Below are 72,089 nucleotides of genomic sequence, written 5' to 3' on the forward strand. Positions count from 1 at the left end.
AATGTCTCTCTCTTCTCATGGCTACACAGAAATTTACTAAATAAATATTTTCAGAGATCCCTGGGTGGCTTAGTGATTTAGCACCTGCCTTTGGCCTGGGATGTGATCTTGGAGTCCCAGGATTGAGTCCCATGTCGGGCTCCCTGCATGGAGCCTGCTTCTCCCTCTGTCTGTGTCTCTGCCTCTCTCTCTCTCTCTCTGTGTCTCTCATGAATAAATAAATAAAACCTTTAAAATAAATAAACAAACAAACAAACAAATAAATAAATAAATAAATTCCATCCAGCAGTTTTATGCTTTTATATATTAGATACAAATCCACCATATTATTAATTTATATTTTCTTTATTTCTATTTATTATTATCTGTTGACTAAATCAGATGAACAGCAAAGAAAATGGTCAATTCTATCATTGCTATTGTATTTTGATTAATTTTTCATTCCATTTCTTATGAAATACATATTTTTATGTATTTGTATAGTATCCTATTTGACCTGCAATGGTTCATGAATAATATGAATTAATCGTGTTTATAGCATCAGTGATATTAATCATCTAACACTTCTTTGGATGCTTACTTCCTTGGAGTCAACCTAGTTTAGCGTATTTCCAAAACTTTCAGCGGAAAAACAATTTAGAATAAGATTTGTTCAGGGTCACTTATGTTTTTGAAGGGTTCAACAGCAGTACAAGTTTCCTTACAGGTCCATGATCTTTATCTAGATTCTGGGGCCATTCTGTTGTTCAGTCCTGTTTATGTTGTTCTGACACTTTCAGGAGGGGGATTGAATTCATTTACCCTCAGGTTTTCAAATAAGGGTCAATTTACAAAATATTTAAAGATATGAAATCCCCATGCTACTGACTCCCACCCTTTGGCCTTCCAAGCAATTGAAATTTATTAGAGGCCAAACAGGAATTGCACGTGAGGCTTTTATTAGGTCTTATATTTCAGCACAAGGGAGATAGCATAGAGGGAAAATGTCCTTCAGGCTGACTTTCAGAACAAAGTTTGGGAAAAGTTTTAAAGGAGCTGAGGTGGGAAAGGGGCAAGGTCTAAACATGGTGAGGCTGGGAAATCTAGGAGGTTGGGTGTGCAGGCACAGTGGACAGAACATGCTTCTGTGTACATTGCACATCTTGTTAGCAGGTTCAATCTCCACCACCTCCACCCTGGGCACGATTTTTAGGAAGATGACAGCTAGTGAAAGTTCAGTGCTGCAATCCATCTTGGTGCAGGCTATTTGGTCCAGTCTTCACCAGTCTTCCTTGTCCCTCTTTTTAGTGGGAGTCCTCCTTTAAGTTCCTGCAAGATATGCTATTCAAGAGCATAGAGTGTTAGTTTTCCTAGAAGATCTACTACTCGTAGCTATTCAGGAGCTCTGGATTTGGCTGCTGGAGTTGAGGGAGCCTCAGTCCATCCAGATTAATTAATTACTTGCTACTTGTAGACTAATTGGCTAATACATAGAGTCACTAGTGTATTATAATTTAAAAAAAAAATCTAAATACAAATACATACATGATGTGATAATCCTCTGACTTCAAACACAGATTCCATAATGTTCATCAACTTTACCAGGAATTACACACACAAATCCCTTCTCAATGATTGAAAGAGAATTATGAAGTCTTTTGAACATAAAACTTGCCTTTCTACAGAAAATAGTTTTAAAAACTCCATCATCTTTTGGTCAACCATAAGCAGATTATATATGACAGAGTGCTGCTCAAAGGTAGTTATAATGCGCCATCTGCATCACCTTATATTCCAGTTTGTTCCTGGATCATTTTTTTTGGATATCTCTCCATTGCTCATTAGGAAATTAGAACTCATTTTCATAACGGAATAAATACAGCATAATTACAAGGCAAAGTAGCTTCAGTAAAATCATATGATCTAATCAGGCAATGAATAGGTATTTATGGAACAACTTCCATGGACTTAGTGTGGAGTCTGGATTGTATAAAGGTGACAAAGTGCCTGCTTTGCTTTGAAGAAAATAGGACTATAACACATTAATCATTCAGAGAATTTTAATAGCTTAGAATGTTACACCGAAAAGTGTTATTAGTATGTGTAATAGAAATCAAATTATAGTAGGAATATTGTGTTCTGAAGGTAAGTTCAAGCCTTCCACAAATGGCAGCATTTGAGCCAGACTTGAGGGATCCTTTCAAAGGTGACAACCTGAAGATAAAAAGCTACCATGAGGAACAAACAAATGTTTATTGTGATAGAAGAATCACAATCTGGGGAGCACAGATTCACTAGTGGCTAGTAGCAGTCCTACCTGTGTGATGAAAGCAAGGGGGTTTTGTGAGAAAAGGGAAGAGGGGTCAATTACATGAGGTGGATAAAAGACAAGAAAATAGCCGATTAGTACTATCAAGTTGAGCTACTTTGGGTTATATATTGATCAACTATTTTATTGGTGTTAACAAATGGATCCATTCCTGGTATGTATTAGCGAACTATTCTGTCTTCAGAAAGTTCATCTCCAGAGTTGTATGGTCAAGATGCAAGTTGTCCTATTGACTTTACAGATAACTACTTGCAAAATACTCGTTGCTTCTCACTCAGTCCAAGGGTCTTTTTGCCCAGTTCCAGAGTTCATGAGTCACTTGTTTTAGAAAGAAAATGGAGCTTTTCCCAAAATGGAGTCTCTCGTGTCCAGAAGTTTTACACAATTCCACAAAGGAAAATGCAGGTAGTACTGATATTATCTATGATTTTAGAGCATGTACAGAAGAAATATTAGGGAGATTTCTTCCAAGCACAGAGAATCATGATTTCAAATGATGAGACCTGAGTGTTCCTAGGAATTGCTGCCCTACCTTATTTAGTGATTTGATAAAACAACAGCAGCACACACAAAGATAAATAGCATTTTGATATATATATATATATATATATATGTATTATTTATATTAGCAGAAATTCTTGACTAGAAATGCCAGCTACCGATGTAAATTGTAAATTTAAATTATATCTTCATTCACATTTTGACAAGGTGTTGTTCTATGTGATCAAAAAAATCAGTCTGCATTTCTTGAGAGATAACAGTGCCTTTTATGAATAACTTACTTAAAATTTCAATACATACAATGTGCATGGGAAATAGAGTTGATAGAGTTCAATTTCTAACTATCTGAAAGAAGCAACTGGACTGATTCCCGAATGCTAGGTCACGTCACAACAATTAAGATGATTGCTCCAATTTGTGTTTTCTTCAACATTACCAAGCAATTAACTTAATTCTCACACTACCTGCTTGAAAACAGTATAGGACCCCCTCAGGGTAAGAACTCAGTCCTATGAGATTGCCCCTCCTTCCACTTCAGATGCCAACTGGAAGCCCAGGTTATCACCTGTGTTTCTGGATGACTGACAATAGTTTGGAGGTTCCCATAGCATCCTCCTTGGGTTTTATTAATTTACTGAAGTGGTTCACAGAATTCAAGAAAACAACTTAGCAACTAGGTAATGGGCTTACTATATGGGATAGAACTCAAGAACAACCAAATGGAAGAGATGCATAGGACAAGGTATACAGGAAGGGAAGAGTGGAACTTCCCTGTTCTTCTGGGGCACCCACTCTTCCTCCATTTCATTTCATCTCCAATCCCTATCCTTCGGGGCTTTTATGGAGGCTTCATTACATAAACATGATTGATTAAATCACTGGTATCCATCAGTGGTGGTTGAATCCAATCACCAGCCTCTCTTCCCTCCCAGAGGTGGGGATGGGAGTAAAAATTCTGACCCCCTAATCACCTGATTGTTCCCCTGGCAACCAGCCCTATTCCAGGAGGCTTTCCCAAAATCACCTCATTAACATAAACTCACATGTGATTGAAAGGAGCTTGTACTAGGAATAACAAGACACCCATTTCACATTTACAGTTCTGAAGCGATTTCAGGAACTGAGCACAAAAGACCAAACATTATAACAAAAGATCTTTAGATTGTCTTATAGCTAAGGAAATTCCAAGGGTTTTAGCAGCCCATACACTTTTTTAAAGCATGCCTTATAGATTCAGCGACTACTATAAAAGCAAAAATGTGAGAACACATAAAGAGGCTGGTTGCAGAGATCAACCCTGGGTGAAGATGTTATATTACCTTTCCTTACTCTTCTTGTCTCATTCTTTTCTATGACATTACAGACAAACTAGTGGAGGTTGATCTCAGGATGCGTAGGAGGTATCCAGTCATTCATTATCAGCATCTGCTCAGTCACATGGAGGAGGCAAAGTTGCTCATGAGAGCAACCCTCCAAATTCAGAATGGAAAGTACTAGGAGAACAAGATCAAGAGATCTGACCCTCAGTGGGCAGTAAACCTGCAGAAGCACAGAGGAGGCAAGGAGCAGAGCTACAGAGAATTTGGATGGAGTCAAGTGACAAAGAGGAGGAAGAAGTAATAATGCAAAGAATCCTCTCAATTATAAGAGAGGGCTTAGATGTATAATGCTTGTTTGGTTGTTTTTAATTTTGCATATTTGTAGGTGTTGTACACTGAATTGTATATCCCAGAATTCATATGTTAAAGTTCTAACCTTGAGTACCTCCCAAAATGACTGAGTTTAGAGACTGGGTCTTTGCAAAGGTGATTTAGTTAAAATGAGGTCATGTGGAGGAGCTCTAGTCCAGTATGATCAGAGTCCTCCTAAGAAGAGGTTAGGACACAGAGACACACAGTAGGAAGATGATTTGAAGTTGTAAGTAAGCAGAAAGAGTCAGGAAACCCCAGAAAGAGTAGTCTTTTGGGGCTGCCAGCTATTTTCTGTGATTTTTCCTCCTATTTGCCTGAGCACACTTCTTGCAGGACTTCCTAGGAGGTGTCAGAATTACAAAGAAATGCAAAAACCTCCAGTTAAGGATACATTTAAGGGGACATGGGAAATGCAGAAACAGTCTTAACCAGTCCAGGAAGTAGCCTACCCATATCATAGACAATAAAACAGCAGTAAAATTCCAAGTGCTGTTTCAAAAGTAAGGAAGGCCCTTCATTCCTCACCTGAGTTAAAGAGCCCAAGACCCCACCCAGTTTGTACCATACTAGAGCATGACCCTAATCCCTCCTCCTTGCTTCATTATAATGTCCAAGTCTCACCCTGGGAGGAGCACAAGCTTCATTACCATAACATACCCTGCCTGTCCTGGGCACCTTTTCTAAGGACCTGTGCAAACTTATGTCCACCTTTACCTGTGATGATAAACTCCTATTTCTAAATATTCATCCTAACCCAAAATAAAAGAAATCCATTCACCCCTAATCAGGGACTCCTGGCTTTGGGAGCTAATCTCTGACCTCCTTATTTGAACAACTGGTGTAGTCTCCCCCTATAACTCATCAAGGAGGTCATTAACAAAGACAGGGAGAAGACAGTCATCCACAAATGGAAAGTCAAGGCTCAGAAGGAACCAACCCTGTTGACATCTTGGTCTTGGACTTCCAGTTTTCACAATGGTGAGAAATAAATGTCTGTTATCTAATCCATCCACTCTCTGATACTCTGTTAGTATAGTTCTAGCAAATTAATACAGAACCCCTTATGAAAATGTAAATTCTTGGGACACCTGGGTGGCCCAACAGTCGAGCATCTGCCTTTGGCTCAGGGCGTGATCCCAGTTCAGGGATCGAGTCCCACATTAGGCTACCCTTGATCAGCCTGCTTCTCCCTCTGCCTGTGTCTCTGCCTCTGTGTGTGTGTGTGTCTCTTATGAATAAATAAATAAATTCTTTAAAAAAATTAAATTCTGGGTCAGAATCCAAGCATGATATCTATCAGCTATAACCATGTCTAGAATTTATGGATGGTAAGCCTTGAACTAAAAAATTAAGCTGCAGAATATCGTGACTGTTTCCTGTAATCCACTGGATAAGAAAATGGGTCAGTTGGATATATTCTCCTGAAAATACAGGCTGTATTTTCAACACTCGCTCAGAAAGAGACAACTTATCTACGCATGCATATTGTTTATGGCAAACTTATCTTAGTAAAGTATTTTACATCCGTTTTTTGTTTTTTTTTTTTTTTTTGAGTATTTGAGGTCTTGTTTTCTGTTTTCTGTTTTTGTTTTTTGTTTTGTTTTGTTTTTACCCAGGGAATTGAAATAGAAAAATAGAGAAAAATTCAGATAACATTTCTGTGAGAAGAGTTTCAATTTTAGCTGAAGGAAAATGTGTACAGATTCACATCATTTATAATGGGTTGAAAAGGTTGAACACAGAAGGTTGATCTTAGCTCCCTGGCGTGCATTACCTGAATACTACATATTTCAGTTTCAATTTCTAAATTTAAAATAAACAAGCAAACAGACACACTCTCAATTTCCAAAGAGTAAATAGTTATTAGGATAAAAGAAAATATAGCAAATAAAGGCATGTTGATGATGTCCCAATGGCTAGAGAACTTTGTAATTGATCTAAATGAACTTGGGGAGCTAAGACCAAAATCCATCTACTTCTCTACCAAGTCCCACCCAGTAAATCCTGGTAGGCATTTTTTTTTTAATCTACATTCCCCACGCCCTCATCCCTGACACATCAGTCAAACGTGTGCAAAGACTCAGAGGCATGTATGCCATGGAAGGAGCATTATCTAAATGTTTTACTAAGTTCTTTATTTCTCAAATAATTAGTGTGGGGTATTTTGGCTTTCCTTTGAGATTCAGAGTATCAGGTCTTTTGACTGATGTAAGCAGATACTTGCATCTGTGGACTTTAATTTCACTGGACAGACAAATCAGTAATATTTAATGCTGATGTTCTTTCCTCAAGTCCTTGTTTCAGTGGGTATCACTTCTGGGAGTATTGTCTCCTGAAGAGTAGATGGGCAATATACAGAAACCATCCTATCTGATGGGTAAGTGGAGAAAGCATGAAAACAACCCTGTTCACAAATGTTCAAATCAGTGAGTCCTACCTACACCTTCTTTCAGGTACTTTCTCTAATTGACAGAGATCCAGAAATCTAGGGAAGAAATCGTGGGTTTTCTGAACAATTACTTTGGCTTTCCACGTGGTCAGTGGTGAGGATTAGGAAGCCAATGGAGTGGACATTGTCAGATACACAGTAGTTACTATATCCTTATGGTAGCTGACTGGAGAGTAATCCTGTAGGTGGTATCCATAGAGGAGCTAAAAGCATCGCCACCTTTTCAAAAACAGCACAGGTTCGCGTATCATTATACATAAGGTAACATAATAATCAAAAGGTTAGAAAAAGACACAGATATACGGAAAACTGTGAACAGGTGTGCTGTGACATCTTTTAAAATACAAATAATGGTGAACAGTTAGGGCTTTGCTCAGCTTTGCCAACTGCTTTCTATATCTTAACTCACTTGTTCTTACATACTTCCATAATAGGACTCCTACAATTGTCATTTTGCAGGAAAGGAAACTGAGGCTTTAGGATTTCAAGTTTCTTACCCAAATGTATTTATTCAAGTCATGGAGTCAGAATAAATTTCCGGTCTGTCAGACTGCAAAGAGATTTTCTTCCTTTGAAAAGGTAAAGAAAAGAGATTTTTTGCTTTGGAGTTTAAACACCATGAGATGAGGGAACTTCGGGGGACTCAAAATGAGGACTATGCTTATTCTTATTTCTCTAAAAGACTCAAATTCAGTTGGCCAGGTGTTAATTGAGTTCTAAATATTTTTAAATGTATGAGATGTGTGTGCATTCAACCATTATTAATGTGAACCGTCAAAACACTTGCTGCAAGTTGAGATCCTCTAAGTACATATGACAAGCTCTACCCACTGTCTGTGCTGTCACAGAAATTACCATGTGGAGTACCTGTAGGTGTTTCACAGCTTATTAAACCATAATTGTGGAACTGTAATTACAGCAGATGCACTACAATGTCTGAGTTTTAGAAAACAACTTCCTCTTAAATCATAAAAGAGGAGCAAACTTTATGTACTTTCCCAGCAATGACATGATTCTATTAGAATAAAATACTGCTAGAGATGCAAAATTCACATTCCCAACAAATGTGAAAAATGATTACACTATCCATCACTTAAAATAAATGCATTCATATTATAATCATAGCTGAGAAACAAGGTACAGCCAGAAGCACAGCATGTTAAAAAAAACATCCTATTTTGGTAGATAGTCTTATTTATGTATTAGTTTACAGGCTATGACAATTACTTCTGACTAATAAGGCAACAATAAAATTATTCACTGCTCCGGTAACTTCTTCTTTCTGGATTGCAAAAGCCTGTACCCTGTCCTTGAGGTGTGCATTGCAGAAGTAAATGGATCGTGTGTATAGGTCGGTTGAATCAACTCCATCAAACCTGCTGATCTGAAAGACCTGTCAGACGGCTTTCATCTCTTCTAAACAGGTGAGATTATAAAGACGGAAAATCCAGTTCCTTGAGAATCAGATTTGCAGATGTCCTTTATTGGGCAGCGAGTTTGTCTCATGGTCAAGAATACTCATCTCGTCATCAGCATCATAACCAACTTGATTCTGTGTGTCAGGGAGGGAGAGGAGGTGATGGCTGCTACTGTCACTGTTGCTTTAGGTTTGTGTTAATGGGGACTCTCTCCTCATTGAGGTTGACTTATTAGAAAAATCACCTTATGTTGAGCTGACACCTCGCTCATTCTACCCTTCTAGGAGGTTGCATCTAAGCAACAGATGATACAATTATCTCCTCTGATATATAGGAGTATTTAAGTGTAGGGGTTCAGAATATATCACTGCAAAATATGCCATTTTGGCATAGTGATTTTTGGATTAAAGGTGTCTGAGAAATAGCCAGTGAAAAAGGACACTCTGTCCCTCCTGTGTCTTCCTGAAACAGGAGATAAGCATCTCTTGTGAAAGGTACCTCTCTGTAGTAAGAGGGAATATGGCATCCCTAACATGAGAGACAAGGAATTTAGGGTCAGGAAGGATGTATAAGCAAAACTTTATACTTCTTCACACTTTTACTATGCCTAACTCAAACCCCTTTGTTTTGTCAATTTTTCATAAATGGGTTGTTTCTTTGTGGGGCTTCTGAACAAATATGAGTAATTAATTATGTCTTCTGTTTTATTGCAGAGGTGTCTAAGGTGATGAATTAGGAAGATAGGGGGGAGAATATTTTTCTTCTCCTATAAAAGTAAATCTAAATATCTCACTTTCCTCATCTCTGTTACAGGGCATCCTTAGTTAGTTCACTTGTTCCTTATAAGAATCAATTAAATAATGGAAGGCAAATGTTTCATGTTGATGGATCAAAAGCATCATCATGATGTACACATTCTCTCACATAAAGTTGATGGGGTAAAGTAGAAGATGTGGGATGGCTGGAATTTGGAGAAAGTTGGAAGAGACACTCTACCAAGTTTAGGTATCATTGGAGGCACAGTGGTTTGGTGCAAGGAAAACTAGATTTGAAATTAGAAAATGTGTATTTTCTGATATACAGTATCAAGCAGTGGTTTTTTTTTTTTTTTTTTTTTTAAGTCATTATCCTTTTGGAGTTCCAGTTTTTAAATCTTAAATTAGGAATAGCAATAGTAAGCAAATGAGTGTTTTTTCCCCTAAATATAATTTGGATTAAGGAGGTGCATATGAAAATTAAAAAAAAAAAAAAAAAAAAAAAAACAGATGAAACTGGCTGACAAGATTTATAGGAAGTTGAAAGAAATGCATCAAAGATAACTAAAGTTTGTAAGCTTAGGACTAAAAGTAGTCATGATCTTGACATATAAGTAAATTAGACTCTATTCTGGAAAGAAGATGATACCTTTAGTTTGTATTATTGGATCTGAATTAAATTTATAGTGATAAAAAACCCTTTCTAAGGAACATTCTCTCTGGAATCTGTAGAGACTGAACTCATCTTTATATTTGTCAATTTCCTTTCAACTGAATGGATTCTTTTTATTTTTTTTAAGATAATTTATTTTTTTTATTTGACAGAGAGAGAGTGTGTGCACATGCCAGGGAGCACGAGCAAGGGGAACAGCAGAGGGAGGGGGAGAAACAGGCTCCCCACTGAGCAGGGAACCCAACGCAGGGCTGGATCCTAGGTCCCTGAGAGGATGACTGGAGCCAAAGTCAGCCTCTTAACCCACTGAGCCACCCATGCACCCCTACTGAATGGATTCTTTCTTTCTTTCTTTTTTTTTTTTCAATGTTTGACATTTTTACCATCACTTTCCTCTCAAGGTAAGGACTCAGCTAAACAATATTACATATTGATTTGTGTCCCTACCACTTGTCCTTTGCCCTTGCCCTGTTGCCTTCAACCAATCTTTCTCAAGCACCATTGTAATTAGGATACCAACCAGCAAAACCTGTTACCACGATTCTCTTTGCTAATGAGAGTCAGTATTCCTGGAAGTGCTTGGTCTTCAGCATAGAAAGAACAAGTTGGCTATTGACCTTGAGCAAAGGACTCTACTAATTTTATGGGTCTTTATGAGGATTAAAAAATTTCATTTTTAACATGTGAACTATATGAATTACTGACATCATTAGGATCCTTTTAATTTTTTTTCCCTATGATCCACTGATTTAGGTTTGTACTCTATATTCTGAACCTAAATTTTGTTTTCAGCCTTTTTCACTATTATTATTTTTTTTAAGATTTTATTTATTTATTCATGAGAGACACATAGAGAGAAAGGGAGAGGCAGAGACATAGGCAGAGGGAGAAGCAGGCTCCATGCAGGGAGCCCGATGTGGGACTTGATCCCAGGTCTCCAGGATCATGCCCTGGGCCCAAGGCAGATGCTCAACCGCTGAGCCACTAGTGTGTCCTTCTCTTACTATTGTCTTATACTTAGCTATAACCAAAAGATCTTACTCAAAATTTCTTATCATATGCCAAAAGTGCTGTGATGGATGACGCTTTTTATGTATCTTTTCAGCATGAACCTTCCCTTAGCTCTCTGCTGATTTCTGTCATCTATTCTGCATATCAACACATTTAACTTGCTTTTCATTCCTTTCCAGTGGTGCATATTCTATCATCACTGATAACATTATCTGTGCTTGTTTCATGTCTATGGTACACAATGAAGGTGGCAGAGTTAGTCAACTTAATATCCTATTGTCAAAGTCACAGTTAATGTTTTCCTTGAAGTGTCTAATAATTCATAAAAATATATATATTTTAATTTTACTTACTATATTGTTTCATATCTTGTTTATGTGTCTGTTTTTATAACTAAACTTTTATCAATTCAACAGGTGTTTTTTTGAGCAATCACTAAATATGCCTGGTCATGTAGGAAACAAAGATAAAAGAAAAAAAAAATTTCCTTACTGCTTACAGCCCACTGACAAGTCCTTGAAACAGGTAGAGTGACCTTCCTTAAGAAACTCAGCTGCATCAATGTTGACAAAGGCAATTTTAGCTCATCCCAACCCCTTCAAGACCCTATGTCTATTTGAATATAAGAATTCCTGGGATCCCTGGGTGGCGCAGCGGTTTAGCGCCTGCCTTTGGCCCAGGGCGTGATCCTGGAGACCCGGGATCGAATCCCTTGTCGGGCTCCCGGTGCATGGAGCCTGCTTCTCCCTCTGCCTGTGTCTCTGCCTCTCTCTCTCTCTCTCTCTCTGTGACTATCATAAATAAATAAAAAATTAAAAAAAAAAAAAGAATTCCTTTGAAAATTTCCTTTATTTCAACCCACCCCCAAAATATATGTTAGCATGCATCCCTCCAGCATATGACCCACCAATTTACATCTGAAGGGTCTCATGACTGAGGTTTTATTAGATAGTAACAAATGACCTTTTCCTAACAATAGTTAGTCCCCTCGAGTCCTGGAAAGCTTGTTTCCAAAGATCCGGATTTATGCTAATCCCTAATCCCCTCCCAATTTAAATTTACATAATGGACCACCCCTCCCACCCCCAGTGCAGTTCTTTCTGCTCACAGATCCTGTCCCTGTGCTTTAATAAAACCGCCTGAAGATGTCTCAATAATTGTTCTTGGCAGTCGGCTCCAAACCTCAACATTTCCTACATTGTATTTACTAAAATTTCTCTAAGCTTCCCTCATATTAGACAGAGTATAAGTCAAAAATTTACTATGGTCTACAAGCTTTGAGAAAATATGGAAAATGATCTGACTGCAATTAATGAGGACCTCAATGTCTTTTGTTTATTCTTCTCTAGCCACAAGAAAAAGGACAGACTTGCTTATTGGATAGAAAGGTCTTCCTCCAGGTATTTGTAGGGCACATTTATTTCGAAGCTTTGCCCTGATATCACCTTCTCAGTGAAATCTATCCTGACTACTGAAGGGTAGCCACATATGCCTTTTGGGCATAAAGATTATTTCAAATTTTTTTTTTATTTTTTTTATTTTTTAGAAACAGCTGACACAGGAGAACCTGTGGAAACAAAAGTAGTTTACCCTTCTGTAAGATACATTTACATGTATAAAGGAAATTTCCATTTGTAATTGTCTCTGTGTACTTGGAAGAGAAAGAAGACTTTAAATCACAAGGAATTCTCATCAGTGGTGAAGGCAGGACTTATATCTGTGTAACAAACTTTACCCTGTTTAAGGTGCTTCCCTGGTCACCTCCCATCACTAGCTCCACCCCCCTTCCTACCTCTTTCTTTTCTCTTTAGCTGAAGATGGTAACTAAGGTGATGACTTGGGCCATATCAGGGAGTTACTCAGTTTTCCTAAGTAACTCTCATGTATACGTATGGTATACATGTTAATAAACTTGTTTGTTTTCCTTTTGTTAATCTGTTCTATATTACAGGGAGTCTCAAGGAAGAACTCAGTAGGGTAGAGAAAAATTATTTCTCCTCCTCCCCTACTTAAAATTTCTCCCCACTCCAATCTCAACACACCATACTTTATAACATTTATCACCTTATACTATGAAGCATTTAATTTATTTGTTTCTTTTTTGGTGTATCTTGATTAGGACAGGGATTTTTATTGGTTTTGATAACTGCTATATCCTTATTCCCCATACCAGTTCCTGGTGATGTGAACATGTTGGGGTTGCAGCAAATGGTTAAGGAGTAATTCTTGAAAAAAAAAAAAAAAAAGTAATTCTTGAGACATCTTCAGTGCAGAAAGGTGGTATTATTAAATAAAGCACAGGGACAGGATCTGTGAGGCAGAAAAAAACTGCACTGGGGGTGGGAGGGGTGACCCATTAGGCAAATTTAAATTGGGAGGGGATTAGGGATTAGCATAAATCTGGAATTTTGGAAACAAGCTTTCCAGGACTTGAGGGGACTATTGTTAGGAAAAGGTCATTTGTTACTATCTAATAAAACCTCAGTCATGAGACCCTTCAGATGTATATTGGTGGGTCATATGTTGGAGGGATGAATGCTAACATATATCTTGGGGGTGGATTGAAATTGGAAGTTTTCAAAGGAATTTATATGTTAAAATTGACTCTCAGGTTAGAGGTGGTGATGAGAGAGGGGTCTGTTAAGCTAAATTGCCTTTTTGCCCCAGCAAAGTATCAGGCAGCTAAGCTCCAACAGGAAGGTCACATTCCCTGTTTCAAGGATTTGTCAATGGACTGTAAGTAGTAAGGGGACTTATCTTTTTTTCTTTTGTCTTCATTTCCTACATCAAATACATGTCATGTTCTGACTTTATATTTAAAGATGATTTTTCAATAGCAGTGTTGACAATGTCCTGAAGGGAAGAATGGTAGAAGCAAGGTGCCATGTTCAGAGGCCATTGCAGTAAACCAGGCAAAGGATAATGGAGTCTTGGAAGGAGTGGTAGAGTGCCCACATATCAGATATCATTTGAAGACAGAGACCATAGGGTACAGTAAATGATTATTGAGAATGTGAGAAAAAAATGAGAAACCAAGAATGTCTATAGGTTTTATTTAAGAAATGGGAGACTGAATCTTCCACTGAGTAGAGGAGATTTTTGGAGTGGAAGATGAGGGAGTCATGTTTTTGAACATTTCATTTGAATATCTATTAGTTGAAGAAGAGTCCAGAGTTTATTAGGACCCTCAGGCTTGATATACAGACTTCGAGTGTGAATGGTGTTTAAAGTCTTAAATCTGGACAAGATTACCGAGGGAATGACCACAGATTGAGAAGATGGATGATTCAAAGACTGAGCCCAAGGACATTGAGTTAAGGAGATGAAAAGAAGCTAGAAGGAAATTAAGAAGGCTGGAGGATTAACAGGAGAATGCAAACTCCTCAACGGAGCTATGGAGGAAAAGAAATTGCCTTTGTTAAATGCTACCAAGAAGTCCAGTGAATAGGTTGACTTTGGGATGTAGTAATGCTGATGGCGGCAAACTTAACATGAGCTTTGTGCAGTGGTAGGTATGAAAGACTGTTGAAATTGTGTTCAAGATAGAATAAGAAGAGGAGACGTAAAGAACAGAAACAGTGACACTTCCAAGGATTTACGATGTTAAGGATGACACAGATACTGGGATATGCTTGTCGAGGTAGGATCAAGAGATGACTTGTTTTTCTTTTTAGATGAGAGATGTGTAGGTTGCATAGTGGTCCCCCAAAGATGTCCATGTCCTAATTCCCAGGAGCTGTCGATATGTTATTTTTGTTGCACACATATTTTGAGGTGTGATTAGTGGAAAACTTTCAGGTGGAGAAATAATCTTGTCTGGTTGCATCCGGTGTAATCACAAGGATCCTTATAAGAGGAAAGCAGGAGGATCACTCAATAGCAGAAAATGTGATGACAGAAGCAAAAGTCAGAGTGATAAAAGGAAGATTCCATGAGTCAAAGAATATAAGCATCTTCTAAAAGCTGAACAGACAAGTAAATGGATTGTTCTCTCAGCCTCCAGAACTAACCAGCCATACTAACGCCTTAGCTCTTTAGATGCCTGCCTCCAAAACTGTATGATTTGGGCAGCCTGGGTGGCTCAGCGGTTAAGCATCAGCCTTCAGCCCAGGGAGTGATCCTGGGGACTGGGGATCGAGTCCCACATCGGGCTCCCTGCATGGAGCCTGCTTCTCCCTCTGCCTGTGTCTCTGCCTCTCTCCCTGTCTCTGTGTCTCTCATGAATAAATAAATAAAATCCTAAAAAAAAAAAAAAAAAAAACTATATGATTACAAATGTATGTTGTGTTGTTGTGAATAATCCAGTAGAGAAGGACAAGTTAGAAATGTAGGAAAAAGAATGGGGAGTTGCCACAATGGTACTCTGGGCAAGGAACAGGGGCAGAGCTTGGTGGAAAAGGAGAGGGGTTGGCTTCTCCTCCAAATGCTCCTCTAAATGAGTGTTTCCATAAAAGCAGGAGAAAAAGCAGAGTGTAAGGCATTGTATCTTGGTAAGTTGGTAGACATGATAGAAAAAAAAATTGTGGATTTATATTTTCAGATTGCTTGCTTTTTTAAAGATAAAATAGGAAGCCATCGTGAGATGTGTGTCTGAAAGTGCAGAAGGATGTTTTCACATAACCAGTGTTGAAGTTTACCTTAGTCAATATGACGTGGTTTGAAAAGGAGCAAGTGGTTTGAGCTTGTATATGGAAGCAATGAAGAGAGGATATTAGTGTGCTGGGAAAAGACAAAAATGTGGTAAAATCTTTGGGTTGCAATTCTTGGTAGGATGGTTATTTGGGTTCCATAGAGACCCTCCCGTGAAGGGTGAAGATGCCTGTCCATTTTTCCCTTTAGAAAGAGAAGAATCATGAAATGTTTTCAAGTTGATGGACATTTGGATATTCTCATAACACTTTTTTTTTAAGCTTTTATTTATTCATGAGAGACACACAGAGAGAGAGGCAGAGACACAGGCCGAGGGAGAAGCAGGCTCCCTACTGGGAGCCCTATGTGAGACTTGATCCCAGGACCCCGGGGTCACTCCCTGGGCTGAAGGCAGATGCTCAACTGCTGAGCCACCCAGGCAAAAGCTATTCTGTTTTGCATTTAATTATCATTAATTGATTAACAAGTGCACAAGATTGTGAATACATGGAAGCAGGAGTAGTAGCTGATCTGTGCCCCCCCCCCAGTGTATTCATCTATTTATAGATGTGGCCATTGATTCTTGTGTCCCTAATTTTGTACATCACACGCTGAATAAGTCTCTAGTTCAAGGTCAGAGCCCAGAGCACCAACCATTACAAGATGGCTCTAATTCAGGTTCCATGACAGACATGGCCCCTGGTTGCCTGGACTAGGAGAGGCACACAAGGGAAGACAATGGTTCAACTGGAAACAACCAACTGTGGGATCATTAGTGTTAAGTAACAAGCGATCCTACTCTGCTGTGAAGGTCCAGGGATGAGCATCTGGATCAGACCAGGTGACTCAGGAATTAAAGACAGAATCTGGGATCCCTGGGTGGCGCAGCGGTTTAGCGCCTGCCTTTGGCCCAGGGTGCGATCCTGGAGACCCGGGATCAAGTCCCACGTCAGGCTCCTGGTGCATGGAGCCTGCTTCTCCCTCTGCCTGTGTCTCTGCCTCTCTCTTTCTCTCTCTCTGTGTGACTATCATAAATAAATAAAAATTAAAAAATAAATAAATAAATAAAATAAAGACAGAATCTGAGGCGCTTGCAGCTAAGCTTGGAGGATGAGAGAAGAGACTACCTTTTCCAAAATCATTGTCACCAAAATAGTAGGACTCTGACAAGGCAGTTTTATGGTAGTCACTATATTTTAATTATTTTTAAAATATTTACATTTCAATAAAAAGCAGGACTATATGTCCTGAAAATCCCAGATATTTATTTATTTATTTATTTTTTAAGTTCATTTACCTTAAAGAGAGAGAGTATGTACACATGCTTGTGAGTTGGGGGCAGGGGAAGGCGGAGGGATAGGATCTTCAAGCAGACTCCCTGCTGATTATTGGAGCCCAATGTGGGACTCAGTCCCACAACCCATGGGATCATGATCCAAGTGGAGACCAAGAGTCAGATGCTCACCCAATTGAGCCACCCAGGTGCCCCCGAAATCCCAGATTTCCTGCTATATTTTCAAGGCAGTAAGATTTCTTTCTTTCTTTTCTTTCTTTCTTTTTTTTTTTTTTCCTTGTCAAATACGGTTTAAAAAGAGCTTGTAAATAATTTTCCTGGAAGTATCTGAAAGCCGGGGAATTTGTTAATGAGCTTTTAAAATGTTCACATTTAGGTCATAAAAGATTTAAAATTAATCATATATCAATGCTTAGAAAATGTATATAGACTTTGTGTATGTAAAATACACTCATTTATCTCCAGCAACATTTGCAAAAATAGTGCACCAAAACATGTGACCTAAAATATTTACCCTCTGGCATTTAAATTAAGTTGATTAATATTATTAATCATCCTGTCTCCACTAAGTAAACGGCTGCGAAGACATAAGCAATTCAGGATGTCTTCGATTTTAATACAAGAGCCGGGTCTTTTTTAAGGTAATGAGCTGGTAACCAAGGCGGACTGCAAAGCATAGGAGTTAACCTCGACTTGTAAACTGTTACCCAGGCCTGTGTGTTGTTTTGTGATTTAGTCCTACATCTTAAGAATATGGAGAAAACGGGAATTCTATCTTAATTGAAGCAGGATTCCAAGGAGCAGTGACTCTAGTGTCATTTGGGGTTCAGAGGACCATTTACTCCCCTCTCAGAGAGGAAGAGTCCTCATGTTTAATCACAGCCCACTCGGATGTAAGGGTCACACTGTCATCCCTTGGGAATACACGAGAGCAATAGGTCGCCTTAGAACATCCTGTTACCGGGGCCTTCCAGCTTTATAGCATCTATTTTTTTTCTCCCTTATCCAAATGACTTCAGCAAAAATATTACTTTTGTAACATTCTACCTATAATTCTTTACTGCGCTCTTTCACTCTAGGCATGCACATCTGATTCCCCATGATGGTCTTAAATCCAATCACACATCCATCACAGGGAAAACAAATTAAGTGGAGTACCTTTGCAGATAAAGCAGGGACGCTCCTGACTCAGGCTGGAAGGAATAATGTTAATCCCATTACAAATGTTGTGGTGGATGTCACGTAAGGAAAACAGATGGCTCTTTCAACTCTACTTTTAATTTGTCATCCTCCACTGTGAGGCCTCAGCCATGGTGGGTTTAATATCTCCCTGTAATATTCTCTCTGAAAAGCAGTGGGAATTCATAGGACTAGAGACAGATGCGTGGTGGCTTGTGGGATCTAAATACAACAAGGGAAAAATCCTCGAGGAAAATTGTTGGAGATTTTTAGGGGCATTGCATGTTCTCTCCATGGCCACTGTTTTCCCTCTTGGGGAGCATGTAGTCAGCAGAGGTAAAGGTCAATAACCAGCACCTAACCCATGCAGAGCTAGCAACAGTGGTGCAAAAAGGACATTCAGGGTGCCCCCCACTGAGATGATTTGGCCTTACCGTGCAAAAATGGAGGGGTTTCTGTACGATATTCTTTCTGGCAGGAGTGTGATTACGCCAATCTAGGAAGTCGCTCTACTCCACATCCTGTTCCCGGATTGCCAATGTTTTAACCGGATTTCTTTGGTCAGCATTGTACACGTAGGTTGTGAAACAATTGTAATCAATGGTAATCACAGTTACATGGTATCCAGAAGGAATAAATTCAATAATGCAACTCAAATAGTAGATTCATTGAACTTACAAAAATTTAAAACTTAAACTTCTGTGCCTAGAACAGTGCTGTAGTAGTGAAAAAGAATGAGTTTTAAGAAATAATATATATATATATATATATATATATATATATATATATATTTAAGATTTTATTTACTTATTTGGGAGAAAGAGAGAGAGCAGGGGAGGAACAGAGGTAGAGGGACAAGCAGACTCCACACTGAACATGAAACGCAATCTTAATCCCAGGACTCTGAGATCATGAGCTGACTGGAAACCAAGAGTCAGACGCTTAACGGACGGAGCCACTCAGATGCCCCTCAAAAAGTATTCTTTTAAATTGTACTGAAATAATTTGATTTTGAAAAATTGTCTTATATGAGGCAATCTGTTCCTTTGTTAAAAAAATAGTATTCAGTTATATTCCTAACCCATTCTTTTACATCTTTTTAAAATGTTTTCATTTAAATTCTAGTTAGTTAACATACTGTGTAATATTAATTTCAGGTGCACAATAGAGTGATTCAACACTATATCTGATGCTCATCACAAGTACCCTCCTTAATCCCCATCACCTATTAACCCATCTTCCCACCATCCTCTCCTCCGGTAAACATCAATTTGTTCTCTACAGTTTAAGAGTTTGCTTTGTGGGGATCCCTGGGTGGCGCAGCGGTTTGGCGCCTGCCTTTGGCCTAGGGCGCGATCCTGGAGACCCAGGATCGATTCCCACGTGGGGCTCCCGGTGCATGGAGCCTGCTTCTCTCTGCCTGTGTCTCTGCCTCTCTTTCCCTCTCTGTTACTATCATAAATAAATAAAAATTTATTTAAAAAAAAAAAGAGTTTGCTTTGTGGTTTACCCCTCCTTTTGTTTCCCCAAGTTCATTTATTTTCTTTCTTAAATTCTACATATGTAGAAAATCATAAAATCAAGCAGTGTATGTCCTTCTCTGACTGGCTTATCTCACTTAGCATAATACTCACTAGCCCCATCCATGCCGTTGCAAATGGCAAGATTTCATTATTTTTTAAGGTTGAGTAATATTCCATTGTGTGCCATGTGTATGTAATATATATATATAACACATGTATATAACATATGTAACATATATGTATGTAATCATCAATTGATGAACATTTGGGCTCTTTATGTAATTCTGTTATGATAGATAATACTACTATAAACATATGTATAAACATATATATGTGCCCCTTTGAATTAGTATTTTTGTATTCTTTGAGTAAATACCTAGTCATAGACTTGCTGGATCTGGGGTGGTTCTATTTTTAACTTTTTTTTTTTTTTTTTTTTTTTTTTTTTTAACTTTTTAAGGACCCTCCATACTATTTTCCAGAGTGGCGGCACCAGTTTGCATTCCCATCAACAGTCCAAGAAGTTTCCTTTCTTTTTTCACATCCTCACCAACATATGTTGTTTCTTGTGATTTCGTTTTGTTTTGTTTTTTGCATTATGACAGGTGTGAAGGTGATATCTCATTATAGCTTTTATTTGCATTTCCCTCATGATGAGTAATGTTGAACATCTTTTATGTATGTGTTGGCCATCTGTATGTGTTCTTTGGAAAAATGTCTAATCATGTGTCCTCTACTCATTTTTAATTAGATTATTCATTTTTGGGTGTTGAGTTTTATAAGTCCTTTATCTGTTTGAATACTAACCCCTTATCAGACATGTCATTTGCAAATGTCTTCTCCCATTCCATGATGGCATTCTGGTTTTGTTGATCGTTTTCTTCATTGTGCAGAAGCATTTTATTTTGATGTAGTCCTTATAGTTTATTTTTGCTTTGGTTTCCCTTGCCTCAAAAGACATATCTACTAAGCAGTTGTTACAACAAATGTCAAATAGGTTACAGCCTGGGTTCTCCTCTAGGACTTTAATGGTTCATGTCTCATGGATTAGGTCTTTAATCCATTGTGAATTTGTTTTTGTCTTTGATGTAAGAAAGTGGTCCAGTTTCATTCTTTTGCATGTCCAGTTTTTCCAACACTACTTGTAGAGATTGTCTTTTTCCCATTGCATATTCTTTACTAGTTTGTTGAAGATGAATTGACTATAGAGTTGTGGATTCATTTCTAGGTTTTCTGGTTTTCTCTTCTGTTCTATTGACCTATGTATCTATTTGTGTGCTCATACCATATATTTTTGTGCACATAGCTTTGTGCAAAAATATAACTTGAAGTCTGGAATTGTGATGCCATCAACTTTGCTTTTCTTTTCCAATATTGCTTTGGCTATCCAGGGCCTTTTGTTGTTCCATAAAAAATTTAAAGTTGTTTACCTCTCTGAAAAATGCTGTTGTATTTTGATAGAGATTACATTAAGTGTGCAGATTGCTTTGGGTAGCATAGACATTTTAATAATATTTTTTCTTCATATGAGCATCAAATATTTTTCCATTTCTTTGTGTCACCTTCAACTTCTTTTTCAGTGTTCTATAAGTTTCAGAATACAGGTTTTTCACCTGTTTGGTTAGGTTTAGCCTAAGTATTTTATGGTTTTTTGGTGCCATTATAAATGAGATTGATTCCGTAATTTATCTCTCTGCTGCTTCATTATTAATGTAGAGAATGCAGTGAATTTCTATACATGGATTTTATTTCTATACATGGATTTTATATTTTAAAGTCTGTGACTTTATTGAATTTGTGTATCAGTTCTAGCAAATTTTTGGTGGAGTCTTTCAGGTTTCTATGTAGTTTATCATGTCACCTGTGAATATTGAAAGTTTGGCTTCTTCCTTGTTGATTTGGATGCCTTTTATTTCTCTTTATTGTCTCACTGTTGTGGTTAGGACTTCCAGTACTAGTTAAATGACAGTTAGTAGGTGGATATCCCTGTCTTGTTCCTAATCATAGAAGAAAAACTCTCAGTTGTTCTTCACTGAGGATGATATTAGCTGTGTGGTTTTTGTTGTTGTTTGTTTGTTTGTTTGTTTGTTTTGCTTTGCTTTGTTTTATTTTAGATTTTATTTTTAAGTAATAAGGGCTCAAACCTGTACCCTTGAAATCAAGAGTCTCATGTTCCACCAACTGAGCCAGCCAGGCACCCCTAGCAGAGGGTTTTTCATATGTGGCCTTTATTATGTTGAGGGATGCCCAAAATATTTTTGCCTAATTACATGAAAATATGATATGGTATTAATAAATAGTAATAATCCACATAATAGTATAATCTACAAATAGTCTAAATATCCAGAAACCTTAAATGAATACTCTAGGTATGACTGCATATCCTCTTCCCATGTATATCAACATTGGTTAGATCTCACTATCTGCATTATAAATTCTTTGAATGTAATAATATGAGAGTAGAACTCTCCTCAGAATACACTAAATGCTCAATGGCTTTTAGTTAGCCTGACCAAGAGTGTGTATGTGTGTGTGCATGTGCATGCATGTGTACACATATATATAGAGAGGAACACACAGACCCAGAGAAGGCCCAATTAACTTTATTTGTCAGGCTTCAAGAATTGTTTACCCTGGGATTTAAGAGCAAGGACGCAGGCATAAAGGGACTGAATTGGATCACTGGAAGCCAGAGACATGATTTGTGAATGCTGAAGCTGATAAAATTTGGATGGAGGGGTAGATTATAAGAAAGATAATCTCACACTCACATATTTTATCAAAACACATGGCTATGGAAACACATTGCTAAGGCCTGTCCCAGAACGCTGTCAGGTGGTGTGAAAGAGAGAGCCCATGCAGCTTAAATTTTTTTAGCTTCAGAGCAAACCCTCCTTTGCCAGACTTTTAGAGAGAACCATTCAGTCTGCCATTCATGACTGACATGTTTACTGCAGCCCCTCTTTTCCTTATTATGTGAAAGTGAGCTATATCTATGAACCTCTGAGCCTCAGTTTAGCTCACCAAACAGGTTTATTCATTTAAGCAATGCTATGAATATTAGAGAAAATACATATGTTTAGTACAATATGTGAGAAATAGATGCTTTATAAATAATGCTTTCTCATAAAGCATTTGTGTGCTCCACAAAAAGAAATGAAGATCTCAGGAAGCATACATTCAGAGAACTTTATGTTCACTGCTCTAACTCTCCCCATTTGCATGAATAGCACAGGGCCAACTGGCCAGAGGTGCCTGTAGGGAACAGCACACAACACAGGCACAGGTGCCAACAGGGGACTGATGGCTTTGCTTCTTCTCTGGACTTAGGTCTAACTGCCCTCCTGGCTTGGAAGGGAAACACTAACTTTGATTTGTTTAAAAGCGTAAGACCATGCATGATAGTGATTTAGGAGTTATTATCTCCAACAAGATAAATAGAGGACAGTCATTCATGTTGAAATCCTGGTGGAAATCAAGTTTAAGCATCACAAAGTTAGATGTAGCAGATTCACTGGCAATCTTATAGAGGTTCTCATAATATTCTTTGTTTGCTTATACCCCTATAGTACAGATAAGAAACCTGAAGAATAAAGATTTAAGGGATTTATCCAGGATCATTTTATTTAAACTTTATACAACTGATTTTTCAAACTGATGCCCCCTGCCCTGGCAATGTAAATACCAGGCAGTGGGGGTGGGAAGAGCAGGTTGGATACGACAGTGACTGTGAAATCAAATCATTTTAACTGAGTACTGAATGCCTGTTGTATGCAGGCACTATTATAGATGCTGTCAGCTGTGAACAGGAGAAGGCTCCTGGCACCTGCAGAATTGGAAGAGCTATGAGACAGGCTTTAGTTTAATGGGGAAAAAAAAAAAAGAAAAGAAAAAGGAGTTAAGAATGACTACCATCTAAAATCTGTAAAAAGAAGTTAAAGGAAATAAAACAGACGGTTGAATTTATGGTTAATATTATAAGGAAAGATTTCATTGACTGGGAGCAGATAAATATTAGAGTTTTTATATATTCTAATATATAGATATTATATACCTCTATATATTCTAGTATGTATTATATATAATATATAATATCTATATATTAGAATATATAAAATATATTCTAACAATATAAATTATATACAAATTATATAAATTGTATATTTATATATAGTATATTCATATATAAATATACTATATTTATATATATAGTATATTGTGTGTATAAACAAATATAATAGACATATATATGTAAACACACCTGTATTTATTCTGAAGCATAATGCATATATCATATATATGCTAGATATATATGTGTATATATGAATGTCTATTCTGACGTATATACTGTATATGATATAATGTATACACCAGAAATATATATATATATATGTGTGTGTGTCTATTTTAATCTATTACTAAATGAATAGCCACCTTGAGAAACTTATTTTTTTTTTAAAGATTTTATTCATTTATTCATGAAAGACACAGGGAGAGAGGCAGAGACACAGGCAGAGGGAGAAGCAGGCTCCCTACAGGGAGTCCGATGCAGGACTCGATCCCAGGACCCCGGGGTCACGACCCGAGCCGAAGGCAGACACTTAACTACTGAGCCACCCAGACGTCTGGAGAAATTTACTTAACTTCAGTTTCCTTAATAATACAGTGGGGCTGCTAAGCTCACTCACCTACCTTCTAGGGTTTGAGTTGGAAAGATTAAGGGAATTAGCACGAGAAGCACCAAGACCCCCTGGTCTGGTGCACAGGAAACCCATGATATTTGGCCCTTGCTATTATTGTCGGTTGTACACCATGCCAGGTAATGCACACCACACTCCTTTTTTAATAGACTATGAAGTCCCAAATTTCTAGGCATCCATCGCCTTATGCTAGGAATAGGAATTATTATGTTCTGATAATAGATTGTCTTATTATTTTATTTTTTAGAGAGGGAGGGGGAAAGACAGAGGAAGAGGGAAAGAGAGAGGCCCAGGCAGGCTCCATGCCCAGCACCATAGCCTGATGTGGGGCTTAACCCCAGGACCTTGAGGTCATGACCAGAGTCGAAATCAACATCCAGATGCTTAATCGACTGAGGCATTTAGGCTCGCCCGTATAATCAATTATTAATTAACAGTTCCATAAATGACATTATAAACTGTGTAAGTAAACAACAGCAAAAAAAAAATCATCTCCTTAGGAAGGCCGCTGTTTCTTCCTGTGCCAAATGGAGGCTCAAACTGCTCCTTCTCTCCTCAGTGGGCTGCGAATCCCAGGCTGTGTGGATATGATGTTTGCACAGCACATTCAACCATATAGAGTCAACATCTCCAAGCAGGAATCGTGTTTGAGGTCTGATCAAAACTGATGACGGCGGGGCAAAATTGATATAGATGATGGTGTAATTTGACTAAAGAATGTTCTTGAAACAGGATTTTGAAGTCGCTCCGTTTTCTCTCCCGCCGTAAGGTATCACAGGAGTTAGCCAACACTACATCATTAAACTGGAATAACAAGACAGCTAAAAGTGAATTTATCTGTGTGGGCAGTCATTTTGGACTACTTCGTTGATAGCACCATATGTTAGCTACAGTTGGCATTCCACGGGGAACTGCAAATGTTTACAGATGCTTTGAGGGAGACGTTCTTTGTATTGCAGGGCTTGGCACGTGGAGAAGCTTGCCCAGGAAACATGACATAAAGGTATGTTTTTTTTTTATGAAATATTTTATCTGTAGTCCATTTTTACTTCTGCTTCATATTTAAAAGACTTCATATACCTGGGAGATTTGGAAATTGAAGAGAGTGTGGCTCCTGGATCACTATCTACCCTTGGCTCCCATCTCTGTCTTCCTACCATGTCTTGGCAATAGATGATTTTGAAATTGTCAGATGCAAAATGGAAACAACTTGTCAGAATTATATTCCATGGAGTGGTTTGTTTTGTAGAGGTTGCTCCTTGAAGCTCTTTATAGAGTTTTAAGAAATATATTTTGAGTTCTTTTAAAAATCAATGGGCATGTCAACAGGAAATAATTTCTGCTCAAGAAATGTGTTATAATTGTTAAATTGGGACTAGAAAAGTGAAAACAAAATCTTATATGTTATCAACTCTCACCTTGAAGATTTTGGTATGAAAACTTCCCAGGTGAATTTTGTGAGGAAAATTAAACTTATATAATCTTTCTTTTTTTTTTTTTATTTCTGGTTTGCCCATGACAATCTCAAAGTGTCCTAGTCTGGAATATAAATTGTATGCTTACCCTAGTTACAACTTGTATTTTTCCTTTCAGCCCAGTTCTCATCTTCCATGAAAGCCATAATTCCCGGGTAACTAATGATGGATGGAACCAAGCCCTGCTTGAGATCTTACATCATGGGAACATCACAGAAGGCACCATGGAGGACAAAGTAAGTGGCTCCCAGCTGTATCTGCCACCATTTATCTTGGTGACTTTGGACATATAATTTGCATGCTTGGGCTTCAGTTTTAGCACCTATAAAATTAAAGATTTGGGGGATAAATATTTTCCGAGCATCACTCTGACAGCACCTAACTACAAGTTTGTGTTTGCTTTTCATCAAGCAGAATTCTGGAGATGTGTGTGCTCTGGTTGGGCTATAGTTCCAGCTGTCTTTGCATCTATTGGAGTCAAAGACTCATTCTTCCAGAAAGAGCATGAACAGATGTTTGTGTTTAGATCCTATATCCAGAGCAGTATAAAAGTAGGTATGACTCCTCTACTGCTTTTTTCCCCACCCATTGGCTAATGGCAAGGAACACCAGGTCTTAAAGAAAACAGAATACAGATTAGAGAAATGTAGGTTCTGGAATGATCATGAGCCAGCTCACCCACAAATGAGGAACTAGCTTTTGATTCTACATAACTAAAAAAATAGTTTCCTACATTTGTTCAGCCACTGAGATTTCTAGGATTATTTGTAACAGCATCCAACAGATCATAAGTTCAAGTTGCCTTTGAATCTAACTTGAGCTTTGGTCTAGTAGCCATTGACATTCCAACTAAACTTGAATCCTTTCCAGTCAGAGCAGTCAGATGTGCAGGATACAGCTTTCCTTTTCTTTCCGGGGGGGGGGGGTTATATATTTATATATTTTATAAATATGTTATATTTTAAAAATATAAAACTATTTATATTAATATAAAAATATAAAATTTATATTTATATTATATTTATAACATAATTTATATTATTTATAAATTAATATTAAAAATATAAAATTATTTTTATATTATTTATAAAATAATTTTATATTTTTATAATAAAATATATATATTAAAAATATTTTATAAATTTTTTATAAAATTTTTTTTTAAAAATTTATAAATATATAAATTATATATATGTGTATATATATATATATATATATATATATATATATATACACACACACATTTTTTCCCCGACAGAGAAATCTGTGACTCATAGTAGCAGTCTGTTTGTTTGAGCTCATATGAAGTTAGAAGTACTGTGAAAACTGGTAAACTGACTTAGTGGTAATTGCGGATTAGACCCCATTGTGCTAAATAATGCAGAAGTCAGTGTTATAAGCAAAGGTTTAAACACAACATTGTTGGGGTCAAAATTAGGACACTTAGAGGAAAACCATGGAATTGGAAGAAGAGGGAGGGAACAAGAGATAATGGTGTCTTATAGACAAAGAAACACCACATGCAAAAATGAGTAACAAAAATGGATTAACATCTACGGAATTAAGATCAGAAATAGCTAGAGACATAAAAGTGAGATCTAAGAAAGAAAGGATTGAAAATCCTCAACCATGATTTTCAGATGTAGTGATATAAATGCACTCAGGCAAGTACAGGACAGAGAAGAGAGAGGAACATTCCCAATGGAGACACAGAAACAGAAAGAAGGAAATAGGTTTAGCCCATACAGTTTACAATTTAACCAATTCTATTTGGAAATACTACTTTATAGATGCTTAGTTTATGTTTACATAAAATTTTAGGGCTGCCTGGGTGGCTCAGCAGTTTAGCGCTGCCTTCGGCCCAGGGCCTGATCCTGGAGACCCGGGATTGAGTCCCACGTCGGGCTCCCCGCATGGAGCCTGCTTCTCCCTCTGCCTGTGTCTCTGCTTCTCTCTCTCTCTCTCTCTGTCTCTCTTGAATAAATACATAAAATCTTTTTTTTAATTTAAATTTATAGTATGGATTTGGTGGTTTTGCATACATTTCTTTTTATAACCCAAATGTAAAGAAGTGCTTCCGGTTTTGATATAGCCTTCATAGAGATGCCCCATAGAAATTGCAATAACTGTGTTGGAAGGTGAAGTGCAGCCTTTAATAAATATTTGGATTGTAAGGCAGGTAATATCACAGATGAGCACATCATTATGTTTCTAACTCTGCTCAAAATGTCTGTTTGTTGTATTTGTTGTGTACGCATGTGTGTGTGTGTGTGTGAAGGGAGAGTTACACATACACACAATCCTCAGTATGAAACCTACCTCGTTAAACTGAATCATATACTTTTGTCATGAGAAAAATGTAGAGCTGTTTTGTGAAATGCTTTAAGGAATTAACATTTTCTGTACAGAAAGAATTAAGTGAAAAATTACAATGTGGAATTAGAGCAAATTACAGAATATGAAAAACAGGAAGGGAAATAGTGTAATAATGTATTCAGTGAGAACGTGTGATTGACTGACAAGACTTGAAGAACTTGAATAGAAGAAAAGCATTGGCCTCTGATAGTTAGAATACAAGGAGAACAAAACTTTACCACCCAAGGGTGGAAATATATATATATATATATATATATATATATATATATATATATATCAGATATTTAAGCTATTTAAGCTTTGGTGCTCATTTTCACAGTTTTATAGGAAATTTGGCTTAGGGCTTTGCAGCCATTGAAACATAAAAAAGAAAGTTGTATCTGTTTTCAGTGCCTAATAAAAGAAAATATCATTAATTTTTTTTTCTGAAGCTGATCACTGAAACTAATTACCTAAACAAAAATTGCCATATGCTCACTGAACAAGAAATTGGACAAACTTAAAAAGTGGTTTTACACAGAAATTCTTTAGGTGGTAGTAGCTGTATCTATCCTCAGAAAAAGCAAAGCATCCCTGATGCCATTGCTCACGGAAGTGATATTTGTGAGAAGCTAATCAAATGAGATTTAACACCTAACCTGAGGCAAGGACAAACTTAAAATTTGTTGGAAAAAATGGATAGAACGCAGGCATCCATTGATTTTCAACTTGTAGTGACAGATTCCATCAATCACCGGAACTATTTACTTTCCCTTTGTGTGTGTGTTAGAAAGGGGGGAGGCAAAAATGTACGCTGTTTTATAAATTTAATATGTATAACTGGCAAAGGAGACAGTGAAACACACTGCCCTTCCTCCACTGCTACCACCCTACGCTGGCGAAATGGTTCCTGCTCTACTAGAGAATTAAGTAAAATCAGTCAATTACAGCTATGAGGGAGTAGGAAGTTAATCCAAAGTTAATCTAAAAAGTTCCAACACAATCTCTAACATGGGGTTACACAAATAAGTCAGGGAGTTCCTGCAAAATCAAGCAAATAAGTTAAGAGGAGTTTAAATTTATTCAGCATCGCTGAATTATGGAATACTCCCCACATGGACCGCTTCACCTATAGCCAGTTTCCACATGAAGAATTATTTAATGATATTTTTAAATGCAAAAGAAATCATTTTTTTTAGGATTTCATTTATTTATTTGAGAGAGAGAGAAAAAGTGTGAGTGTGCATGAGCAGAGAGGGGCAGAAGGGGATGGAGAGGGAGAAAGCATCTGAAGTGGACTCTACACTGAGCGTCTGGGGCCCAGCCCCATAACCAGAAGATCAAGACCTGAGCCCAAACCAAGAGTTGGATGCTTAACCAAATGAGCCACCCAGATGCCCCCAAAGGAAATCACTTTTGATGTCATTTTAATATATTTGCTTATTTTACATTGAAATAAAACTAAAGGCAGAATTAAATGTTTTGTCCTGCCTTTATGAAAACTCACTAAAGTTCCTCTATTTCTTTGGATGATACAGGGTTTATTTATTTATTTATTTATTTATTTATTTATTTATTTATTCATGAGAGACAGAGAGAGAGATAGAGGCAGAGACCCAGGCAGAGGGAGAAGCAGGCTCCATGCAGGGAGCCCGACGGGGGACTCGATCCTGGGTCTCCAGGATCAAGCCCTGGGCCAAAGGCGGCGCTAAACCACTGAGCCACCCGGGCTGCCAATACAGGGTTTAAAAGAGAATCCCAGTTACACAAAATAAATCTACCATTCCTAAAACCCAAGCATTTTTAAATGTTTTCTAGAAATCCATACTAACAAACCCAAATGCTAAAAAATATCCTTAAAAATTCCAAATGATGTACAAAGTGATGGGACCCAGAAGTAGATGCCAAATCACTCAGAGAGTTGGATTTAGGGAGAAATCAGTTTCATGTGTTTTTTTGTTTGTTTGTTTTTTGTTTTTGTTTTTCTGTTTGTTTTAGAAGCAAACCCACTTTAATTGGCAGTGTAGGAAGAAATGGGAGCAGTGCAGGCATGACCAGGTGAGACCAGGCCGCTCCCCTGTCCTGGGCGAGGTACCTGTTCTGCTCAGAGAGTTCTCAGGCTGGGGCCTGGCGGGGTACAGATGCAGGGCTAGAGCTACTGCCTTGAGTGGCAGGTATAGAAACACAGGTGCCTGCAGAACTGAGGATGGGGGTGTCGGGGGTTAGGGTGCACAGGACTGAGGCCGGGGCATATGTATATCTGTGCATATCTGTGTGTTCACATGTGTGTACATGCATACACACGAGCACAATGTGGACAGGATCTATAAAAGCCGCCACAGACTGATCTACATAGACGGTCGGAGGTAAGACACCCCAACTCCCTGAAAGCCCCAGAGGTTGAGGAGACATCAAGAAGGGGAGCACGCCATGCTCTGTGCCAAATGCCCGGGCCTGGCCCTGCCCCTCAGCCTTGCTGTGTGAGCCGGGACAAGAGAGTTACCATGTCTGAGCCTCGGAAAGATTCACCGTGTCCCCTTCACTGCTTTGAGGACTCCAGACACTCCTGGACTTTCTCCTCAGAACACTTGGCCTTTCTCCAGCCCATCTGGCCCCTTGCAGTCGTCCATTATGACCCACACTCAACACGATCCCTTTCATATACTTGGGAACTCTACCCTAGAGGTTTACACCTTCACAGTTTGAGCAGCAGCTGTGGTTTTGTTTTAGCTACTGTTAAAATTAAGTAAAAGGATGGTCTACTTTGAAGAATTATCAACACAAAACAATTTCCCATTTTATTTGCACATCCACGAAATCAACTGCAAACAGGAAATCATTATTTTTAGCAAAACCTCAGATCTTGCTTCTCAACCCATTTTTATGGGGAAAGAACATTTTTTTTCCAATACCTCTCAGATCTGTACTCTTAAAAAATGAAAGAAAAATAACATAAAAAGAAATGCAATACAACATTCTATTTTTAATGATTATCTTCAACAGAAAATAATTATTTTCTCAAGTTACTATAAAAGTTTCTAGATTTCCCTGTTCTTAAACTATTATGGACTGGAAAGAAAAAAGTTTGAGAGCCTACACCTGCCAACGGGCTACATTTTAGGTAGGCAACTCGTAAGAATTATTCTTTTTTTTTTTTCATTTTTCACTTTATTTAAATTTAATTAATTAACATAATGTATTATTGGTCTCAGAGGTCGAGGTCATAGTGATTCATCAGTCTTATATGACACCCACTGCTCATTACATCACATGCCCTCGTTAATCCCCATCACCCAGTGACCTCATCTCCCCACCCTCTCCCATCCAGCGACCCTCAATTTGTTTCCTATGATTAAGAGTTTCTTAGGGTTTGTCTCTGTCTCTCTGATTCTCTTTTGTTTTATTTTTTTCTTTTCTTCCCCTATGATCCTATGTTTTGTTTCTTAAATTCCACATATTTGTGAGATCATATGATAATTGTCTTTCTCTGGTTGGCTTATTTCACATAGTGTATATCCTCTAGCTCCATCCTCATCTTTGCAAATGGCAAGATTTCATATTTTATGGCTGAGTAGTATTCCATTGTGTACATACACCACCTCTTTATCCGTTCATCTGCCGATGGACATCTGGAGTCTTTCCACAGTTTAGCTATTGTACACATTGCTGCTATAAAAATTGGGGTGCAGGGGCCCTTCTGATCACCACACTTGTATCTTTGGGGTAAATACCCACTAGTGCAATTGCAGGGTTATAGGGCATTTCTATTTTCAACTTTTTGAGGACCCTCCATACTGTTTTCCAGAGTGACTGCGGCATCTTGCATTCCCACCAACAGTGTAAGAGGGTTCCCCTTTCTCCACATCCTCGCTGACATCCATCATTTCCTGACTTGTTCATTGTAGCCATTCTGATTGGTGTATGGTGGTGTCTCATTGTGGTTTTGATTTGTATATCCCTGATTCCAAGTGATGTGGAGCATTTTTTCACATGTCTGTTGGCCACGTGTATGTCTTCTTTGGAGAAATGTCTGTGTCTTCTGCTCATTTCTTGATTGGATTATTTGTTCTTCAGGTGTTGAGTTTGATAAGTTCCTTATATATTTTGGATACTAGCCCTTTACCTGATAGTCATTTGCAAATATCTTCTCCCATTCTGTTGGTCACCTTTTTGTTTTGTCAACTGTTTCCTTTGCTGTACAAAAGCTTTTTATCTTGATGAAGTTCCAATAGTTCATTTTTGGCTTTCTTTCCATTGCCTTTGGAGACATGTCTAGCAAGAAGTTCCTGAGGCCAAGGTCAAAGAGGTTGCTGCCTGTGTTCTTCTCTAGGGTTTTGGTTGATTCCTGTCTCACATTTGGGTCTTTCATCCATTTTGAGTATATTTGTTTGAATGGTGAGGAAATGGTCCAGTTTCATTCTCTTGCATGTGGCTGTCCAATTTTCTCAAAATCATTTGTTGAAGAGAATGTCTTTTTTTCCATTGGATATTCTTTCCTGCTTTGTTGAAAATTAATTGAGCATAGAGTTGAGGGTCCCTTTCTGGTTTTGCTATTCTGTTCCATTGATCTATGTGTCTGTTTTGTGTCATACTATCTTGATGATTACAAGTTTATAATAGAGTTTGAAAAACAGAATTGTGATGCCATCAGTTTTGTTTTTCTTTTTCAACATTCTTTTGGCTATTCAGCTTCTTTTATGGTTCCATACAAATTTTAGGATTATTTGTTCTAACTCTGTGTAATAAGTTGATGGTATTTCGATAGGGATTTCAGCGAATATATAGATTGCTCTGGGTAGCATAGTCATTTTAACAATAATCGTTCTTCCAATCCATGAGTGTGGAATGTTTTTCCATTTCCTTGTGGCTTCCTCAATTTCTTTCACGAGTGGTCTATAGTTTTCTGAGAACAGAGATGTTACCTCTTTGATTAGGTTTATTCCTAGGTATCTTATAGTTTGGGGTGCAATTGTGAATGAGATTGAATCTTTAATTTATCTTTCTTCTAAGAACAATTATTATGCATTTCCTTACCCAAGTATATGTTGTGTGGGTCAGGATTTGGGGGGGAAAGTGGATAATTTTCCTTTTAACAGGCAAAATTATCCAAGATTGAATTTGGTGAGAGTCTACATTGCTAATCAAATTAAGATTTGTAGTTACTGAATATTAGTTTTTAGGTTGCCAATATAAACATTATTTTTAAAACTTGTGTAGGTAGGGAATGTCTCAGCAGTTGAGCACCTGCTTTTGGCCCACAGCGTGATCCTGAAGTCCCGGGATTGAGTCTCACATTGAGCTCCCTGCATGGAGCCTGCTTCTCTCTCTGCCTATGTCTCTGACTCTCTGTGTGCGTGTGTGTGTGTGTGTGTGTGTGTGTGTGTCTCATGAATAAATAAATAAAATATTTAAAAATAAATAAATAATTAAACTTGTGTAGGTAGTCTTTAATACTTCCTTATGGAAAGCCAAAGGTTTTCCTCAAAGAACAACTTTAAATAACTCCAAAGTAACTAAAACTACAAAAATGCCTAACAGAAGCTAGAAAATTTTACTGTAGCAGACACAAAACATGGAAAATACAATTTATCTAATACTTAGTTGCCTTGAGTAGAAATCAATGTTATTTTTAAGTGATAGTGTTTCCTGGTGAAACCACCAGATTTTGAGTCCCCTATAATAGGACAAACTGACTTATGCTATGATTTTATTTATCCATCTGAAAATTAAAGAATATATGTCAACCATATGCTTCAGGCCATTTTGGCTTGTCTTCGAGTAGGGAGTGTCGTAAAACGACATTGCAGTTCACATACTTCTTGAAGCCACTATTTGTTTCTGATAATACCTTTGTTTCTATATCTTCTAAAGCAGGAGAGTATGTATTACACTAAAGAAAACCATTCTATGCATTTTTATTTATTTTTTTAATTTTTTTTCATTCTATACTTTTTAAATGTAAGTTAAGGATACAGGTGGCTATGGCTGGCAACGACCTATTTCAGAATAAACATCTCTGTTGGAAAGGCATCTCCATATGACATTTTGATCCAGGTTCTGCAAAAATCCCAAGTCTATAACAAAGTCACAGAATCTCTTAAATGATGAATTCTGAAAAGAAAATTCCTTACTCTCTTCTTGCTTGTAGTTTTATCGAGCTGTTAAGAGTATCAAGCATTGACCACCATTGGGCAAGATACACTTACAATTCCTTTGAATTTCATGGGAGCTATTGGATCCTACCTTGGGGTATGGTAATTTGTGTTTTTTGGAACCAGGACAGTCTGCCTCTGTGTTCCCAACAGTGTGCTCCTGGTGAGCTGTGAGATAATGATGGTTGTAAATGTTTAATACTGCTGAAAATTTTAAAACTGGTTTTTCAACTTGTCAAAATTTACAGCATTTGAAATCATGTTTGAACATGATTCTTACAGCTCTCTCCTTAATATTTTGGCTCTGCAGTTTTGCCACTGAGAACACAAGACTGCATAACATATTTCTTTCCTGCTCCCATTACATTCCACAGATTCAGGGCTTTTAGTTTGACTCCTATTGAGATGGAATTTGTTATTCCTCAAAGTGAATATCTGATGTGCATGTGGAGAGTATTTACTTTTTTGTTGATTACTTGGTCTCATATCTTTCAATTTTTTCCAGCTTTACTGAGGTATAATTGACAAATAAAAATTGTATATATTTTTTATATATTTTATTTATTCATGAGAGACACAAAGAAGAGAGGCAGGAGGCCCTATGTGGGACTCGATCCTAGGATTCGATCCTGGGACTCCAGGATCACGTCCCGGGCTGAAGTCAGGCGCTAAACCACTGAACACCTAGGCGTCCCCAAAATTGTATATACTTGAACTATTCAACCTGATGTTTTGATATGTGAATTGTGAGATGATTGCCACACTCAAGCTAATTAACATTATCATTCAGCTCACACAGTTACTGTGTGTGCAACTCTTAGCAAATTTCAAGTATACGGTACAATACTATTAACTAGAATTATCATGTTGTACATTAGATCTTCAGAACTTTATTTATCCTGCACAACTTAAACTTTGTATCCTTTGACCAATATCTTGTTTCCCCTACTCTTCAAACCCTGATAACAACTGGACTCAGCTTATGAGTCCAACTTTTTTGATTCTACAGAAAAGTGAGATCATGCAGTGTTTGTATTTTGTGTCTGGTTTAGTTCATGTTAACAATGTCCTCCAGGTTCACCCATGTTGTCATGAATGTCATAATTTCCTTCTTCGTAAAGGCTGAAAAATATTATATTGTGTATATTATATTTATACAGTATCTCATTTTCTTTATCTATTTATTCGACTGACATTTAGGTTGTTTTTGTATCTTGGCTACTGTGAAAAATACTGTAATGAGTCCCATTTTATATACCATTAAATTTACCCATTTTGAGTTTTCAACTCTATGATATTTAGAAATTATGGAGTTGTAAATTCATCATGGGTAAGCAGTATTAGAACATTCTTTTTCAAATAACATGATCTCTTAGTCTCATTTACTATTAATCCTGATTTTTCAAGCTCTGCCTCATACAATCAATCATTTATTTTTTGTCTCTACAGATTTGCCTTTTCTGAGTATTCATATAAGTGAAATCATACAATATGTGTCATCTCATGTCTTGCTTTTTAAGCTAGCATAATACTGTTGAGATTTATTCACGTGGTAGTATGTATCAGCATTCTGTTCTCTTTATGGATGTATAATATTCTGTGGTATTGACATACTAGATTTTGTATGTCCCTTCACAAGTTGATAAATATTTGGGAGGTTTCCGATTTTTTAGCATTATAAATAATTTTTCTAAGAATATTTGTGTGCAAGTTTTGTATGGCTATATATTAAGTTTCATAACTGGTATGTGAAAGTCCTCGAACTTTGTTCTTTTAAAACTTGTAACTGGTTGAAAAGATGTTCAACATCATGTGTCATTAGGGAATGGCAAGCAAAACAACAAGGAGAGATTACTACACACCTAGTAATATGTGAAAGTTAAAAAATACTGCCAGTACCAAGTGCTGGTGAGGATGTGGAGCATAGGAATTCTCATGCATTGCTGGTAGAAATGCAAAATGATACAGACACTCTGGGAGAAAGTGTGACAGTTTCTTACAAAACTATACTCTTACCCTATGATGAATCATGCTTCTTGGTATTTACTCAATGGAGATGAAAACTTATGTCCACACTGGGGTACTTGGGTGGCTGGGTCATTTAAACATCTGCCTTAAGCTCAAGTCCTGATCCCAGGGTTCTGTGATTGAACAGCACATAGGACTCTCTGCTCAATGGGGACTCTGCTTCTCCCTTGCCCTTCCCCACCACTCTTGCTATCTGTCGCTATATCTCTATCAAATAAACAAATGACTAACTCTAAAAAAAAGAGAGAGAGAGAGAGAGAGAAAGAAAGAAGAAAGGAAAGAAAGAAAGAAGAAAGAAAGAAAGAAAGAAAGAAAGAAAGAAAGAAAGAAGAAAGAAAGAAAGAAAGAAAGAAAGAAAGAAAGAAAGAAAGAAAGAAGAAAGAAAGAAAACTTATGTCCACACAACAAACTGCACATAGATATCTATAGCAGCTTTAATCATGATTGCCAAGGCTCAGAATCAACCAAGATGAGCTTCAGCAGGTGAACAGATAACTAAACTGTAGTGCATCCAGACAATGGAATATTACTCAGCGCTAAAAGGAAATGAGTGATCCAGCCATAAACAAAAACATGGAGGAACACAAATGCATATTACTAAGTGAGAGAAGCCAGTCTGAAAGGCACCATACTGTATAATTTCAATATATGACATTGTGGAAGAAAAGCAAAGTTCTAGAAACAGTAAAAAGATCAGAGGTAACCAGAGGTGATGGAAGAGGGCAGAGGATTTTGGGAAGAGTGAAACTACTCTGTATGGAACTATAACGGTGCACACATGTCATAATAAATTTGCTGAATCTTATAGAATGTACACCAAGAGTGAACCCTAATGTGGAATAAAGACTTTGGGTGATAATGGCATCACGTGTCAGTGTAGGTTTATCTATAGTAGGAGATGTATGGCTCCAATGCAGGGTGCTATATAGTGGGAGAGATAAACTGTGGGGGCAGGGGCAGAGGGTATTTGGAAACGCTCTGACTTCTGCTTACTTTCACTGTGAACCTAAAACTGCTCTGACAGTTTATTGAAATTCAAAAAAAAATAGTTTATCTGGATTTTTGCATTTCTATATACATTTTAGAATCTGCTTCAAAGTATCTGTAAAAAAAGTTTGTTGTAATATTTATAGAATATTTGTAGATCCTGTAGACAATCTATATTTTTTAATCCTATTTGTTGAATCTATGGATCAAATTGGGGAGAAATGACATCATAACAATGTTGAGTTTTTCAATCCAAGAACATGGAATGTCTGTTTATTCTGACATTCAAGTTCCCTCGGCAATTCTTATTTTATTATTTCTTAGCATACAAGTCTTACTCTACTGTTGTTAAATTTATTCATGAGTGTTCTATTCTTTCTGATGTGATTGTGAAAAATTTTGTTCCTCATTTCATTTTCTTATTAGACATTGCTTGTATAAAGACACATGGTTGGTTTTTCAGTATTGACTTAACTTGCTCTCTATATATTTTACTTCTAATTATTTTGTAGATGCCCTTGGACATTTTTTATATACAAGATCATGTTGTCTGTGAGAAAAGGTAGTTTTACCACCTCCTTTCCAATCTAGATGCCTTTTATTTCTTTTTGTTGCCTGATTGGACTAACTAGAAATCCCAGGACAACATTTAATAGAAATGATAGAAGCAGACGTGCTTGACTTACTACTGATTTTAGGCAGGATATCTTAAATCTTTCACCATTAGGTGCAGTGCTCATTGCGAGTGTTGTATAGATGCCCATTATTAAAGAGTTAATGTCTACGAAAAATTTGAGAGTGTTTAATCGTGAATGAGTGTTGGGTTTCTCCCAATGTTTTATTTATGCCTGTAGAGATAATCATGTGGTTTATACTCCTTATTTATGAACATCATATTGATATTTACATGTTCTGTTTTCTCTTGAAAATAATATGCTTTGGGCGCCTGGGTGGCTGAGTCAGCTGAATCTCTCACTCTTGATTTCAGTTCAGTTCATGACTTCCGGGTCTTGAGATCAAGCCCTGAATCCGGCTGTGTGCTTAGCAGGGAGTCTGCTTGAGTTGCTCTCTCTCCCTCTCCTCTCCTTCTGTCCCTCCCCCCCCTCAAATAAATAAACAAGTCTTTTAAAAAAATGTATTTTTTGCTGTTATTGGTTATCATAAGCTAGTCAAGTTGACAGTGTTCTTCAATTGTCTAATTTTTTCTGATTTTTTGACAAGTTGTTCAATTATTGAGTTCTATCAAATATTGAAATCTTCAACTACTATTATGAACTATTTCTGTCTTCAGTTCTGACTAAATATCATGTATTTTGGGGTTCTGTTGCTAGCGAAATATCTGTAATTGCTTCCTGCTGAATGGAATCTTTTATCATTGCAAAATATCTCTTTTTGTCTCTAGTATTACTATTAGTATCATATTTTTGCCTTAATACCTATTTTGTGTATTAGTATAGCCATTACAATTCTCTTTTGGTTGTTGTTTGTAAGACATTTCTTTTACAATTCTTTTACTTTTGAACTATTTGTCTTTGAATAGAATTTGTCTTTTGCATAGTCTGTAGCTAGATTCTGTTTTTTATTTTATTATTATTATTATTATTTTAGATTCTGTTTTTTAATACAGTCACCAGATTGTGAATTGGAGTATTTAATCCATTTATTTAGTTTAATTATTAATATGATTGGGTTTTGCAATTTGCTTTCTATGTGTTTTATGTCTTATGTGTTTCTCTATTCCTGCTTTTTTGTTTAACAGGTCTTTTCTTGTGTGCCACTTAAATTTCTTTAAAAAAATGTTATCTTGAATTACTTTCTTAGTGGCTTCTCTGGATATTACAATATGCAGCTTAACCTAAACCAATCTATTACAGATTAATGATAATTTGATTATCTAGTACATTGAAATGGCTCCCATATCATTCTCTTCTTTCTCCCTTTTTGGTGTCATTATCATACAGATTACATTTTTAGACAGTATAAGCCCATCAGGACAGTCTTTCTGGTTTGTGTTGTTTCTTGTTTTGTTTTGTTGTGAGGTTCTCATGATTTTTTGTTGTTGTTGTTGTTGTTGAAAAGCGGGAATGTTAGATGATCTAACAAATCTGAAATTCATTCTTCCCCTCCCATGGGTTTTTCCTAACAGTTTTTTGTTTGTTTGTTTTGTTTTGTTTTTTTTCCTTCTTGTTCTGTTTGTTTGCCTACCAGATTTCCAGGACTGATTTTGTAGATTCTGTATTCAAGGCTACATGCAGCCACTGAGTTCTCTGATCACCTTTATTTTTAGAATCCATTTTTTTTTTTTTTTTTTTTAGAATCCATTTTTAAAAGCCTACACTTCTCAAGGTCTGCCTCTCAGTCAGCATAGTTTGATGATTAGCCAATAATGGGTCAGAAGAGTCCCTAAAATGCCTTGACCCAGCAAGTATTACACACATTAGCATAGTGATTTGTGATTGTTAAAGGCATAATTTCAAATTTTCGGATGATGAAAAGCTAACAGAAGTCATCCTTAGTGATCATTTCCTATTCTGTAGGACCTCACCACCAGCAGAGATAAGTTACCAGGGTCAATCTCGGGCATATGCATAGCCATGCTTATATATGTGCATCCCTATCAGTCAGCTCAGGCTGCCATAGTAAATGACCACAGACTTGTGGCTTAAACCACAGACATTTATTTTCTCACAGTTCTGGATGCGGGAAGTTCATGATCAAGTTACGGGTAAGCTGAGTTTCTCAAGAGAATTTTCCTCCTGACTCATAAACAGCCACCTGCTTTTTGTATCTTCACGTGGTCTTTTCTCTGTGTGTGTAGAGAGGTCTCTCATGACTCTTCTTATCCTAGAAGGTCACTAACCCTGTAAGATTAGGGCTCCACACTATGACCTCATTTTACCTTAATTACCTCCCCAAGGACTTATCTTCAAATATGGTCATACTGATGATTACAGTTTTAACATATGAATTTAATTGGGGAAAGACAATTAGTCCATAACAGCAGAATGTGTTAGAGCATCTCAGTCATGCATAATCATCCATTTCTTATTTCTGAAGCTTTCTATTTAAATTTTTGCTGGGCTGTTATATTTGCTCCACAAAAATTCACAGCCTTAGACAACTGTAATTTTGAATTCCAGCCAATTGCTATTGTTTATTAACACCTTGGAGGAAAGGCTTTATCCTGGGGGCAGGGATCAGAATCATGTCAAGATTGACAATGCCATGGGAATACAGTTTCCCCTGGAAAATGCTGGAAGTATTATCAAAATACACAGGGCTTCAGACTGGGGGCTTTATAAGGGTCTTATCACACCACTGTCCCTAAGGTAGAAATGGGTGCAACCCCAGTTAAAGTACCACAGGCCTTGCTGTTCTTATCAATATCCAGTAGCTCCTCTTGAATAAATGCTTTCTAGTTTATTCTGTCCTATTGATTAAATTTCAGAGATCAGAATTTTTTTTTTCAATATCATCTTTGTTTTTATGCGGCAGAAGATTGAATAACATCCTTACTCCATCATTATAGAAGTCTAGTTCTCCTTTTTTTTCTCATTTGTTAAACCAACAAAATGATGTACAGGTTTATTACCTTTATTGCTACTATTTGCTATTAGTGTTTTTTAATAGAACACACTTAAATTTGCTTTTTTTTTAATTGTTACCTCTTTCCTGCCTGATTGCTATTAGCTTTCTTTATGAAAAAAAAAAAAAAGATCAAATACATTTTGTTCAAATACATTTTGGTGAAATTTTGTATTGTGATTGTGTTTTATTTCTAAAAGAAAAGTATTCAGTGCAAGTAAAAAGCTCAACATACTGAAAAATCAACAGCTCTTTTGAGGGCTATCAAAGGTCTGTTAAGGTCATGGGGCAAACAGCTTCCCCTAAAAATTAGAGAAACATACAGGCTGATACTGGGAATCACAACTTACTAGAGCAGAAAGCCCATTCCAGGAACAGAAACTTCAGTGGAAACCAGTCTCAGGGCAGGAAAACCTGAACTGTGATTGACAAATTGCTGGGAGATCAGTGCCAGAAAGTCTGGGAGTTAAAAACTCCAGGGGGGTCCCCCACACTTCTGTGAATTTTATTTCCTGGACCTTTCCCAGGTTTTGACAGTGAATAGCTGAGAAAAATCCCCCTGGGCTTTAAGCAGGGGAAGTTGAAAAGTAACTATGTGGAAATGTGCCAGAGCATTCTTTTCTTCCTAAAAAAGACTACTCTCAAGATAAATTATCTTACCAGAACCTATTACCAAAATCTATTGGGGTTTTATTAGAGCCTAACTACTTGGGGGAATGGAAAGACCCAACTACAGTCACCCTAAGCTCCTCAAGCCATTCTGCATCCCCTAAGGTGGGACGTAGAACTGAGAGGTATTTGTGAAGTTCACAGCTCAGGGGCACAGGCTCTCGAAGAGGCTGAGATCTCATCAAAGGACTATAGAATTCTTTTCCTCTCCATATTCCTCATCACAACCTCACTGAAGGCCTATTTAGTAGTGTTCCTTTCACCTAGTACATCATGTACAGCTTTCCACAAAATTAAAAAAATATATATAATGTATACCAAGGACAAAAGAAAAAAAATTGAAGCCACAGAGTAAGCATCAGAGTAAGCCTCAGCTATGGCAGGGATGTTGGAATTACCAAACATTCAATGTGAAACAACTATGAAAAATCTGGATAACATGCGAGATTGGATGATAATCTAAGCAGAGAGATGGAAATTCTAAGAAAAAAGCAAAAGAACCTCTAATTGAAATCAAGAACACCTTTGATGGGATCATTAGTAAACTGACATAGCTAAAGAAAAAAAAAAAAAAATACCCGAACTTCTGAGTCTGTGAATAGAAATTTTTACAGTAAAAAGTAAAGGAAAAAAAAAAAACTGGAAAAATAAAAAAGAATGGGAGGGGAAAGAAAGGTGCTAATCAATACTGTAAAACATACAAAGTAAAACTCACCAATAATGGTAAATACATAGTCTAGTTTATTTCCTAATATTATATCGTGGTACGTACATCACTTTCAACACTAGTTTAAAAGTTGAAAAACAAATACATTAAAAATCACTAAAACTGCAATCATTTGTTATTAGATACATAATATAAAATGTAAATTTTAAATATTGATCATGTAAAATGTGAAGGGGAAAAAATAAAAATATAGTTCTGCCCTAGTATCAAAGTTAAGTTGTTGTTAGCCTAAATAAGATGATCTAATGGTAAGGTATTTTATGTAAGTCACACAAAAGGAAAAGCCTGTATAGTAGATACGCAAAATGGTGAATTTAATTGAAGTAAAGCATACTGCCAAAAAAGTGATCAAATCCAAAGGAAGGCAGCAAGGGAGAAAAAAGAAGAAAGGAACTATGAAACAGTCAAAAACAATTAAAAATGTTTCAGTAGTAAGTTCTGACCTAAAAAGAATTACTTTGAATGTAAATGAATTAAATTCTCCAGTCAACAGACATAGGGTGGCTAAATGGATTAAATGATGAACAGAAGGAGGAAGACAGAAGAGGGGGGAGAGGAAGAAGAAGAAAAGGAAGAGGAAAGAGCTTTAAGGACACATATACTCTCAAAATGAAAGGGTAGAAAATGTATTCCAAGCAAATGATAACCAAGAGAAGCTGCATTTACAGAAAGGAAATAAACTTTAAGTTAAAAGTAGTCCGGAGGGACAAGGAAAGTTTATATAATGATAAAACAGTCAATTAGGAAGATGTAATAATTACACATGCTTATGCATCCAACATGAGAACAGCTAAATATATAAAGCAAATACTAACAGAACTGAAAGGAAAAATGAACAGCAAGGCAATAATAGTAAGAAACTTTAGTAGGTGACTCCACTATAAACATCGGATAAATCATCTGGGCAGAAAATCAATAAGAAAAAAGCAGATTTGCACAACACCATAGACCAAATGGTCCTAACAGGCTTTGCTTTCTAATAGAACACGCAACAGCAGCAAAATATGTATTCTTCTCAAGCACACATCATATTGTCCGAAATAAATCATATTTTAGGAAACAACACAAGTATTAAAAAGGCAAGAAAATTGAAATTATATCAAATTTCTTTTATGACTATAAAGATATGAAAAAAAAGAAATCGATAACAGGAGGACAATTCACAGATATGTGGAAATTAAACAACACACTCCCGAACAACAAATGGATCAAAAAATATATTAAACAACTTATCTTGAGACAAACAAATGTGGAAACGCAACATTCCAAATCTTATAGGATGCAGCAAAAGTAGAGTTAAGAGGAAAGTTTAGGGCTAATAAATAGCTACATTTAAAAAAAGAAAGATCCGAAATAAACAATCTAACATTTTTATCTAAGTGAATTAGAAAAAGAGGAATAAACTAAATCCAAAGTTAGCAGAAGAAAAGAAATGATAAAGATCAGAGTAGAAAGAAGTAAAATAGAAAATAAGAAAACAGTAGAAAATATCAATGAAACTGAGTTGGTTTTTACAAAGATAAACAAAATTGGCCAAGAAAAAAAAATGAGAAGAATCAAATAAATCATAAATGAAAGAAGAGACATTACAATTGATACCACAGATACATGAAGGAATAAGAGATGACTATGAACGGTGATACACCAACAGGTTGGATAACCTAGAAGAAAAGGGTAAATTGCTAGAACATACAACCTACCAAGGCTAAATTATGAAACAAAAATCTATTTTTGTTCTATTTTGATCTGAATAGATGAATGATGACTAAGGAGATCAAATCAGCTATGAAACCTTCCCAACAAAGAAAAGCCCAGGACCTAATAACTTCTATGGTGAAATCTGGCAATAACTTAAAGAAAAAATAGGGGCGCCTGGGTGGCTCAGTCAGTTAAGCATCTGCCTTCAGCTCAGGTCCTGATCGCAGGGTCCTGGGATCGAGCCCCTGCTCCTCTCTCTCCCCTTGCTCCTCTTCCCTTGCTTGTCCACTCTCTCTCTCTTGCTCTCTCTCTCTCTCTCAAATAAATAAGATTTTATTTATTTATTCTTGAAAGACAGACCCCTTTTCTTTATTTTTTTTTTAAAGATTTTACTTACTGGGGCACCTGGGTGGCTCAGCAATTGAGCATCTGCCTTTGGCTGAGGGCGAGATTCCGGGGTCCTAGGATCGAGTCCCACGTCATGTTCCCTGCTTCTCCCTCTGCCTGTGTCTCTGTCTCTCTCTGTGTCTCTCATGAATAAAGAAAAATAAAATCTCAAATAAAAATAAAATCTCAAAAAAAAAAAAAGAGAAAAATGAACACAAATCTCTCAAAGTCTTTCTGAAAATTAAGGAAGAAGCAACATGTTCAACTCATTTTATGAGGCCAATGTTACCTGATAAAAAAGTAAAGTAAGGACACTATAGGAAAAGAAAATCACAGTCTAGTTCAGTTTTCTGGTGAATATAGATGCAAAATTCTCCAGAGACTACTAGCAAAGTAAATTCAACAATATATTAAAAGAATCTTACTCTATGGTCAAGTGGAATTTATCTCTTAGATGCAAGGATGGTTCAACACAAAGGAATAAACCTGATGCATTAACAAAATAAAGGATACAAATTATATGATCATAACAGATGTAGAGTAAGCATAGTAAGCATTTGACAACACACAGCATCTGTTACCTCGACTGTAGTGCAGATTGTAACACCTCCTTTTTGATTTCCCTGTGCAATGGACTAAATGCTTGAGGCCCCCCTCCCAACTCATATGTGGAGGCTTTAATTCTCAGTTTGATGGTATTGTGAGGTGCGGCCTTCAGGAGGTAGTGATGAGATTAGTGTTCTTTTAGGAAGAGGAGGTGCCCACGCTTGTTTCCTCTGCCATGTGGGGACACAGCAGGTGCAAGTCTGTCTGCAAACTAGGAAGAGCACTTTCACCAGAACGTGACCATGCTGATATCTGATCTCAACTTCCTAGGCTTCAGAACTGCGAGAAATAAATTTTCAGTATTTAAGTCATATGGTATACAGTGTTTTGTTCAAGCAGTCGAAACCGACTAACACCTGGCCCCTTAAAAAACTTCTCTGCTGCAGAAACAATGATATTCTTCTGCTCAAAACCTTCAGATGACCCTTCATGTTCTATTAAGCCTGGTGGTTGCATTTATTTCTAATTTCTATGGTTGATGCTCATACAACATGGGTTTGAACTATGTGGGCCCCTTAATTTACGATTTTTGTCAATAAATATAGTGAAGAACTATAAACATAGGTTCTCTTCCTTCTGATTTTCTTAATTACATTTTCTTTGCTCTGGCTTATTTCATTGTAAGTATACATTATATAATACACATTATATATAAAACATGTGTTAATCAACTATTTGTGTTATCAGTAAAGGTTCTGGTCAACAATAGAGGCTCTTAGTATTTAAATTGGAAGGCTCATAAGTCATATGGAGATTTTTGACCATGAAGAGGGTCAGGCCCTTAACCCCTAGATTGCTCAAGGGTCCACTGTGCAAATCTGTTCCAGTTCCATTCTGCTTCCACTACACGAACTTCAGTACTGTTTCCCAAGTACATTTTGCTTTCACAAAGCCATTGAAATTTGCTATTTTCTCTTCCTGGAAGTCTTTCTATAGCAATATCCAAATGGTTCTTTCCTAAAAAATAATAATAAAAATAAACAAAACAAAACAAACAAACAAAAAAATGATTCTTTCCTGCTTCATCACAGTTGTGTCCTTATCAAGGAGACTATCCCTAATCAACCCTTTTATAAAAAGGCATTCTCAATAAATTTCCTACTCTCATCTATTTATCTGACATATCATGTAAATATGCTTATTTTTTCTGTTTCTCCTTAGTTACTCACTCTATGTTTATTCCTTAAGGTCAGGGGCCTTGTCTCTTGTTCACTGCAGCAGCAGCATCCAGCATAAAATATCATGAATAAATGAATTTACATCCATCGTTATTATTATTTGAAGTTAATTCTCTCTGTGACTCTTGCAATATCTCATGTAATGAAAGGACTCTCCAGAAATGAAATTTCAGATCAATCATTAAGTTAGATTTCATTAAAGAGTCATGGAATCTTTAATCTGACTTTACTCTTTGCTAGCAGAGAAAAGTTATCTGTCTTTTCAGCCTCTAATTTGTCATCTGTAAAATGGAGTCTAGAACCACTCCACAGATTGTCAGGCAGATGACATCAAAGTAGATAAAAAATAATCACATGATGTGGTGCATAGCAGGTAATAAGAGCTCAATGAAAGGTCATCAGTATTTGGCACAGCTAGAGACATATGTCATCTTTCCTTTAGAGCTCCCGGTGAGGCCCCTTTCCTGCTACACCCAACAAGGAAGTAACCAGAATGATTTAGAATGTCTTGAGTAATTAAAGATTTCATATATTACTATATCGTTCTGAAGTAGAAAACAATAAAAGGTCCATTACTGTCGTTAAATTAATTCCCAAACATGCCACCATCCCACCCACATTTTTGCTGGCCTTGACTGTCTGATTCTAAACCTCACCACATTCTTTTCCTTTTCAGCAGAATTATATGAATCCTCCTTCCCATCTGATTTCATTTGCTAGTTGTGACCTCTCAAGCCACTGTAACTGCCAACCTTATATTTCTTTGATTTTTACTCTGGTAATGGATGGAGTGTGTTGGGGCAGATGTGTTTCCCATACCTGTTCACTTCCTTTAGAGGCAGCTCTGCGGATTACAAGTTTGTCTTCATCCTTTTTGAGTTAGACAGAGAGGAACTGCTACAATACCTGTGCTGCCAAGTGGAAGTTTTGGGGAAGTGTTAGAAGGTAGAGGCTTTCCACTCTCCTGAAGACAAAATCATAGACTTCAACCAATTGTTTTGTTTCAGGTGGGACACACAAAGCACAGAGAGAAGAGGGTTACAACAAACAGATAAATCAACAAAGGCCGTGTTGTGAGCAACAGGGCATTACTTGGGCAACCAGATCACACCTTATCTTTCTCATCAGGGTCAGTTGTGGAAGGGGGGGAGCAGGTATATTTGATTTATCCAAGAAGTATCATGGGATTCAACATCTTTATACATATTTTGCGTCCTGTTCTACAATTGGGAAAAGATAGAGATCTCAGATCAGGTATTTCATGGAATTTGAAATACCTGGTGATGCTGTTTCTGAGCAGTAAGGAGCGAGTACTTTTCAGTTAAAAATAAAGACTCAGACAGAAATACGGTTGAAAAGGATTCTCTTGAATCCAACATGGAGCAAGCAATTGTGATCCAAATGAGAAGAAATTTCCATTTAGTAGTAAGGGTCTTATGAGAAGAACCATAGCCTTTCCATTGAAGTATGGGAAGTAGGTTTTGGACAATACACTGACCAAAGATAAAAGTGAAAAAACAGTGTCTTTTTGTTGATTCTGTTGTTGGTTGTTTTTGGCATAGGGTCATGTTTCGCCAACATGTGGCTGTATTAGAAGTTAATTACAGGATTCAAATATATACTACATGATGTTGTAATTCGTGGTTGTGCCCCATGATAAGTTTCTGCTGTGTTTGTGTTTAATACACTTACGTAAAGTGTATATAGTTCCATGCATTGCATAGGCCCAATTATTCCCAAAGTATCCATTTGTTTGGGATAAAAAATCCCAAAGTACTGAATACTGTTGGAATTTTCATAGAGAAGTACTTGGGTTAATCAGTTAGTTACCATTCAGAAGCTGCACTGAGGTCTTATTTCTCCAAGAAGGATGATTAAATGCACAAAACATTTTCTAAAATTATGTGTTCATTTGGTTTGAGCATCCTGTACATTTTCCTAACAAGTTGTTTTGTACATGGTAAGTATACAGGTAAGTGACTTTCAATGTAGAGTCTAAAAGAAGATCTGTGAGAAAATAAAGAACTATTTTTTCTCTTTCCTTTCTAATAGGACTTCTTAGAGAGTCTCATGAATTCTCTAAGAAACTCTCTAAGAAAAATAATTATACCAGATTGGTGTCTGAGTTCAGCTAAAATTATTTTATAACTTAAAGTTTACAAAATAAGAATAAAGTTTGATTCAAATAATTTTATCTACCAATTACTTGTTATGTTATATCAATCTCAATACTTACATCTTACAGATGTTTGATTTGGTCTGGTCTTTGGAATTTGAAATCCAAATTATGTACTCCTATAATTATATATAAGATTACTTTTATAGAAAATTAAAATAATACACTTAATTAAGGCTGTATTTTCTTTCTAATATACTATTTTTCTGCTTATTCACGTCTTTATCCAGTTTGGATAAAGTTATATCAATAGCAATATAATGAACTCATATGATAGTTTTCAAATCAGTAGTCTAAAATATTTTCCAAGACACTGGAATTAAAATAATTTCATCAGAAATAGTGACTCACTGTGGCAATAACTTTTATTTGTCAAAATTCATTTCAGAATGGGAAAGGTCCACACAGTTGAAAATAACAAATCCTTCAAAGTCACTTAATTACAGATAAATATAAGTAAAATATAATTTTATTTAATTATTTTTTTTATTATTGTCATTTTCAAATTTAAAACCCACCTTTCTATAATCATCTAAGGGAATAAATCCTGCTTTACTTTTGAGTTTTCTGTTGTGATATTTTCATCATTTCATAATAAAAATAAACATACTTTAAGACTTCATTAAGATACTGTTTCTCAACCTGAAACTTGTGTTTGATCCAGTAGTCATAAAGAGGTATTGACAGATTTTCATTATATACCCAGTTTGTCCGAAGAAGTCACAAATCACTTCAAAAGTTGTCAGTTGTCACTGTGTAAAACAAATATGATTTAGTTTTAAAAGTTTAAAACCAACAAACTCACACTGAGAAAGTTATAGTTTATTGCATTTTTCCCAGTAAAAGGAAGATTGATTTTACCCTACTAGGATGTAAAAGCAGGATTGCAGGGAATTTAAGTATTATCTACCAGATGTTGATTCCACTAAGCTATCTTTTTAGCTTATGTTAGGAGCTTTTGATCACAGTTGGCTTGAAGTAAACAAATGGCAAGCTTACTTGGTACATCTAATATCAGCAGATGAGCCCCAGTCTCAGGGAAGCCGAAGGACATGGCGGTGGGAAATCTTAGGAAAGACACACATGTTGGCCTTCAGCAGCATCATTGCACATCAACTCAATTGCAATTAAAAGACTGTGGGTGCAGGTTTCCTCCAAGCTGGAACACCAGGGCAACTCCTCTAACATTTGTTTCTGGCCACAAAAAGACACTATAATGGCCTTCACCAATTTAGAGATATAGCACTAGGGTGTGTAATTTAGTAATCAAAAAGCTGCCCTACAAATCACAGTGCATTGTGTCCAGGTAAGGTATGAGGCCCCATGCTCTTCCTTTGACCTTGTGCAGTAAACTCAGTCCCAACCAAATTTGACATCATGTGGTCGTATCAAAAAGAATAAGATTAAACCAAAGAGTTTAAGCAAAAATTTACAATAAAAACAAGTTATCAGAGAATTTTGTAAAGGACTTTAAAATATAATTGTGTGAATTTATTACTCATTCTACACAAATCGTCACCTCAAGTATTGGGCATCAGCCTAGCAGAGTGGTTGAACCCATTACGTATAGAATATCTGGGTTTAGATCCCAGCTCTACTTGTACAAATTCAGGCAAATTACATGCTCTCATTGTTTCTTTTGTCTTCTATAATTCGGACATAATAATCATCCCTATTTCATGCCACTCTCATGTGGATTGAGTGAGTTAATGTTTGTAAAGTACTTGACAGATGCCTGATGCAAACTAAGTTTGCTACTTATTACCTAATTATCAACAAGGGGTTGGGACAGCAGAGATATGGGGAATTCTTGCCAATCATTACCTATTTTGTGGATTGAAGTTGCACAGAAGAAGACACTCTGGGGTTGAGAACACAGGGCGATGAAGCTATTGATGGGTTACTATCTACCTGTTGGAGATGTCTGTGCAGGAAATCATTATTGACAGACTTTCCAAGGGAAGAGCCTGTTTCACACAGGATAGAATTCATTTCTTATGTTGCCCCTAGCAACAATGCTAGTTTTCCCTTTGTTAGATCTCAAGTAGATGAGTTCAAAGGAAACTGTGAAAAATAAGTCTGAATAGTAGATAATCAGGTTTCATCACATCATTAAAAGAAACAGAGGCACCCAGAGACTACAGCTATGTCAACCAATGAAAATGTAGAACATATAGGAAGTCTTTGGAAAGAACTGTGTATGGCACTTGCATATGAAAATGGTACCATTGACCTCTGCTGGTCAGTTCCAGAATTATATATTGTTTCTATAATGCAGGGGATAGATTTCAAACCATATGATAGTTGTTTAGCTCCTGGATCCCTGTCACGATACGTTGCTCCCAGAACAACCCCCGTTCATAATATTGGTATTCACACACTTTGAAATTTATTTGCCACACTACTCTGAGCACAATACAAATTGATATCCATGTGTGTATTTTCCCATTCTTTTTTATTGGACATTTTATTAATATGTTGTCCCTGAGAAATAGATAAAAGTTACCTTTTACAGAGAGGGAAATTGAGGTGGGTTGATTTACACACAAGACATTTGGGACCAGAATTCATATCTGGTGTTACCCAATCCAGTGCTGTTTGCACAAGACATATGCATGTATACTAAAGGCAAATGTCTCCCTCCCTCAAGCTTGGCATCACACTATTTTGCTTAAATCATCTAATATTCTGGTGCCTTGCTTTAGAACAGTACTCCGTGTACCTTCCTGTGATCTGGATGACTTATGTGAGATGTTGTTGCTCCTTGATTCCTAATAAACACTAGTGGATTCTTTGTTACTAGGATTCCCTAATTCCAGGACCCTGCATTTCCTGCCTAAGCTATACATTGCTAAGCTATATAATATCCTATCTCCTCACTTCTCTGTCTTGCTATTTTCTCCCAGGTCTCCTATTAGCCATGAGTTCTAGTTAAATATGAAATATGAGTGTCCTCCAAACATGGAGTCTTGTAGCCCAGGTGTTAACTGAATCAGGGTAAGGAGGTAGTGAGTTCAAGTGGGGCAAGTGGTTGCGCCCTTGCTTGTGGCCTACTTTCATATCTTCCCCCTGCCTCCTTTCTCTGCTTCCTCTTGCTCTTCACTCATCACTCGTTGAAGTTGTTAGGCAAATTTCTCATCTGTAAGGGACTGCACATCCTCTACCAAGACTCTGTGGGTGTGTTTGGAAGTCCTGAGATAGTTGTACTTTCACATGGCTTTCCAACATCCAGCTATGATTGGCACACGATTTGGGAAAGTCTGACCTTGAGGTTTTATCAAGTGATTGCTCTTCCTTTCTTGAGCTTTGGCTTCAGTGACAAACCGAGACCATATGACTATTCCATAGTTAAGCAGGCTGGCAGTGTGGGTGCATGTCTGTGGCATCTGGGGCTCCAGAATCACAGAATCAATTTTTTTTGTCTCATGATTATGGAGATATCATTGCTCAGGAGCTGCTCTATAGGTTCAAGCAGCATCTATCGGGTCTGTTTACTATAAAGAGTCTCTGTCTGTCAGATGGAGGTATATTTCCTGAGACTCACTGTCTTCTTCTCCAAAAGATTCTCAAAGATGAAAGCAAGCAGTCACCCATCCTCACATGATTGATGAACTTCTTTGTATTCTCCTGAGGTCTCACCCCAGCCTTTGGGCTGCATACCTGACCCTCTGAGAGTGAGCTGTGGAACATGTGGGAAGGGATACCCAACAAGGAGGGAACTTAGTTATCGACCATCTCTTATGGAACATCAACCAAAGGAAGTTCAGAAGACTCTGGTGGTAGCTTTTGCTTCTGTGACTATATTAATTTATTTTGTCTATGTGCCACTGGATCCTACAAATCCCTACCCAGAGTTTTTGGAGCTGTATAGGAAAATGCTACCACACAGTCAACAGTGTAGATTCTGGATGTCCATAGAAGCCACTATTCACAGCTAGAGGACCCCATGGACACCTTAAATGTGTATATGGGCTTCACCAACTACTTCTGAGGTGGAAAGAGAAGGTCCCCTAAATTACCTCCCCTACTCCCTTATCTGTTGTGTATTCCACTAGGAAGAAATGTCTGGTTCTGGTCATCAAACATCCTTCTCTCACAAAAGCCCACCTGAGTCACACTGGTGATCAGCATATAGAAAAAGCCCATAGAAGCTATGGCTAAAGGAGCACCTTGAGCGTCTGTCTTTGGCTTAGGTCTTGATCTTGGGATTAAGTCCCACATCCAGCTCCCTACATGGAGCCTGCTTCTCCTCTGCCTGTGTCTCTGCCTCTCTCTGTGTGTCTCTCATGAATAAATAAATAAACAAGTATTTAAACAAAATAGAAGCAGCTATGGCTAAGAATGACCTAGTGGAAGGGGAGGTGGGCAGAGGGATGGGGTAACAGGGTGAGGGGAACTGAGGGGGGTACTTGATAGGATGAGCACTGGTTGTTATACTAGATGTTGGTAAATCAAAATGCAATTATGTATATATATATATATATATATATTTAAGCAGGCTGAGATGTTAAATTAACTATAATTTTAATATATAATTAATTTATATATATATAAATATATCTTTAAAATAAATAAATATTTTTTTTAATTTAAAAAAGAGTAAGAAAAAAAAAAAGGATGACCAACAGTCCACCTCCTATTCTTTTCACATCTGAGTGAATGAGTCTTTGCATTATTTGGAAATTCTTATGAGCACTACTACTCACAGATAAAGAGAAACATTATTAAATGTCTTTTTAACGCTTCTATGGACTTTTCTGAAATATTTAGAAATGCAAATTTCTGGCCCATCCTTGATTGGAATCCTATGGCAAAGAATGAGGAGAGAGTGTCTCCTTCCTTGTCCTTGGATGGCTTTAAGGGCACATTTTTTTTTAATCTCTAAGCAACACATTTTCAAGTGAGATGAGTCTCTCTTGTCATATTTTGGGTTTTGTTTCATCAGCTGCTTTTAATTATAGACATTTTGTTAAAATGGGTTTTGGTCTGCATAATGCAGCATTCTAAGTATGTTTTAAGACTATGATTTACCGACACACACACACACACACACACACACACACATATGTGTGTGTCCTTATAACACACACATATATATATAAGGACACAAAACCAGCAGATACTCTGGTAGAGTAGTGAACCATATTACATGTGTTTAATTTCTGAATAAATTGAATTAGATCAAAACTATTTGCAGACTTTCCTAAAGCCACTGGATATTAAGGACCAGTAGCATCTATGCCAGAGAGCCACTGCTATTGGCTAATTCTAACAGCAAATAACAGTCTGATTCTTCATACCTCAGTGCATGGAAGCATGTCCCTCCTGAGTTACAGGGGAGAGGGTCATCGTCGAGTCCAGGTTACTGAGCTGAATGTACAGGGATTCTTTTTATGATGATTATTTAACTCCTCCTTGGTTGTCCCAGAAAGGCTTCCTCATGTAACTCTGTGACTCCTATACTTTACAGACAAGAAATCTCCAGAAACTTTAGGAACAAATTCTGAAAAGCCAATGAGCAAGTGGTGCTGAATACTTTTCTTTTCTTTCTTTTAAACCAGTTTCATTGTCTTAGTCAAAACAGGATGATTAAGTGATCATTTTAAAATCTTTTTTTATTAGTAATTTCAAGTAAAACAGCTGAAACAAGGAATACGTGTTTATTTTCTATTAATAGAAATGAATTTAGACAAAAAAAAAAAAAGAAAAAAATGTGAGCTCTATCAAATTCAGTTAATTGCTGTGTTTTTCTTTTACACAGTAGACTCCCCTTCACTGTAGGTCTAGAAATACATGGTCCTCCTGATGCCCTGTTGGAAGGTCAATAGCAGCCTAACACCACATCATAATGTCTATACCATCCACCTCACTGTGTCTTATCACTCAGGCATGTCATCATCTTACATCATCACAGGAAGAAGGAGGGTGAGTACAGGCAATAAAATATTTTGAGAAAGAGAGAGAGATCGCATTTGCATAACTTTTATTATAGTGTTTTGTTATAACTACCCTATTATAAGTCACCATTGCTAATCTCTTATCATGCCTGATTTAAATTGAACTTGATTATAGGCATGTACCTATAGAGGGAGAAAACAGTATATATAAAGGGTTTGTTACTATCAGTGGTTTGGGCATCCATTGAGGCTTTAGAACATATCCCCCAAGATAAAGAGGCAGATACTGTATTGGATTATTTATTTTGTTTCATGATACACTATGCACACATTGAATATATGTCATCATCCTCATGTACACATAAATCTATAATCCCTTGCTTCTTGCTCATTTATAAAGCTGTCATTTCATGGCTTAAATATAGAAAATTGACACATAATAGAAATTTAACAAATGGGACAGCCTAGGTGGTTCAGGGGTTTAGCACCTGCCTTCAGCTCAGGGAGTGATCCTGGAGTCCTGGGATCGAATTCCGCATCGGGCTCCCTGCATGGAGCCTGCTTCTCCCTCTGCCTCTCTCTCTCTCCCTCTGTGTCTCTCATGAATAAATAAATAATATCTTAAAAAAAAGAAATTTAACAAATATTTGTTGAGTGAATAGATACCCAAGTAGCTGGAGGTCTGATATGTTCAAAATATAATATCCAGGGATTGAATTGCTTTTCTTAGCAGATTTAAGAATCCCAACTGAATCTTTATGGCCTATAAAGTAATTAATTATTCCTTTGGCCATTTCTGTTCTATAGATACATTGTCTTGTATTCATGGGAAAGTTAGAAAACTTGGAACATTTTAGTGAAATTTCTATGATTAGATTATAAGTGGTAATATCTGTGGGTGTGTGGTATGATGATCGGTGGACTGTGTGAGAATGCACGTGTGTATGTATTTAAGTGTTCCTCTAGGAAATATTAGCAACTTCATACAGTCCTCAAATATTTTATTGACATTTTAGTGTTTGTAAATCCCTAACTCTGGAAACCATTGTGCTATAGAAAAATAGGATCCCAGCAACACAAGTGGGGCTAGGCAGTTGCTGTGTAGTCATTGTCTCTGTTCATATCTATTCTCTAATGCATTTGGATTCTTTCTAATCAAGAAAAAATCTACTTTGCTCAAAGTTTGCACCTTACACAGCCTAGAGGAATGATTTTTTTTTTTTTTTCAATTAAGCTGCAAGTGCTTTGCTGAAGAGCATCTGAAAATCAATCACGGTACAAGGCACACAGTGTGAGCCTGTTATCTTCCATGATTGCAATTCAGGTACTGAGAATTCCATTTTGTGTCAGCCAGAAAGTTTGGGTGAACTAAGTATCTTTTAAAGTTTATAGGTACAAATGAAATTGGCACTTTGAAAAGGACCCTAGAACATAAAGAAAGATGTAGCAGCCCTTTCTGCCTTTAGCTTCTGTAACTATTTTGACAAAGTGGATCTCCCCCAGTTTTAAAGAGAGTGGCTTTGAATGAGGTTGATAGCTTTAAAAAATGAATTGATGAGAAATTTTGATAAATCACTAAGGTAAACAACAGCTATGTTTGAAAGAAGGAGATAAAGTGGCAGGTAGCACAAAACCTGAATTCTATGACTTACTGCTAAAAACAATTGCTGAACCAAGACTCAAGGACTATAGAGGGATATAAAAGAATCAAAGAATGATGTTTCAGCGATAAGCATGGGATATTGTATTACTTTGGGGAAGAGCATCCAACTATAGAGTGTAAAATAAAGATTTTTTTTTCTAAGAATTAAATCATGGTAACTGGTTTTAACTATGCACCCCCAAGCCACAGTGAGGATTTGAATCTGGTCCTTGTTTTACTATCTTTGTGATTCTAGACAGGTTTCATTTAGCATTTTACACCTAATTTTTCCTTCTCTATAAAATGGGAAAAGTAAAAGACATGGCATTATTAGAAGCATTAAGCAAATTATATTGGAAAGGTTGCTCAGAGTGTGAGCCCCTTGTAAGTACACAAGTACTGATCCCCTTATTACCACCAAACTAAAGACCTCCTTGCTTTCACTTTCCTACCATCATACTAGAGCTGCTTCACAGCACTGGGGTTTAAGGAAAAGAAGAAAGAAAGGAAGAAAGGAGAGAAAGAAAGAAAGAAAGAAGAAAAGAAAGAAAAAGAAAGAAGAAAGAAAGAAAGAAAGAAAGAAAGAAAGAAAGAGAAAGAAAGAAGAAAGAAAGAAAGAAAGAAGAAAGAAAGAAAGAAGAAATGAAAGAAAGAAAGAAAGAAAGAAAGAAAGAAAGAAAGAAAGAAAAGAAAGGAAAGAAAGAAAGAAGAAAGAAAGAAAGAAAGAAAGAAGAAAGAAAGAAAGAAAGAAAGAAAGAAGAAAGAAAGAAAGAAAGAAAGAAAAGAAAAAGGTGGAGGGAAGGAGGAAAAAAGAGGGAAGGAAGGAAGGAAGGAAGGAAGGAAGGAAGGAAGGAAGGAAGGAAAGAATGGAGGAAGGATCAGTACAATGTTTCTCCAGAATGACTCAACGGAATGGGAAATGTTTTGTAAAAAGACACACTATTTCCCTAAACTTGAGATCAGTGGTTGAACAAAATCTTAGATATGTTGTATTTAATGTTAAAATTTTAATGGCTCTCAGCAAAGAGATTTTGAAGAAAATTGGATGAATTTCCATAAGCAGGGTGGATAAGAACATGTACTCCAACTCTATTCCAACAGTACAAGAAAATACATTGAGTCGCACAGCCAGAGCTTTGTCTTCTAAGTGTGTGCAAATTTGAGGCCAGAGCTGGAATGGTAACACCAGAGTTGGGGGGATGTCTTGCTCTTCTGGGTATGTTGAACAAATGTTTAAAGACTACCAACTTGAGGAGGATGCCTGGGACACTTAGGTTTTGTTCTGCTGGTAATCAAGAAGAACGTTTATTAAAATGAGGAAACTCAGAGCTGGAGTCAGGACTTCAGGGACTATCTGGCAATAATGGCAGACAATGTGGGGTAAAAACCAGTAGTGCTTGTTGATGAAGCATGTGAATTAAGAGAAAAGAACAAAAAGCAGTGGAACATGAGCTGGGGTGGTTGGGCGTAGCAGAGGAAAACAGGCACTTGGCACTAAGAATTACATACCGTGGAAGAAGGGAAGGATGTCACACAGCACATTGGTTTCCCAAGTGGTTGGTCCTTCAAGTCTACAAGAGTCTCCTCAATGAAGGCTCAATGAACCTTCTGAGGAAGATCCAGAGCAGCCGTGGGGTGTGGAACGGCCTCAGAGCTCAGCAAGGTGTAGGTGTTCAAAGTTTTCTGAGCAAGTTGCAAAGTTTTCAATGGACGAGTTCACTCATTTTGGCCCTCGGCGGTGGGGGAGGGGGTCAGAAATGACTTCTGTATGTTCCTCCCCCCAGTCCGGCCCACATTTTGTTTCTTATAAGAGTTTTGCTTTAGAGATGCTGTTCCTGTGATTGAGAAAATACCCTCAGCCAATATAGGAGGGTCATTCAAATCCCAAGTGAGCTTTCTCATCCTCTGATTTACTTTTTTTAATATTTTACTGTGGGTTAGAGGTATTTCATATCTCAATATCAGAGATCATAAAAATTCAATTAATCTACGTGAATTCCACTTCTACATAGTATTTTATACAATGATGGATTGATAATAGATGTAAATATGCGGCTTTATAAAAATTCACATTAAATGCGTTGTGTTAGACCAATTATCATTTAGAATTTTTGATTCTCGAGCAGCCACACACTTCAGGAGTACATCAATACACTATAATGTTATAGAAGCAATTTATTAGTAACACGGAATGTGATAATAAGAGTCACGGAAAGTTTAAGTACTTTGCCATTTCTTAGTGATTGGGACCTTAAATGGAAGGGAGATTGCTCGGTTTATGGATGGCATAGCTTATATATCTAAATTCCACCCAAACTCTCAGACCTACAGCAATGCTTATCTCCAAGGATGGATGGGCTTATCTCTATCTCCTGGAGGTATCCACAGCCATATGATTAATGTGGTACAGTTCCTGGAACATCCATTAATATAAAGTCATTAAAATACTTTAGTGATAAATAGTTATGAGAGAGAATGTAAATTTGGGTTTTTTTTTTGTTTTTTTTTAAGGCAAAAATGAGTCTTTAAAGAAAATCTAACTTTTGACCAGCCAATTTCATCTGAACTCTGAAGCTCTCCATTCTCTTGCTTCTGTCCTCAACGTAATTTATAGGAACACACTGACAGTCATGATTTCCATTATGCTTTTTACATTGAATATTCTTAATTTGATTTATCTTGATCACTTTTATACAGCCAATTGATCATTGGTTTCCTCACCATTCTTTCACTTAGTACACTCAAATGCACACACAAACACTCACCACCACCATCATTAGCTCAGGGATTCTGAAAATTAATTGTGCATGAGCTTAAAACAAGAACATGTGCTGTGTCCTCGGAAGCAGTTGGAGATCCAGTCCCCTTTCCCACCTTAGACTTGGAGGCAATTTCTCAAGGAGGAAAATATAAGGTTTTTTTTGTCAGGGGCTATCTACAAAGCCACCTGTGAGAGGTGTGGGTGGGACAATTCAAAAGAAAAGAAATGAATAAAAATTACACACTGAATGATCTATCTTCTTGTTTTTAAATATTTTTTAAATTTATTTGTTCATGAGAGATACAGAGAGAGCTAGAGACACAGGCAGAGGGAGAAGCAGGCTCCATGCAGGGAGCCCAGGACCCTGGGGTCACGCCCTGAGCTGAAGGGAGACACTCAACTGCTGAGCCCCCCCAGGCTCCCCTCTATGTTCTTGATATCTCACATAAATGGAATTATACAAAACCAGTCCTCCTGTGACTGGCCAGGTTCACTCAGCATAATATATTTAAGTTCGTACAAGTGGCAGGTGTTAGAATTTCCTTCCTTTTGAAGGCTGAAAAAATATTCTACTGCACATATATACTATGTTTTCTTTATTTATCTATTTATGTACATTTGGGCTGCTCCCAATTCTTGTCTATTGGGCATAATGCTGCAGTGGACATGGGTGGGCAGATATGTCTTCAAGATCCTGCTTTCAATTTTTTCAAATATATAATCAGAAGTGAGAGAGCTGCATCATATGATAATTCTATTTTTAATGTTTTGAGGAAACTACCCTGCTTTCAATAGTGGCGGCACCATTCTCCCTTCCCACCAGCAGTGCACTCAAAGATGTAGAGCGGAACTCTGTAGATACTGTTCTGAATCATTTTGAATAAGCTTATTGGAGAGGTGCTCATTTAAATACAAAAAAAAAAAAATCCTACCCCACCCATAATACTCTTATTATACTCCCTTTCATAGATGAGGAACCTGAGGCTCAGAGACAGGCAACATGTCCCCAGGTTCCAATGCCCCCAAACCCCATCAGCACTTGCTGTTCTCTGTTGTTTTACATAGTGGCCAGTCTAATGGGTGTGAGGGGATAGCCTCATTCTGGTTTTGATTTACATTTCCCTAATGCTTAGTGATGCTGTGCATCTTTTCATATTGGAGATTTATATATCTTCTTTGAAAAACTGTCTATTCAGGGTCGCCTGGGTGGCTCAATGGTTGAGCGTCTGCCTTTGGCTCAGGGCGTGATCCTGGAGTCATGGGATCAAGTCCCATATCGGGCTCCCTGCATGGAGCTTGCTTATCCCTCTGCCTGTGTCTCTGCCTCTCTCTGTGTGTCTCTCATGAATAAATAAAATTAAAAAAAAAAAGAAAGAAAGAAAGAAAGAAAGAAAGAAAGAAAGGAAGGAAGGAAGGAAGGAAGGAAGGAAGGAAGGAAGGAAGGAAGGAAGGAAGGAAGGAAGAAAGACTGTCTATTCAGATACTTTGCCCATTTATTAACTGGATTATTTTTGTGTGAGTGTGATTGTTGTTGTGTTGTAGGAGTTCTTTACATATAGTGGATATAAACCCCATATCAGATATATGATTTGGCATTACTATGTAGTGTGGTAGGTACCCAGGCATCCAAAGTGTGCCGCTACCTTTCCATAAATGCTCTGAGCTGAAAACAGTTTTGGGGCAGCATCTTTACAGGGCAGAGCACTGAACTCATGTTCCACATTCCTCTTTCCATCCCGTCGGAGATGCCATGAGTTGGGAGCGTTCTTGTGTGCTAGGGGCGGGATGGGCTAACGTGGGGAAGGAGAACAGGGTTCCTAACTGCTCCAGCACACCTCTTGTTGGCTCTGTGCCTGCCTGAGGTGCTAGACTTTCTCAACTGGCCTGGAGTCCTGACTAAGGAAACCTGGCTCGTGTATGGATTTGAAGTCAGTGTCTCCATGGAGGAAGGAGGGACTGGGGCTTCCTATTTCACCATCTGGTTGACATCATTCCTCTTATTTTGCCACAACCATTTGTTTAAACTGAAAGCCATTGCACACATCCTCATCAGCTGTTTATTCTCTCACAGTAGCTTCTGTATATAAATGGTACCTTTTCTTTTCTGCCTATTCAAAAATGAAACAAAACCTTTGGTTTTCACTAGATGAACAGTAATAGATGTTTCCACACAGAAGTGTGAGACTTTTAGCTGGCTAAGTTTTTGTTTTGTTTCTTTTGTTTTGTTTTTAGCCAAAGCCATACCTACTTGCATGACGTATAACATGTGTATAACAAGTATAACAAAATAATATTTTGCGTGGCTGGATTCTTTTGGAATCTTTATACATACCTGCATTTTTATTTGGTCAATATTATAAGTTACATTATTTTTTAAAGATTTTATTTATTTATTTATTCATGAGAGATACACAGAGAGAGACAGAGACATAGGCAGAGGGAGAAGCAGGCTCCATGCAGGGAGCCCGACGTGGGACTTGATCCTGGGACCCCGGGGTCACGCCCTGAGCTGAAGACAGACGCTCAACCATGAAACCACTCAGGCATCCCACAAGTTACATTATTATTTTATTTTTTTAACCACTAATTGCATTTGGTCAGCTCTGTCCCTTCATTGAGTTCTGTGTCATGACGTCCCTTTGTGACTTCTAAAACAATTAATTCTTGGCCAGGATCTTAATTTTTTGCCCAATAAGAAGTTCCCGGCTCACTTCGTTTCTCTGCCACAAACCCAGAATGAGCCATTGTTCCAAAGAATTTCACATTCTTTTGGTTAGGAATGGATTTCAGAAATTATAATGTGACACTTGATCTGCTCACCGATACTAGGATTTCTTTATCCTGGGTCTCTTAATTGCTAGATTTAGTAATATATTTTTAAAAGCAAGAGTTCATTGCATGTTTTCTGTAACTTACACTTTATGAAGGTTACCACCATGTTATTTGATAGTACGTTTTCCATGACGGTAATATCTCCCTTGTTTAGCATAGCCTTTAGCACCATAGGTTGTCCTTTTTGATTGGTTAATGCTTTTTATTCTGAATTTCACTTTGTTGGGTAGCATGATTACAAATACTATGTATTTGGTTTGACTTCAGTATAAATTTCCTCATTTCTTTATTTCTAGCATTTCTGAATCCAACTTTGTAGGCATGTTTCTTTTACCTAATGAGTTGGATTTTATGTTGTAATCTTATGTGAATTCCTTTCTTTTTAATAAATAATTTGAGTCTATTTATGTATATTTACCTGGTGTGGATCAAATATTTATTTTCATTGTATTTAATTTTATGGTATTAATGGAATAGTAACCATTATAACAAAAATTAATTGAAAATAAAATAAATAAAATAAATAAAATAAAATAAAATAAGATAAAATAAAATAAAATAATAAAATAAAATAAAATGAAATAAAATAAAATAAAATAAAATAAAATAAAATAAAAAAACTAAGAACACAAGAACAACCTTCACTGATTTCTAAATTCCATGGGAGACATTTATTCCTGTCATTTCTTTCCATTTCTCATTCTCCACTATTTTTTCACCCTGTATTATATATAAATTCTTTAAAGATAGAGAGTTTACACTTTAGTATCCTCAAAAGTTTGCTGGCAAATGTTGAACATTTGGAGGAAAATCAGATTCTACTTTGATTTGTGGCACTTAGCAGTTTTCCTGAAAAAGTTACCATCACAACTGTGCTGTAGATACTCTCCCATGAGGTCACTGAATGTAGAATTGCAGAGAGATGCACACCTCAAGTTATTACAAGAGCTTAGCCTGGCACATGGCTCATAATTAATGCTTATAGACTCTTTTAGGAATACAAAGTTAATAAAAATATACAATATTTAATTCATTGATGGCCCTCTATCAGAAATATTAGTGGGATAATTCATGTTTTTTAGGTAGATTGTATGAAATTATTTTTCCTCACCCACAATTCAACAGCGTAGAGAACTTGGTTCTTAAATTTTAGTCTATATATCAGAATTCTCTGCAGTTCTTTGTAAAACACAGATTGTGGGCTTTACTCTGATTCAGTAGTTTGAGGATGTTGCTCGAAATTTTGCATTTTTGTCAAATTTCCTATGGCACAGCTGCTGCTGTCCAGGAATCATAATTTGAGAACCACGGGTATATAGAAGAATAAAATAAAATTTCTACCTTTTCTATTTTAGACTGCAGCAGATTATTCTAATGGATGAATGGTATTTTAGAACATATAAGTGAAAATATTATTAGAACATATAAGAGACTCAGTGGTTGAGCGTCTGGGCCCAGGTCATGATCCTGGAGTTTTGAGATTCATTCCAGCATTGGGCTCCCTGCCAGGAGCCTACTTCTCCCTCTGCCTGTGTCTCTGCTTCTCTCTCTGTGTGTCTCATGAATAAATAAATAAAATCTTAAAAAAAACATATAAATGAAAATATGCTTTCATTCTATATATTGGAATATGTGGTAAACAGAATAATGGCCCACACACAATGTCCATCCCCTAATCCCCAGAACCAGAGGATGTTTTACCTCTGGTTACATGACAAAGGGATTTTGCAGATATGATTAAAGTGAAGGACTTTGAGATGGGAAGATTATTTTGAATTATCAGGGTGAACCTGATTTAATCTAACAAATCATTAAAAGCAGAAAAACTAAAACAGCTAGCTTAGAAAGATGTGATGTGCAAAAGATCCAAACCATTGTTGCTGGCTTTGAAGATGAAATAGGGGCCATAAGCCTAGGGATGGAGTCAGCCTCTAGAACCTGAAGAAACAACAAAGTGGATTCTATCCTAGACACTCCAGAAAGTGATGCAGCCCTGTTGATGCCTTAAATTTAGCTTTTGAGGTCCATTTTAGACCTGTGATCTCCAGTATTATAAAGTAATAAATTTATGTTTTATTTATTTATTTATTTATTTTTAAGATTTATTTATTTGAGAGAGAGTGGGGAGTGAGGAGGAAAATCTTAAACAGACTCGCTCTGAGCACAGAGCCTGAGGTGGGGCTTGATCTTGACCCTGAGATCATGACCCTGAGATTACAACCTGTGCCTACAACCCTTCAGTATACTTAGTTTGGGAAAGTAAGTCTTATTTTTTTTTTTTACAGTTTTATTTATTTATTCATGAAAAACAGAGAGAGAGATGAGAGGCAGAGACACAGCCAGAGGGAGAAACAGGCTCCTCGCAGGGAGTCCAATGACGGACTCGATCCTGGATCCCGGGATCACGACCTGAGCTGAAGGCAGATGCCCAACTGCTGAGCCACCCAGGGATCCCTGGGAAAGTAAGTCTTAAAGGAAAAAAAATAGTGGTAGAAAATAACCTGCAGTAGTCATTCCAACTCCTTCCAGCCACCATGTTACAAAGGACTTATTTTTTTTTTTAAAAGGACTTATTTTAGAGGTTTATATTTAATTATATATTTATCCAATCAAATGGTAGCTTAATAGCATGAAAATAACACTACTAGAGATCTTCATGTCAAATGTCGAATATACATTCAGAGTTTTTATATATTCTGCAGTAGTATGACTGCTTTCAGGGAAAAATGAACACTTATTTTAGACTCTTTTACATAAAGACAAATTTTGTTTTAGCACCACTACGTTCCAAATATCTTGAATATGGTTATATGGGTGGTGGCTAATAATTTTTGTTGGTGGTGGCTTCTCTTTGCTTTATTTTTTTAATATTTTATTTATTAATTCATGAGAGACACAGGGAGAGGGCAGAGACACAGGCAGAGGGAGAAGCAGGCTCCATGAAGGGAGCCCAATGTGGGACTCGATCTCAGGACCCCAGGGTCACGCCCTGAGCCGGAGGCAGACACTCAAACACTGAGCCACCCAGGCTCCACTCTTTGCTTTATTTTTGCAATTACTTTAATAAATATATGAATGGTCTTTAGATGAAAAAATAAGCCATCCATTGCCTCCTTTCCACCAAATGTGAAACACTCCCTTGTCTGACATTACAGTGGGTGGAGCCGGGTCCTAGTGACAGAAGAGAGAGTGACATTTCATGCTCAATAGATGAAAGTAGTGACTTAGCCATTAACTGGACCATGAATTGCTGTTTTCTAAAAGTAGTTCTTAACAACAATATATTTGCTTATTTATGTCTGTTTTACACTAAAATCAGGGAGGAGAATGAAGATGTACCCATTTAAAGGAACTGTTTCTTTGGAGAACCCAGTTCTCTGACCAACTCTGTTCACTTAAAGATAGCAAATAAACCTATGTAACCAAACCTTGGGGATTCGATGTTTCCTTGGCAATTATAAACTATCTGAGTCAATTAATGTAAATTGATTTTTGTTATTTCTGAATATTCACCTAATAGAAATATAGCAAAAATATATACAAAAACAATATTGCAATAGGTTATTGTCAAACAATAGTCTGTAAATCCAAAAATCATTTTTAGCTTCTTATAATTGAAATATTTGTCATGGATATTTTTGCACTTATTTGCTGCAAGTAACAAACATTTTGTATGCATGTATTCCAGATGTTTTTAAAGCACTCCTGTGGCAAACTTGCTGCAAAATACATCGATAAAATGGTGAGGAGCTGTCTGTGGGTAAGGGCTCCCCATGCTGTTAAATAAGACATTGCAGACATTTTGGGGGAGCTTGAAGGATTAAAAAAGAAGTTGAAATTGGCAGCTTCAAAACTATTGTTGTGAATAACACTTATTATAAAAAATATATATTACAGAGAAGAGCAGAGAAGGATGATCTATATATGAATAATTTGCTTTTAATGTTCCCCCAAAATACTAAACTCTGTTTTTCTATGTTTTGACCTATAAAATGTTTTCTAATATTTGGTTTTTATATTTTTACATACTATTTTACTAATTTTCCATATTGTACAGTAGTATTTATTTTTTAATTTGAAATCTTATCAAGTGATACATATTATGATTAAATATATATTTTTAAATATCCTCTTTCAGGCTTAACACAAAGAAAGCAATATCATAATTCCTCCCATCCCTCACTCACTTGTGTTCATGGAGATCATATTCTCACCACTGTTGGAAATTTCTTTTCATTTTTAAACCTATAATTTAATTAGCATGCTCCTACTAACATTTCTGGATTGACTTTATGGTTTTGCATTTATTATTGTCTTGCTGTTTTGGAAAGCGAGAAGCTAACACCTTTAGTCACCCACACACCTGCCACTACTATGCTTATAATGCCTCCATTATAGGTATAACATAATTTTGGGCTGTCGTAGCCAGTGTTCTCATTATTATGACAATATAATCAAAATTCATGGCATAGCATGAAGTGAGGTTTGCATTTTTTTTCCTAAGGCTTTTTGGTTTCCTCTGGAATAAATAATGCTACTTTTCATTGTTTGTTTAGTTTTTTTTCCTAAGCACTTACCATTAATTCATCTCCAAATATTTTAATAAAATTATAGCTCTTTTCATTTTGTAGAAGAATAGTTGGCATTCTGTTAGGTTTTTTTGGTTTGTTTGTTTGTTATTTTTCCTGGCAGTAAGGCAGGGTCTGGCTACATCACTTCCAGGACAAAATGAAAAAACAAGTCCTCTGGTTCAAAAATCCCACTAAAGGTACTAAAAGATAAAGTCTGTTTCTTAAAAGATATGACATTATTTGTAAAACATAGTAAGGGTAATAGTGCTATATGAATTATGACATAAATTACAAAAAAATCTGATATCATACTTTAAAATAATATAAGTAATATTAATTTATTAATATATCTTGATTGATTATAAGATTTTATTGGCTTTGTTTTCTATAAATTCATTTATTGCTTCAACAAAATCTATTATTTTCCCAGCCTTGTTTTCAATCAATATAATTGGAAATGACTTTGGCTGTTCTTGGATGAAACAAGATCACAATAATTTCATGTGATTTTTAATTTTGAGAAAGATCTTTCTGCTGATACAACTGATACAGAGTTAAGAGTCTTTTATAGGCAATGACGACATTGGAATACACTTGGATGAATTATTTCAGAATTTAAATTTTAATATAAGGGGAGCTGATGGTTGTTGCAGGACGATTTTTCTCAAAAGATTTAACTCTTCATACACATCCATTTCATATAAGTCTGAATTCAATTTTAAATGTAAATTTATAAAATGACATTACAATGGTTACTCCATTACTTGCTGTTACTTCCAGTGGTTGTACCAGTAATGAAAATGGCTTCATGATTTTTATATAATTTGAAATTTGTCTTTGTGCATTGATTGTTGTGTCTTTCAGGGCAAGGACATTTCAATATGAAAATTGTGTTATTTTCAATCAAATGTGATGATTTTTAAATTTAATTAGATTGTGGATATTTGTTTTGACATGTTGTAGCAGTTTGAAAAGCCAGAGAAAACTGTCCCAAAAAGAAATGCCTCCTCTCACAAGGCAAGTTGGCTCTCTCTGCAGCTCCCACTTCTGCTGTCACTGCTGGTACGTACTAATCTTAGCTCAGGTTCTACACCTGGGACTGACCCTAATGTGCATGCAGAATGCACACTGCCCAAGCCTGCTGTCTGCCCTGCCAAGGGCCTGAGCCCATATGCACACAATGCCACCTGGTGGGTCTCCCTTTCTCTCACACATGCTCCAACTGGTCCCTTGGACTTCACATAAAACACAAGTCCAGAGATAAATTTAAGAATTTAATATCTGAAAAACAGCATAAAACCAAGCACAGGGCTCTTCCAAAAGTGTTGGTGCATACTGCACAAATTGTGTGGCCATGAAGCCAGCCCCAAGTAAGGCTAATATCTAGTCAGTAAAGCACAGTCTAACTATTCATCATGTTTCAGCTTGCATCCATTGTGATTAGGCTGGCATTGCTTCTAATTGCTCAATGCTGATGGCATATGACTCATTAAATAGTTTGAATTCCACCCGAAATGCCTTTTTATTCCCCAGCTACAATCTGGCTATTGCTCTAAAAACCAGCTGCCACATTTTTTTTGCCCTGAAGCTTCTCTTCAGCATCATGATAGAAATTCCTGCTACTTGATTTCACTACTTATTTATTGTTTTGGAGGACAATTTCTTCTAGTACTCCTTGAGAAAGGGTGCATTGACATACTTGATAGGATCTATTTTAAAAATATCTATTGTGTTTGATTCTTAATTTGATTAATATAGATTTCTAACCTGGAATGTATAGCATAGAATCTTGAGTGAATTTTTCTTTTGGCTTAAAGTTTCTGTTATAAAGTCTGATGACATTTTTCTGATCTATTTCATTCTCCAACTCCCTGGAGTATATAAGATTTGATTTAGTTATCTGCTGCTGAAAACCCCCAAATGCTAGTGCCTTCAATAGGACATAAATGTATTTCTCTTTCACCTAACAAAAGTATTAAAGTAGGCATCCTGGATTTCTTAATTTGCTAGGGTTACCAGAACAAAGTACCACAGGCTGGGTGTTATAAACAACATAAATGTATTTTCTCATAATTCTGGAAGCTAGAAATCCATGATCAAAGTGTTAATAGGTTTGGTTTCTACTAAGACCTCTTTCCCTGCTTGTAGATACTTACCTTCTTTCTGTGTCTTCACTGGTCTTCCTCTGTGTGTCTGTGTCCTAAACCCTTCTTGCAAGAATACCATGAGTCACATCAGATTAGGTCCCATTCTAATGTCCTAACTTTACCTTAATTACCTCTGTAGAGTCCTTATCTCTAAATAGTCACATTTAGAGGTACTAGGGGTTGTGATATCAATGCATGAATCTGAGAGGGACAGAATTCTATGCATTCCATCGGACCCTCCAAATTCATGTCTTTCCCACAGGGAAAATATATTTATCCTATCACAACAGCCGCCAGCTCTAAATTCTAAATTTCATCTAAATATCATCTAAATCAAGTAATGGTGAGACTTGAGTTATGATTTATCCTGAAGCAAAACTCCTCTCCAGCTCTGAAACTGTGAAACCAGAAAAAAAAAAAAATTATCTGCTTTCAAAATGCAATGTAAAGATAGTCATGGGCTAGGCATTCCCATTCCAAAACACAGACAGAGAAAGGAGGAAAGAAGAAAGGAGTCATGGATCCCAAGCAAGTCTGAAAACTAAGAGGGTTAATTCTATTGGATTTTAAGGTTTGAGCATAGTGCTTTTTGGCTCCATGATCTGTCCTCTGGGCCCACCAGAATGACCCCACACCCAAAGCCCTGCAGAAAATAGCCCTGCCCTCAGAATCTAAGGAGGTAGCGCCAGTCTCTGGAACGGAGAAGACAGCCTTGCCTTCTGGACCTGAGCCTTCTGGGCCTATGCCAACCTCTGAACCATCTGCAGGGTCCGTGTTCTCTGGCTGTGGAGGATAGTGAATGTTTGCTATCTCTATGGTCCTATCCTGTAGAATCACAGAAGTCTGACATCCTCCTTGATTTTGTCCTGTTTCCCTCTCCTTCAGTCAAAACTGTACATTTCTCCTGGTAAAAAATTCTCAACAATCTTCTTGGTCTTTCATGCAATTCACAAGGGCCAAGGCATCAGGCAAGAAGTTCCCCCGCAGATCTCTGTATGCCTCCCATCTCTATTCCTGATTTCTGGTGAGATGGCTGATTGTATCCATAAGTCACACACTATAATCTTTTTAGCAAATGTTTTTCCAAGACTTGAACATTCTCTCTCTCTCTCTCTCTCTCTCTCTTTCTCTCCAATATGAAAAGGGTGAGGATTTTCCAAATCCTCAAATTCTGGTTCCTTTTTGCTTAACAATTCCTTCTTGAGCTGATCTCTCTCCTCCTATATTTTACTATAAACAGCAGGGAAAAATCATGCTGGGCCTTGAACATTTTGCTTAGAAATCTCTTCAGCTAGAGGTGCCTGAGTGGCTCAGATGGTGAAGCATCTGTCTTCAGCTCAGATCATGATCCCAGGGTCTTGGGACCAAGCCCTGAATTAAGCTCCCTGCTCCGTGGGGAGCCTGCTTCTCCCTTTCCTCCCCTCACTCTCACTGCTGTCTCTCACTATCTCTCTCTCTATCAAACAAATAAATAAAATCTTAAAAAAAAAAATCTCCTGAGGTAACTATCTGTCACTTACAAGTTTACTTTCCACAACACAAGAAAACATTCTGGCCAAGTTCTTTGCCACCTTATAACAAGGCTCACCTTTCATCCACGTTCCAAAAGCATCTGCATTTCCATCGAAGACCTAACAAGAAGCAATTTGGATGTTCACATTCTGCCAACATTCTATTGGTAATCATCCGTGTATGCCACTGAGATGTAGAAGGTTTCTCTACAGCTCTCCTCCTTTCTTCCTGAGCATTCACCAGAATCTTTTCAATGTCCATTTTTTCTATCAGCAACCTCTTCAGGGCATTCTAGACATTTTCTAACATGTGCCTCAAAATTCTTCCCGCCTCTGCCCGTGACACATTCACGTGTAGGTATTTGCTAGAGCAGCATCCCAGTTCCCTGTTTCAAGACCCATTTGCTACGGCTTCTTTAACGAAGTGCTACAGTCTAGGTGAATTAAATGACAGAAATCTATTTTCTCACAGTTCTAGATGCTAGAAGTCAAGATCAAGATGTCAGCAGGATCAATGACTTCTGAGGCTCCTCTCCTTGACTTATAGGTGGCTGTCTTCTCCCTTCTGTGTGTGTCTGTGTCTGCCTTTCCTCTTATCACAAAAAAACATCGTATTGCATTAGGGCCCAACCTAATGACCTTATTTTATCTTAATTACCTTTATGAAACCCTACCTCCAAATACATTTTGAGGTATTTGTGGTTAGGACTTGAATTGGTTAGGAGGAACCATTTCAGCCCATGTCACTGGCCCAATGTGATGGCTCCACTAAGCCATCCACAAAGCCGCTCAGCATTCTTTTAGTTCCTTTCTCCCATATGCCTAAGATAGGACCTGTTACATCATGGTGCAAGATGGTTGTTGGACCTCCAATTATTGCGTATGACACATTTAGTACATATTTAAGGCGTGCCCTAGGAGGAAAGTATAGTGATGTACCCCTTCTGGTTTAAGGAGATTTTCTGAAAGTCCAGACAACACTTGCATTACTTATTACTGACCAGAACTCAGTCACATGGCAGTAGGTAAGCTCTAGTGGATCTAAGAAATGTAGTTATTTAACTCAGGGGAAATATTTTCCTCTGTAAAGTCACGCTCTGGACAAAAATCCCTGGAAGGAGCTAGCCTTCAAATTAATTCACAAATATTTACTGAAGCATTTACTCTGTACTGGGTATTATACCAAAGAGACAAGATATGACATTGACAAAAGATGTAATTCTTGCTCTTTCCAAAGTGCAGTCTAATCAGGGGAGCAGACATGCACACTATGATGGCGTAAAATGAAACAGAGGTGTCATGGATGAAGTATGCTGGTAGTTCAGCAGACAGTGTGATAAAATATTCCTGATGTACAGACAGGGAGAAGGCAGTCAGGGAAGGGGTCTTGGAGTAAGTGATTTTCAGGCAAAACTTTGGAGGGCCAATAGGATTATCAGGTAGACAAGCTGGAAAGCTATAATTTAATTATTTTAAATGCATATATTTATTTATTTGCCCTACACTGCCATGTTAAGGAATGTGTCCTGAAGTGCCAAGATGGAGTCTTTTGATCTCAAAGATTTCCATTTTCGTGACTGTATTTGATTAACTCTGGAAATGGCTAGTCTTATCCGGTATCTTTAAGGAAGTTTCAGGGACGGAGTTCAGAATGGAGCTCAGAAAGTTAAAGGCAGGTGATTCAGGAATTCTAATTAACAAGGGACATGCTTCAAGAGGTACATTTAGGAAGCAATACATCAGAACTTTAAAAGTACTATAATGTATTCACTAATCAGAACTGACTGCACACATCTGACTCTTGCTTTTAGAATCCTATTAATGGATGAAAAATTCTCCCATCAGACCTGGTTTTCTGACTCTTAATATTTTTAGTAAGATCATCTTTTGTCAATGGAAAGATATTTTAAAATGTTAACTGATGTCTGAGTGGAATAATTGTCCTTTTATTTACATCTACATGTTTTATGCTGTTCATAGCTAAGACATTTCTTTAGTCTTAATATACCTACAGGTCCTCTGTAAATATCCTTAATGTAATAGTGTTTCTTAATTTTGCTGATAAGACATTCATGAGTGCCTTTTTATGTGTTTAGCTTTTACTAAACTATTCATAAACTGGCCAAGTTAGAAAGTTCTAGAAAGCTATAAATACATCAATTCATTAACTGTTTCCATGGAAAATATTGCATTGTAATTAGCTTTAATTGTATGTAATTGTGACACTTGGATACATGTTTGGAGTTAACTATGTAATGTAATATGTACATTAAAATGTTTCTAATTTGTCATGAAAAGATGAATTTAAATCCACCATAAGATTTGAAATTCCTTGTCAGTTTTTGATACGTAATAAGCATGTGTGTACTAATGGCCAAACAATTAAATTACGTGAAGTTTCCCATATTTTACAAAGAAATGCCCATTAATGGGGTTGTTCTTTTAAAAAAAGTTATTCTTATTAGGGCAGCCCAGGTGGCTCAGTGGTTTGGCGCCTGCCTTCATCCCAGAGCCTGATCCTGGAGACTCGGGATCGAGTCCACATCAGGCTCCTTGCATGGAGCCTGCTTAAGA

At 37.0% G+C, this 72,089-nt stretch overlaps 1 pseudogene; it reads left to right on the forward strand.

The window, feature by feature from the left end:
* Positions 1-17,831: 17,831 nt before the first annotated feature.
* Positions 17,832-52,145, forward strand: LOC112661373 (mesoderm-specific transcript homolog protein-like; annotated as a pseudogene).
* The last annotated feature ends 19,944 nt before the right edge of the window (positions 52,146-72,089 follow it).

The sequence above is a fragment of the Canis lupus genome, chromosome 18 (genome assembly GCF_003254725.2).
Source record: "Canis lupus dingo isolate Sandy chromosome 18, ASM325472v2, whole genome shotgun sequence".
NCBI classification, from domain to species: Eukaryota; Metazoa; Chordata; class Mammalia; order Carnivora; family Canidae; genus Canis; species Canis lupus.